Source organism: Daphnia pulex, chromosome 9 (assembly GCF_021134715.1).
Source record: "Daphnia pulex isolate KAP4 chromosome 9, ASM2113471v1".
In the NCBI taxonomy this organism is placed as follows: Eukaryota; Metazoa; Arthropoda; class Branchiopoda; order Diplostraca; family Daphniidae; genus Daphnia; species Daphnia pulex.
This window is the reverse complement of record NC_060025.1, coordinates 3,780,511-3,852,599: the sequence shown is the minus strand read 5'-3', so window position 1 is coordinate 3,852,599 and position 72,089 is coordinate 3,780,511. Positions and strand designations below refer to the sequence as shown.

General features: G+C 38.3%; 3 protein-coding genes and 3 long non-coding RNA genes across 8 annotated transcripts; 4 read left to right on the top strand and 2 right to left on the bottom strand.

The window, feature by feature from the left end:
• Positions 1–38,649: 38,649 nt before the first annotated feature.
• Positions 38,650–39,613, top strand: LOC124201823. The gene is made up of 4 exons (XR_006877707.1): positions 38,650–38,809; positions 39,052–39,149; positions 39,331–39,403; positions 39,567–39,613. It is a non-coding gene; the product is annotated as an uncharacterized LOC124201823 (long non-coding RNA).
• Positions 39,614–39,859: 246 nt separating this feature from the next.
• On the bottom strand, positions 39,860–41,772 carry LOC124201824. Its single transcript, XR_006877708.1, has 2 exons — positions 41,641–41,772; positions 39,860–41,487 (listed from the first exon to the last, which is right to left on the bottom strand). It is a non-coding gene; the product is annotated as an uncharacterized LOC124201824 (long non-coding RNA).
• Positions 41,597–45,773, top strand: LOC124201822 (protein ELYS-like). 3 transcript variants are annotated; one of them, XM_046598062.1, is made up of 6 exons: positions 41,597–41,739; positions 41,799–41,956; positions 42,080–42,539; positions 42,645–42,894; positions 42,927–45,378; positions 45,446–45,773. In XM_046598062.1, the coding sequence occupies exons 2-5, from the start codon at positions 41,948–41,950 to the stop codon at positions 43,207–43,209; spliced, it is 1,002 nt and encodes a 333-aa protein (XP_046454018.1). In that variant the 5' UTR covers positions 41,597–41,739; positions 41,799–41,947; the 3' UTR covers positions 43,210–45,378; positions 45,446–45,773. The 3 variants fall into 3 exon arrangements, with proteins under 3 accessions (XP_046454018.1, XP_046454017.1, XP_046454016.1); XM_046598061.1 differs by having other exon boundaries at positions 42,645–45,378; XM_046598060.1 differs by having other exon boundaries at positions 41,799–42,018; positions 42,645–45,378.
• LOC124202927 (intraflagellar transport protein 74 homolog) lies at positions 45,202–47,268 on the top strand. Its single transcript, XM_046599448.1, has 6 exons — positions 45,202–45,285; positions 46,371–46,465; positions 46,537–46,684; positions 46,859–46,951; positions 47,014–47,190; positions 47,257–47,268. The coding sequence occupies exons 1-6, from the start codon at positions 45,202–45,204 to the stop codon at positions 47,266–47,268; spliced, it is 609 nt and encodes a 202-aa protein (XP_046455404.1).
• A 3,768-nt stretch (positions 47,269–51,036) lies between these two features.
• On the top strand, positions 51,037–52,103 carry LOC124202926. Its single transcript, XM_046599447.1, has 3 exons — positions 51,037–51,050; positions 51,203–51,578; positions 51,648–52,103. The coding sequence occupies exons 1-3, from the start codon at positions 51,037–51,039 to the stop codon at positions 51,717–51,719; spliced, it is 462 nt and encodes a 153-aa protein (XP_046455403.1). The 3' UTR covers positions 51,720–52,103.
• Positions 52,104–67,692: 15,589 nt separating this feature from the next.
• On the bottom strand, positions 67,693–69,487 carry LOC124201642. The gene is made up of 5 exons (XR_006877630.1): positions 69,186–69,487; positions 69,036–69,123; positions 68,280–68,378; positions 68,103–68,210; positions 67,693–68,037 (listed from the first exon to the last, which is right to left on the bottom strand). It is a non-coding gene; the product is annotated as an uncharacterized LOC124201642 (long non-coding RNA).
• Positions 69,488–72,089: the final 2,602 nt, after the last annotated feature.

The following is a 72,089-nucleotide window of genomic DNA, read 5'->3' as shown; positions in this document are numbered from 1 at the left end:
GCACCCAGCGATGTCGCCTAGCATTGGCCATCGAGGTAGGACGCCGTCGTTTTCCCTTCAAGTTGAGCAGAATTTTAGAATCAGAAAAGTTAAAGAGGCTCGCTGCTCGCATTTCGTCGACACTCGTCCTGTCTCGTGCACGAGTGTTGGTAAAGTGAAGCAGCAGATTCATTTAGAGCTGCTTCGCGTTCATTAGTGCGGCACGTTTGCTCTCCTGCATCAGTCCTGCCACAAGGTTAATTTTAATCATTCGAGGGCAAACTGAGGAAAACAAGAAGCCAAGGTTTATCATTTTTTCTTTGCTTTTATTCAAATCTTTTCCTGGCCACTTTTGGTACATTTTCAGGCGGTTAAATGAGCGACATTTTCAATTGGTTGCAGTTTGTAAAGCCGTTCTTTGAATCCTTCTACGTTGACGTAAGAAGAGGGTTATGACGATCATTTCGAGCAAATGCGACGTTTACACCAATTCAGTGCACGTCAGTCGAAAAGTAGCGTGACAATCGGGTTCAGATGAAATTAATTCAAAGAGCCCCTCCGAGGCCCTACCCGTGCTTCTTTTTGGCCAAGTTAGACCCAGGCGGAAGTAAGTTCCTGTTTCGAAGTTCCATCTTCTCACCCATGACGTGCTGCTGAATGGTGTCGATCGGGCGCAGCTGAGTGATGGGTCGTTTCTTTTTTATGGGCGACAAGACAAGGCAATTGAACAGCAGATGGGCTTTTTTTCGTGAACGCCCGAGCTATTTGAAAAATGGTGGAACCTCGTTTCCAAGGAAAATACTGATATGTAAAATGTAAAGAATAGAGTTCTAGAACCCCTCATTCAAAATCTTGGTTTGATCTACATTTCGTTTTATTTTTTTTGTTTTTTGTTTAAAAGAGGAAATGGTCTAGTTTCTTTTTCCTTGTTTTATAATCTACAATTATTGTAGCCTACTACTTGGCAAGTCCATCGTTCGCCTAAAGGTTCATTTGGATTACGTTAGCGTTTCACCGATTGAAAAATAGCCTGTTGTCAAGTCTTACTCATTCATGTCAGCATAAATTGGTACGAGTATTCAACAAACGCTGGCCAACATTTCAAAAATTGACAGTTAAATAAGATCAGCATTTCCCGGAATGACAACTTGTTTAACTTTTTTTTGCATCAGACCAATTTTTAAATCTTCATTTCTTTAACCCCTTATTTCTCCTTTTCGATAGCGGATACCAATTCCGTTTTCAATTCTTTCGAAAAAGCTTAGGAACTTAGCCCCAGTTTTTGTTCAATTTTCATACGTATCTATTATCGTTGTTTAAAACAGTTGAACAACATAAAAACATATCGGTAATGAATTAGACAACAAGTATAGTGTTTTGATTTTATGAATTTTATTACTATGTATAGTCATGCATTATGACGCTTGAGAAAAAAAAACTAAAAAAAGAAAGAAAAAGAAAGAAAACAAGCAAAAGCAAAAGCAAAAAAAAAGGGAAATCTCTTAGCCAGGCGAGAAGATTCAGGTGTGCCGGGGGAGTTTACTTCCCGATGTTCTGAGCTCGACTTACAACTATCATCAAGTCAAACCGTCACTGTCCCCAGCCAAAGGAATCCAGCTGTAAGCTAAAGGAAATCCAATCCTCAATTGGCACGTTTTTAAGAGCGACGGAAAATGACTAGGTCATACCTGCTGGCCTGTTCTCTTGAGTTCGACAAGGATGTCTCGAATGAGACCGGCTTCCACTGCCACTTCTGGGGCTCCTAGCAGAGGCAACAGTTCGATGACGTTTTCCAATTAATTTCAAATCCATTGAATGTATTTTCGTAACGTCCATGCGCCATATCGAGTCGTAGCTCCTTAACTGATGTCAAAACAAGGCGATAGTTCCTATTGTTTCTTCCGATCCCTAGATAGTCAGGATCGTTTCTTACCTCGGCCGTCATGTCTTTTAGATTGTAATCAAGGGGTTGGCAAATGGCAACTAAAAATTCCTTTCCCCGCGCGAAAATTTGTTTTCTTATTTCCCCCACAAAATCTCATTAACTTGAGCGAGGTATTGAGTTTTTGTAAATTTGTACTTTTCCTTAGCGTTAGTTCTCTTTGTCTTTTTCCCCAATTCTTTTTACTTTTCCCATTTCGGCTGCGATATTTTGCTTTTTCTTCGTAATTTTTGTTACTTTTCCTTCATCAAGAACGCTAGCTGGTAGTGTCTTCAGAAAAGAATGTACTAGCATGGCCAGGATTCTTCTAGACTTTTAAAGAAATCTTACTAGAGGTTTACTCTTCAACGTTTTCCATTTCTTCATTGTCTTGACTTAGCTAGCCTCTTCAATTTATGGTTTGGCTATTGACAATAACAAGCCCAAAAACTTCAAAAAGTTTTAATAAAATTACTTTTTAAAACAGTTATCTGGGTAGGTTTGTTAACTATTTTAGTATTTTTACATCCGTCATGTTAGCAGTGGAGAAAAGGGACTTTTTTATTCATCTAAAATATAATTAAAAACTATCTCGCGAATCAGCGTGAAAAAACTAAGTCGGGATATTTTTAAATCCAAATCCCTTAATTATGCAATGACCCTATTGAATGATGTGAAACGTGAGCTCTTTTCTCTACCATTTCTTAAAATGAACTGGGATTTACTGGAAAAATATACAGCATAGCCAATTAGAATTTAAAATGTTGATGTATCGGGTGCGTCCAGTCGGTATTCAATTGAATTAGTTTTCGATTAGCTGATTTTCTAAGTTCTTGTACAGCTCGAATGAGTTTACAGTTTACAGTATTGCCACTTTCCGAATTTATCACTTTTGCATGAATTTTGAAAAAAAGACAATTCGTTTTTTTATTATGCTGGTTTTTGTTAATGTAGTTTTACTTACAGCTAAACGGAATGGATTATGACTTTTAACATTAAGATCAATTAAATTTTTGTTTAGTACATAGGTACTTTTTAATTTTGAAATATATGGTAAAGCTATTCGATTTTGAAATATATGGTAAGGCAATTGGAAAGTGAAAGATGAGTATACACACAATGCTGTGTGTCACTTAAGATTTTTTTGTTTACCATTTTAATACATTTTTGCAATCTAACACTTTAATTTCTGTTGGAATTTTCAATTTTCTAAATTAAATTCCACACGTGTTGGAAGCATTTCCGATCCTTTGACATTACTAGCGAAAATATTTAGTAAATTTTTATCATAAATTACTTGCTTCCATCAGAAGTTGAACTCTGATGCTCTCAACCAACGATCTAATGAATCTGCACTATGAATTGTGACGCCCCAACCAGCTCACTCAACTAGATGTTTTACTTGTGATAGTGGACACATATTATCATCATGTCCTCCCCAACAAAATTATTTGTTTAAAGAATTTTGACAATGCTGAAAGTGTTTTGATCTCGAAGTGGTTTCATTTACGAATAAAATTTCAGCAACGCCATTGGTTTTCAGACATCATGTGATCAAAACTAATTCAATCGGATACCGTCTTGACGCACCCTAGTCGAGTGGGGGATGCTTAGTTTCACGATCTCTAAATCTAAGCAAAGGCAAATGGTGTATTCGTTCCTATCTCGATTTCTCGTCAAAACATGTTCTTAATTCCTAAAATTATGAAAAAGATAATTTCATACGTATGTATAATTAAACTTAATGGTTTATTTTTTTCTTATTTCATACAATGAATTTCAGTCACAATAGCTGTTTCTTTCTTGTTTTAATGCGTGATTAGAGAATGTTGTTTACATTCGAAATCAACAGCTGGCTTCTGCCGTTGCAGAAGACAGATGTTTTCCTTTGTGATACATTTTTAATTTTTTTTAACTTTATTCTTATCAAGTTTAGTCAAGACAAAAAAAATTATCTAGAAAATTTTAAGGTAAATTCCAAAACTAGATTACATACGATAGAAATTATGATACCATAACTATTTTGGGAAGGATTCTTTAAATCAAATATTGTTAGTGAATTAACTGTAAGTCTGTAACACAGAAAAGTTAAGCGCCAAATAGGTCCATTGGAATTGGAATGGGTATAAACCAATCAGAGTTATTTATTCCCTCTTGGCTTCCAAGAGGGTCCTGGGGGGTGTTATTAGGACCAGTTTTCCGGACAATTTGCGGGTTTCGTGCAAATTGTCTCTTTTATCCTGTCTGTGGTGGGTAGGTGAAGTCAGGCTTGATGAGACGGACAAGTTGACACTAACATAATCCTGATCCGTTCAGCGGATCGTGAACGCTGTCGATTAAACCGCCTTTTTTGTTTTATCAGTTCGGATTGGGGAAAGGGGTCGATTTTTTGGCGGGGGGTGGGTGGGAACTGGGAAGGGGGTCGGATTTTTAGGGTGGTGGGTGAGAGAGGCTCTTTTTTGCGGGGGGTTGGTTGGGAAGGGGGTCGGATTTTTTGGGAGGAGGGGATAAAACGGGGAGGCGTTTTTTCTACTGGAGGGTGCCTACCCACCCCTTATAGTTAAAGTGTCGTACTGTCGTCTTCTTTCGATTTGTTTTGTTACAATCATCAAGCAGACGATAGTCACGACAAACACACAAAAGACAACACCAAGAGGGACCTGCTGCCACACCGGCACCTCCTGGTTTGTTGTAAATACAAGATAAAAGTAAACCTGAAAACAGTGACTATTAGTAACACTGTTTTATATTATATCTGTCTATATAATTTTTGTTTATTTCATTAATGGTAATGCAATTCAAAGAATATTCCTTGTCAACTTCAGCAGGGAACTTTTCTCTTGTCAGTTGATGTATTCATTTTTTCCTGTAAACAAGTCATTTAAAAAATATATATAATGAAATACTAGTTCCTACTAGTATTGATACTACTAGTATGGGCTAGAGAGATTTTAGTACAAAATAGGATATATCTTATGTTTCGAATAAATATTCTAATTAATAATGACATTAAGGGAGGAATAAAGGAGGCGCTGCTGTGGGAAAAAGTGTGCCGATGCTGACACATTCACATGGATAATGCCTATTGGAAACCCTTCACTACAATTGAAGTGGTGGGCGACATTCAGACCTGCTTCGACAAAGATTGTAACATTTTAATTTCTAATTAAATAAGAAGCTGACAAAATTTCTTTGACGGCTAAGCTTTTGTCTCAAAGGCAAGTTTTAAAAAACTGAAAAAGAACGTTGCCATAATGCAGAACCAAATGTCCACTCTTTGGAATGCTTACAACACAGCTATTGATTCCATAGGCTCTTAGCAATTGTTGGAAGAATTGGGCATACTCACAAAAAATATTCAAAAGCACAACTTAGGGAATTAAAGAAATTGCAGGCTCAAGACGTGGAATCAGAATAACAAGTCTATTTGTGTTGAAATTAAACAACTGTTTTTAATACACGAAAATAATGGCCATATCATAATGTTGTACAAAAAAATGTAAAGGAATAAATAGAGAAAACGCGTAATCCATCATCAGCAGGAACACTGAATAAAAATACACAAGAACTATAGTCATAGTCCTCCTAAGCATTCAACACAATATTTTTGAAAAAAATGAACCCATTCCAGCTGGATTTTTTTTATTTTGATAAAATAATGGATATCTAAAAAATTGCATCAATTTAGATCCAAAGGTGGTCAGTTCAAATTATTCTGTTTTCTTTTTATTCCTGCTACTTTATGAGGGAGTGTCACCTTCAAATTTCTTTTTTATTTTATTGTTTTGTTTTTTTTGTTTTCATTTTTCTTTATTGTTTTACTTATTTTAGTTGAAATTCATTACTTTAATATTATTTTTAGATTTAACTTACATGAATGAATGCAAAGAAACATTCTTTGACCATCAATTTAAGTTTCTTTAGCTTTCTCGAGACTGACAATCCTTTCACGAAAGCATTGTGTTCATCTTGACTCTTTATTTATCTTTCAGATTAGAATCCGCAATTTTCAAGAATTTTGTTCGTTATAAAACCAATCGTCGTTGTAAAACCATTCGTTCCATAAAACATGGTTGGTGCTCTTCTTCCCGACCATTATTAGTTGACACCAGAGTTATAGTATATAATAATATGGGAAGGTTAGGTTAGAATGGATAAATAATTTGATGAAAGAGTAGACACTTACCTCCTTGTATTTCTCCCAGTTGTGTAAAACGTGCGATTCCTGCATTAAAATTCTCGCAAAATCTCTCGATTGACACCATCACATTGTTGCACAAGCCCCATGGTATTACGAACTTGATGAAAATCCCAAACCCTTGAGCCTGGATTTTTTACCACAAACTCCATGATAACATCCCATTGTTTTTTAGTACACACCACGTTTGAACGGACTTGGAGGTTCGAGCAAAGAATTCTTATATTTATAGAATCAAGCTCATTAAAATCCAGAATGACATGTATGATAAAAATAGATTTTACACATACACAGTCACATTCGATTACAATTTCAAATGAACAAAGGAATAAGAAATATTTGATCACTCGTTTGATTCTCGAAATAAACAGAGTACTGCAAAGTTGATTTTTCCGGTATCTATTAGAGAGTCTCATATGAAGGAAAATATTCTCTTTATTATTTATTAAAGTATGTGACAAAATCCAACACAGGAATCGTTCACAGTGCCAGTCTCATTCTACATTTCCGTCGTATATTTACCGTTACGCTTCAGTTGCGGAAGATAGTGGATCTTCTGAACGGACCGCGATATTTCTTCTGAATCAAAAGACAAACAAAATCAGCTGCTCCGTAGAAACCCCGTTAACATGGCCGCTGTAGCTTTAATTAAGAACTCCTACAGAAGCAAAACCCTGTAAAAATTTTTAGACGTTTACATTAAAGAAGCAATAAAATACGTGCTTCACCATCCAGACTACGAGGATTCCGTCGAAGGAGAGGAAGAAAAATTTGAAATTTACCTGGCGATGAGTTTATTGATCAAGAAATTTGTAATCAATAAAATTGTGCCCCTTACCAAGAATAACTGTTAGATCCCTATTCCAAGCTTGAAATATTGCTTGGACAATGAAGACAGTTCGGAAAATGCGCCAACTTACACACTTGCTTCTCTTAGTACTGGATCAAGCGGAAATATTGCGGTTCCTCAGCACGTCAATTTCTCACACCATTTGTCGTCTTTTGTAAACTACAACCTGTACGAATTTGCCGCTTTGGTTGATATTGTCAATAAAAATACCTCGTCGTCAACAAAAAACAATAATTCACTATTTCAAGATGGCCTTCAAGACGATCAAACTCCTCCCACCAATCAATGCAACAGGGATCGTCAATCAAATGGTACCTTCAGCCTCACAAATAGTCACCTTCTCTTTCTTAGGGATGAGGCACGTCTCCGATCATAAATTAAAGTGCCTATCCCCTTTTATGTTCCAAGACCTCCTCCTGCTAAACAAGTAAAGCTATTGGAACCATGGAAATTTCAAGCTAGAAAGTTCGCCCAATATTTGTGGTCCTTTTAAGTTCTTCTTGTTCTCTTTGGTTGGACTTGGAACAAGTTTTGTACCTTTGTGAGTCAACTAAAGGATGAAGCAGATTTTCTTGGAGCAAATTTTATGGAGCGTGTTAGAATAAATTAATAAAATCAATTGCACATGGTTTAAACACATCAAGTAGTGAAAGAGTAGCCGTTCAACTATTCCGCAGTCGGGCAGCAACGATTTGGGGTATACCAGATGGATCATCTCCACTTTTTATGAGACACGCTACGACGAGAATAACAACACTTCTAAAGACACCATGATAAAAATTTAGCTACCTTAGCACAGCTAAACATAGATATAGATGGAGCGGGGCAGCAGTCATAATCCTACGCAAAAATCTAATTTCCAAGAACTAAATTCCTGAAAGCCACTGAAGAGGCACTGAAGAATGTTATGGGAGAAATTAAAAATGCTGCCTTCCCTTCGTCAAATATTTTTTTTTAGATACTATGATTCAAAATTTGATTCGACTTCATTCTGAAGTAAATTCTATCACATCACATCCTTGAGAAGTTGAGCCCAGACTATACTAAAAGGCTGACGTGCAACAATAAAATTGATTTGGCGAATCTTTTGAAGATTGAACAAGAGATCCTAAAAATAACGTGGACACCAATATCCCAGAGGCCGATCCTAATTTTACATTCCTGATTTTACGATCAACTACTTTCAATCGATTACTTGAACTTCATTCTAGATACAGGGAAAGATACACTAAATACTTTTATTCCGGGTACAGGGAAATCACATTTTGTAAAATGACTAAAGAAGCTGCAGAAAAATTTGGTTTTACGATCGCGTCAATAGCTCCTACGGTAATGCTGCAAGAAACTTCCTTCTGGAAGAACCATCCATAGCCTCTTAAGATTTTATATTGGGAAAAAGGCAAAAATAATGGGAAGATAACAATTCTTGGCTGATGTGACGACATACTAGCTCAATCTCCTCCACCAGCGATTAGACATTTCAACAGCAATTCAATTAAATTCAATAGCTGAACGTAGGATTGAGCAGTATACCTAGTCACACATCTCATTTTATTAAGCAATAAGTTTTGGAAGCAGTCCATTGGGAAGTATATGTGACCGTGGACTTTCTTCATTTCACCGTGACAACTTACATGCCTGGAAAATCTGAGGCCCAGTCAATCTGGAAATGGAAATTCACAGTCGTTCTCAAATAATGCCGAGGCAAACGAAATTTTGAGAGACTTCACTGCCAAAGTGAGGTGTATAGGAAATTCCGATCCGGAAATCAACGCTCGTGTAATTGTTGTGCCTCACTATGAAAATGAAATTTTAATAGGTTTTTGGTACGTTCATTGTTAACAATTTTAATTGCCAACTACTTCTTACTGAAATAATGTTTTCCATTTTAGGTATAATTTACTTTCGGAAACAGGTAGTTATATTAAAGCAGGATTCATATCACTTGCATGTATGTTGACTTTAAAGTGTCGTACGAATCAGAAAACGATGAGAAAAATAACACGTAAAATTTTTCACCCACGTGATGATCCGTTGTTGAAATATCGTACGGATGGGAACCAGAGCATCGAACCCGAGTATTTTGCCCCTATTATTCCTATGGTCTTGGTCAACGGAGCTAACGGAATCGGCACTGGTTTTAAGACAAAAATACCGAAACAGAATCCAAGGGAAATTATTGAAAATCTTAAGAGGATGCTTAACGGCGAAAAACCTAACCCTATGAATCCGTGGTTCAAAGGATACAGGGGGACTGTTGAAAGGATTGATCAATTCAACTTTGTTATCAGCGGTGAATTGGCATTACTGAGCCCCACGAAAATTGAAATTACGGAACTTCCAGTTGATGTCCCTACAGAAAACTACAAAAAATCCGTATTGGAGAAATTGTTATGCGGCTCAGAAGAATTTCCGCCCATAATTACTGACTACCAAGAACATCATACGGATAATACCGTCCGATTTGTCGTTACGATGACGGAAAAAATGATGCAACAGGTCGAATCTGAAGGATTCCATAGGGCTTTTAAACTACAGTCTGTTTACTCCTTGAGATCCATGTTGCTGTACGACTCTAATGGTTCCCTGAAGACGTACAACTCTGTTGATGACATTATGAACGAGTTCTACGAAGTCCGTCTCGAGCTGTATAGAAAGAGACGAGATTACTTCTCCGGTAAAGTTGAAGCTTTGAGAGCACGGCTAGTCAATCAAAACAATTTCCTAACCGAAATAAGTTCCAAAGTTCTGATTGTCGACTCAGAAAGAAGTTTGATGTTTTGTTGGAGGAACTACGTATTCGAAACTATGCTCCAGATCCACTTATCGCCTGGGAGAAGAAATCAAATTGTGATGTAGATGTAGCCAATGTTGGTTGTTACCGGTACCTGCATCAGTTGCCGATCCGCTTTCAAACCAACGAAGGAAAACAAGCTTATCTGATATATTTCCAAAAACATAAATGTCATTGGAAAATGGGCCAAAAAATCAGGAGAACTTATGCCTATAGGGAATTAAGGTGTGGTGTGACATATTAGAGAGACTGCATGAGGGTGAAAAATTTGTGTTCAACTGTGAGGATTAAGTTCTGCATTTTGTGAAATGTGGGTAATCTTGTTGAAGAAGGGTTCCTTTTCAACATAATTCAGTCACTTCCTCAACGATTGAATGGAATTGTGGAAACTGATGGAGAGTGGGTCATAGTTTGACACTGTACTTTCATTCTCGACAGCAATAAACTGAATATAGGTAAACATTAAAAAAAAAATCTTCTAAGTACTTTTATTACCCTGATTAAGTTATAACAATACAGTGTGTATTTTAATAGCGGGTGTGATTGCCTTTGGCTATAAGAACTGCTTGACATCTTATTTGAATCGAAAATATATTTCCTGGGCATATTTTAAGGAATTCTTTTTCATCGTTCCTCCAAATGCAATCTACACCTTGGGTGCATTTATATTTATGCACCCAAGATTGAGGAGTAACGAAAATATGTAAAATAAAGATGATCGGTGCAGTCTTGCCACAAAATCATTTCTCTTCCGATAATTTCTGCTAGGAGATCATCGGTAAAGAAATGATCGAAAATCAAATTTTTGAAGCAAAGATTTGATTTTCGATTAATTTTAGATCATTTTGTTTCCGATCATTTAGTGACATCTATCAATAGAAGGGAAAAGTTTGTTGGGGTTTTTAGAGATATAGAGGGGTGAAATGTACGAAATGACAAAGAGATAAGAAAGACGGGGAAAGGTACAAAAACTCCCACATTTGGAGGGAAAGGGGTCACAAAATGATCGAAAATAAAAATTTCTCAGAAATGATTTTTGGCTTTCTGAACGCGATGAAGATCATTTTAAAAAGATTTCATTTTCGATTAAATATTCGATCGAAATTTTAATCGCGATAATTTTTCAATCGCGATTGTGGCAACACTGGATCGGTGACATTGACATGAAATTAACATGCATTGGTCACGTTGCATAAATCAGACATAAAAAACTTTCCAGCCAACTCCATTATGGGACCCCACCAAATTTAACGGTAGGTGTTAAGAACTCTTTATGGAATTTTTCACCGGGTCGTCTACGAACGAACATACATTCTTCTTTTTGCCCCAAAGAGTTCAAACTTTGATTCGTCCGTAAACAATACTTTTCTCCACTTTTCCTTTGACCATTTGACACTTTCTTTGCAAAGGTAATTTTTTTAATGTTTATCTAATTTAATAACGGTTTACGGTCAAACACTCCTCCGAAAAGATGTCAGGAATGTAAAGCTCTATTTAAAACCGAAGACGCAGGCAATTTTCTTGCCATATTAAACTTATCTGTGAAAACTTTTAAAGGTTTTTTGCCGATCACGAAGAGCGCATAACTTCACATAGCGTTTACCTGACTGACTTAACAGTGGAGGGTGTCCGCTCCTACGCAAACTTTCAAAACTATTAGAATTATTGAATCGTTTGATGGTTTCTCGCGCTTTTGATGCTCAGAGAACTTTAACTTATGGTAAGATATCATTTAAGATCTTTCTACGACAGAAAGATCCTTTTGTTTTCCGTGAGTAATTTTTTGACAACCAGAAAGAGTACTGTAAACTGAGTAATAATCATTATATTTAATTTTTCGTTCAGGAAACGTAGACAAGTATTTAAATTTGCGGTCTAGGAAGCATTTCAAATTTTGTCTGATTTTTCTACCCCAGCCTCTTGACTCAAGTGCCTCTAGCAGATGTCGCTACCGTCGTAGCAGCTGGGCGCTAGTTATAAACAAGTTCATATGTCAGCCATGACCATACAACTCTCCCCTTAAAAAATGATCACACGAAAAAATGGTTTTTTATAAACTAATTTTGTAGTAAAAAATATAGCATCGATTTCCCCATTACTTTAGGTGAAATGATTTAAACATTTTTTTATGGTAATAATGGTAATTATGATAGAAAAAGTAACTAAAAAATGTGTATATTTCTTTTTCATGAAGACATAAGATTCTTATAATAAGTATGGATTACAGAAATTCAAGAAAATTAAGGAGAAATAGGAAAATCCAAAAGTGGACTAAGTTAGTTTAGTTACAAACAAATTAAAGAACAAAATGGCAGCTTAATTAGAAAAATGTTGTTGTCGGCTCCACGAAAGGAGTTCTACATCTTAGAAAAGCAGAGGGAGTTGGCAGGTCCTGATTTCAGATTGTAGTGAGGCATTCCAAACAGAAAGGGTGACCGCAATTCAGGAAGTGATTTCAGGAGTGACATATTACGCATATGTGAATGTTTTTAGCAGCTGGGGCAACTGGATCTAGTTGCGGCAACAATATATCTGGTTGAGTTGGTTGATTTGGAAGTTCTTTAATTGGATTTTGTTGTCCCGGAACAGCTGCAACGGGTAGAATTCCGATAACCAGCCTTTCACGAAAGTTGGGGAGTGTTCTTAAATAATAGCTTGACTATGGCGGAAGCCTTTCGGCTCGTTCAACGAGTATGGGTGGGCGATCTTCATCCCTTTATATAACTGGTGGTGCCAAAGCTCTTCTTCTACCTCACCCTCTGACACGTTGTGGTTAATTCAGACGAATATATGCTGGCGGATCAACAACGGGTAAAGGCTGAATTTCATCTTCTGGGTGGTGTAAAACCCGTAGAAAAATGGCATTGAGTTGTAGTTGCAGTTGATGTTCCTTAAAAAGAGAAGAAAAAAATTCCCGACATAAAAAAAATTATTTCCAATATATCAGCTTATGACTTTTTTCTTCTCCCTCCTTTTATACGGTTGTTATTATTATTATACTAGACGAATTTATTCGCTTGATAAGGAAGAAGGCTCGGTTGGATACTTGGATCATAAAACCAGCGAGAAAGGGGCGATAATTTTTTTGCTTTTTTAAGTTAATATACACCGTCAAAAGTAAAAACACTTGTGCGGTTATTTCCTACCGACACCCTCTTTATATCTGCTATCAGAAGCGCACGCATCTGCATTTTTCCACACCATGAAAGGTCGTGCAGATACCATATGCCCTTTCAGGGTTTAACCCAGCGATACCGCAAAAAGAAAATTCGTACATTCAGAATTCATTGGCCCGTTTGCTGTTCGCGTTGTATCTTAACAACTCGGGAAGGGGACTTTATGTACATTCCACTTTAAAAAACGAAACTTAAAAAAAAGGAACGTCATTAGTTTGCATCAATTTTTTCTAGCTGTCACCCCACTACATTGTCGCTTTTTCTTTTTTACCAAAACATTGCGTACCTAACCGAGTGTTCTCGATGGAATTCGCAAATTGGCTAAGCGGGGATAACGAAAGAAGGAAAAGACATCAAGCGTCGATAACATAAACATAAATATAACATAACAATATGATAATAACATAAAGGAGAACAGGATGTCCGGATTCCTAACTGTTTTCTTAACGTATCGATGAAATCATCTTTCAGATTGCGATATTCAAGTAGTTGAAGTAATTGCCACAACTAGGTTATTTGGTCTGGTGAATTTGGTATCATTTCCTTCTCAAGATTCGTAGTCCATTACATTTTGAATGTGCGGAAAGAATTTACTGCAGTCTCTGTTGTGTAGAAAAGTATTGGATTATTTATAGTCACAAAAAAAACTTTTAAAAGTGTTTTTGCAACTGCATTGTTCATAACGTTATCTACCTTATGTGGATGGGCGCGAAGGTTCAGTATTCAGCTAGATAACTTTTTCTAAATAGTCGTTCAATAGACTGGAAAAAAAAACAATCTGTGGCCCGTGCACTGCAATATGGTCAAAAAGATTGGATGAGCCAACATCAATTAAACATTTTTCGCACTTCACAAAATATCTTGACAGTTTTCTACCTAAGACTGCGTCTTGTCTAATGTGATCAACATAAGACATAGCTCTTGTATTCTTAAATTCTTTAAATTTTAATTTGATGAAAATTAATTCCAATCTAATCTAGATGAACTAACTTTTCATTTCCTACCAGTTGAAATAGGGGTTTCTTTTGGATTGCATTTCCATTTAAGGTTTGAATTGATTTAAAACTAAAAACCAACCATTAAACTGCGTCAAAGTGTAAAAGGGTGATTCTATCTTTCTCCGTGCTGCCTTGAGTTTTTACTCTCACGTATCAAGTCATCCGTTATCTCACCCAATCCTGCCTCATTTAAGTCAATCACTCTGAAGCTGTTGGCTTCAGCTTCACATCTCGAAATTTCTTATCAATAACTGTGAACACTTTAGTAAATAGTTCAGCCTATAATTCACCAACTGTTTAAAATGGAAGAAAATGAATTACAAAATATTTGATGAGTTCTTACTGAGATTATCTTACCTTTCGGCAACTGTAATTTGTCACCTGGGACTCTCTAAGCGGACGAACCAGTGTTCCTGAAACGTTGGAACGTCGAGCCGATAAAGTCCTTCGACGAAATCTGAGGCAACGTAGCGATGCTTGTTTTTGTTGGTTACGTCACCCTTGTTATTCAAAACCGACAGAGCTGAACTGACAGCTTCTTGTAAATCTTGTCGGCGGGACCTGATGTTAATAAACGACATCTGGGTCCCTACAGTTATGTTTTCAGCGAAGATTTCTTAATGTGGTTGCTTGAATCAGTGGTAATGTAATAAGAAGTGTGTCTCGTTAAAGCAAACGGTAAAAAGTGCCCTTCGGTAAACAACTTGTTTGATTAATTTAACATACACGTAATATGTGAAACATCTACGTAACCTAAAACATGGGAAATCGCTCTAGGAAGAAGTGTTTATGTCATATTGGGAAAAATTTATGATACATTATAGAAAACAATTTTCAATCGGTTCTTTTCTTCCCTTTTCTGCGTAGACAAAATCTGGTCACACCGTATCTTCAACGTTTTTTCGGCTCAACTTCTTCGTCACCAACTTCAATGTCGCCAATTTACTCTTGCAGCACCTACCACATAGTCTGTAACAGTGTGATGTTCGGTTTCGTTTTTATCTAAAAAGAGATGTTTTCATGTTATATACATATATATATTTGTTATTTATCCTGCTTTTGACAATCAACTACGGAATTGAAAATTACATTGATGGCCTGACTCGTTTCTGGTTGAATAATTGGACTTATGATGATTGAGGTTGACATTAAGTCGTGGTGTCGTGACATTTTGTCTATTTGGTCTCGTTCTTGTTCTTGCTCATAATCTGAAGAATCTTTTAATGAGATGAGGAATTTATCATTAGCAATTGCTATTGATAACAGTTACAACTTATGTGAAAGTCAATCACAAAATATAAAGATCACGTTTTTATGAATAAAACATTTACCCGGGTTTGAGCAGTGGATTTTCTTTCTTTTCATTGCAATAGATGGAGAAGAAGATGCCAATGACTCTAGTGAACTTTGGGAAGTCCGTGATGAATGTCTATTGTCTTCAGCTGAATGCGATGGAATTATGCGAGACTGTGAGAATCTGTTTATCTCAACTGCTGCTTGTTCGGCATCAAGCCAATCGATCCACATTGATCCATTCCAGATCACGTCATTTCCCGTTAACGAATGCACAGACGTTGTACAGGTCAATTGATTGGCTTCCAAGTCTTCTAATGAAAAAAAAAAACATAGAAATAAATTGTTACAATTCAATTCAAAACGTATATATATGTGTTTAAGATTACTGAAATTATATATATCAGCGGAATTTGAACTTTGTTTCTTGAGATGAATAGAGTTTTCTTTGTTATGACTTGATGCATAACCGGAAGTTGCTTCTGAAATATGGCAAACATTTTATAAGTTATGTTAGATACATGTAACACATGAATGTTCCAAAATACTTATTGCGTTTTCGAAGGGAACGTAAATGAACATCATTTGCGTGTGCAAATTGTTTACGTTTCTGTCTTTTGATGGGTTTTCTGTCATTGTCTTCCAATTGGTCATCCTTTGATGTAACTTTTTATTTCTGTCGCCTTTTTTCAAATTCTTCTTGCGCGATATTTTCTTTTATTGTTGATGGTGTATTGGCTTCTATATGTTTCATAAATGATCCATAATTTTTGCCTAAATCTATTTTTTTGAATTCCTTGATCGCCATCCTGTGAATGTTTTATCTTTTAGTTACCATTTAAAAAAATGCAATAACTGTAGAATTGCAATTACCAAAACACAGGGTATTCTAGGGAGAAAAAATAAACATTTTTCACACATGAAAGGTCTTCTAGATATTAATTTCCCAACCAGGACGCTTTTCAAATGTTTAATTTCATTTTTGAACTTGTTATCCCAAACAAGTTTTGTCATTTTGAAGTTTTGTTGGATTAACAGGGTTTCTTTCAATTTAGAATATTTATTCATGTCTTTATGGAATTCCTTTGAAACAGAGAAACACTTAACATATATACTATATATACTTTAAAAGTTTGGAAAATTACAACTTACAATTTTTAAATACTTGTTGTGTTGCTGGATTGAGGAATTTTGAAAGGATCCGGTTTGGTTTTAATGCCAACACCTTTACTTAGTTGAAGCTCATCAAAAGTTAAACAAACGAGGGGAACAGGCGTCGGAAAGTCGAAGGACGAGAGAAGAGAAAAAGGGGAGTCGGAGACTGTTTGTTACATTCAATAATCAGCCGACCACAACACACAAGGACACATGGGAGTATTCTGTTTACCGTTTTCCAGGGGTAGCAAATGGGGGGGGGTAGCCAGTGTCAGGGTAGCCAGTGTTGGCCGTATGGGTAGCCAGAGTGGGGTAGCCATTGTCGGGGTAGCCAGTGTCGAAGGTAGCAGGTGTTCCCATGCCCTGCAGAGTTGTGGGACATAATTGAGATGGTGTAAAAATTGTGGGTCACCGTGGCGAAAAATTGGAAGTCGAAGAAATGGACAAAGTAAAAGAATCAAGATCTAAACTAATTTTGAAAAGTCAATTATAATTTTCAATATAATTTCGCTTCAAGGTGAAGTTCATTTCTTAGATTAAATATTTGTTGATAAGTTATACAAATCTTAGACAAATTTTGAAATGAAAATTGTATTGCTGAGTGAAACAAGAATAAACATTCAACCAAAACTAATTGAAACGAACATTAAAACGAAATAAGAAGAAAAAGTGGTATAAAGTTTAAATATGGAATCCTCCGTATCAATTTTTGGCGTTGGAAAGAGGAGATTTTAGAAATCATAATTTTGTTGGCGAAAATTGAATAATCTCTACAAGAAAATGTTGAATTGAAGGGTGTCTTAGCAATTATTGTTAAAACCGAAGAGGGCATGGAGAAAGCGTAAAACTATGGGAGCAAAAAAAACTTTAATTCGGTTGAAAATTGCTTGCTGCTTTATGATATTGTTCGAAGAGATGTTCAAACTCATTAAGTTATTACTATAGAGGTTAGAGCTGATCTGAAAGCTATCATGAAAAGTGGCGAAACATCAATTCATCATCTCCTATTACGTCGAGCCGCTTTGGCTCGACAAAGTAAAACTCATCTTTTATATCTGACTCCTTGTCGCGCGTTTTTTACATGTACCAAAATGAATATGACATTTGCGAGAAGGAAAGAAATGGAGTTAGAGAGATTTAAGTTGAAGAGAGAGAAAATATGGAAGTATTAAAGTGAAACCCATGTCAAGAATTACTTAAAATTCTTTGCTAAAATTTATAACATATCGTCTCTCCATTGGCTTGTATTTGTTCCAGAGTAATTCAGAAGCAAAAAATTGTTTTATTATTTATTATTTTATTAGTCATTACATTGATCCTTCAAATATTTGTGCAATTTCATACTTCAAAATAAGAATTCTTTTTTTAAATGGCCCCAATCTAGAATTAAATTTTCCCGTTATCATTGTTTTCCCAATTTAAACTTTCTGTTTTAAAACATGTATTAAGCTGTCTGTACCAAATAATAATATTAGAAACTCTTCGGATAATTGTTGAAATTCGAACCAATCCTCCTGTATGCAAAAAAACCTATAGGCCTACAGAATCCCTACGGTAAAATTTACAACCGTACAAAAACCCTTCGGGTTACTTAGGCCATTTCGTAGAAAAGTCGTGGCAACAGACTCAGTCCTTTAGAAATGGACGATGAATTAATTCTTTTCCATTCAAAAATTCAGAAAAACCATAATAACACCAAAAACTGCAATCAACAAATTTTTCCCTACCACCACACCAACCGATTCGCCTGAGCCAAAGGAGATTTTTAAACTATCTCTAGTTATTCGTTTCATTCTTTGCTCCAACAACGATATTTCCTTAAATTTCAGAAAGTTTTTCCTCTGAAGAGGAAACCGTTAGATATGCTACTTATGGGAAAATTCATTTAATCTTAGTTTATTTTTGGAAGAAAGTGATGGAAATAGATAATGATGGAATGGAAATATTTTTATAATTCAATTCCATGTGACTGAATATATGATGATTGTAGTTTTTGTAGATAAGGGACTTATGCTTTAGGCGTCTTTTGTGAACTGTCCACATTAGTGTTGGCTGGCTCCCAGAGATCCAGATATCAGCTCAGAAGTTTTACACTAATTTAGTTGATTGCTGTTCCTTGAAAGAATTGTCTTCTCGCTCCAACCTCAAAGTAAGTTCAAACATGATGTGTACTAAAAAACAATGGGAGATTATATTGGGGTTTGTGGGAAAAAATCCAGACTCAAGGGTTTCGGAGCTGTATCAACTTATACATATTAACTTAAATTAAGCTTTATCTCAAACTTATATCAGGCTTATTATCAACCGGTTGCGATGACGACGTCCAGACGGTAAATGCTGTTGATGAGTTGGTATCTATCGGAGCTGAAGATTTGCTCGATCTCTTCCTGTCTCCGGCAGGAGGAAGAAGACGAAGATGGCGCTCAGCACCCTGTGTAGAATAAGATAGTCCCGTCTTTGCCCATCGCCTTCAACATGTTTGGGAAGAAGAAGACGGTCACAAAGGTGCAAAACAGGTGGAAAAATAAAGCCCAGTATTCTGTTGGGAACATTTCGCCCATGATGATGAAGGGAACGTTACTCATTCTGCTGGAAAAAGTGATTAAGAAGACGACAGGACAGACGATTGGCAGCCAGCCCAAGGATCTAGTTGCTTCTTTGTCGCCCCATTTGTGTTGGAAGTAGAAAAATGTCTCCATTGCCGCCGAGGCACTGACGAGGCCCTGGCTGAACTGATGAAAAGCATCCGCCTTCTGCATCGGTCCACCGGTCCAACTGCAATATTGCCGATTAAAATTCATTTATTTTTTGTTTGAATTTACCGTAAATTTTCGTACCAAGAATCCTAAGACTACGGAGAAAACCAGTTGGACAGCACCGACAATAATCGTGGCGTATCTACTATTCTTGTTCTTCTGTAGCTTCATGTTCTCGGCCGTTTGACAGGAGCCAGACAGGAGATTCGGGCAACATGCAGGTACCGCAGAGGAACAGTATCGGTAAATCACCAAGAATCCAAGCATCGTCGTCGCAACTCGCTCGTCTAAAGTCGCAGGCTAGTCGCGTCTATCGCAATTGATCTCAAAATAGGGAGCGTCAACAGAATTGAAAAATCATCTAATTCATCTGACATCACTAACATCATTGCTTTGCTGACGGATGAGGACAAGTGCATAAAAGCCATTACAGTCCTGATTTCGTTGGGCTTGTTGAAATATTCCTTTGGCCATACTTGGAGAGTTACTTGAAAATCCGAAACTTGCGCCCTGATGTGGAAAAGGGGGATGAAAAAGAAAAATTTCCCAAAACAACAATTGATGAACCAACCCAAACACATCAGGGAAATATCCAATCAAAAACATGTTTGAATAAGTGATGTTGCAGTTGTAGTGTTGTACCAGTCGACAAACGCTCCGATTATGTAAGTTTAGAAAATGCCCAGATCCAAGGAGGAGGCTGTCAGAGATTCCGGTCGTCCATGAATCCTTGACCATTCACATTCGCTCACCGTTCTTTATTTAAATCAATTAATTACTGGACAATTTTCTTAAGTTTAGGTAGTCGATACGAAAATTTGAAAGGCGGGAGTGGTGCATCCAGCAGCAAAACCCATCAGGAATCGCCATTCAACTGGACTTGTGCAACAATGTGTAGACCGGGGTAGGTAATGTGTGAGGAGTTGACTAATCAGGTTGACATTATAAGTTTACCTAGCATGACAAATACATACCTAATTAGCCTACATCTCTTCACCCATAGATCACACATGTTTTTATTACATTTAAGCTCAAATAAACAAGAAAAAACTAAACAAAATCCCAGGCCTATACTTGTATTAATTTTCATGAGTAAATTAGGATGAATTATATATTTAAAATATCACTAAAAACGCAGAATATTCTAAACTACGGAAATCCTGCACAGTTCAATGATTACATAAGTATAACTATGCTTCAATCAAAAACCCATTTTTTTACTATCCTCGCAACGTTAAAAGCATACATTGGCGCAAGATCCTTTATTCAGCGGATTGCAACGCATTATCCGCAACTTGTCTATAAAGCAATTTTAAAAAATAATAATAATTAAAACGCGAAAAATGTTTGACCAATGGCATTACTTGGCATGATGATGCCATGACTTGACATTGCATGGCCAAATGCAGTGCTCCATGAATTGTATTTCCGCCAATGATTGTATTTCCGACAATTGGTTCCATCAGACAAACACAAAGACACACACACGGATACTTCATTTAAGTCCCTTCAAGAAAAAAGATGGTCTGTGCTAACAAACAGTGCCAATTATTTCGTAGTTTGTGGCCAGTAACCCAGTCTCCAGAGCTTTACCAAATCCGAAATTCTATTGAACTCGTTCAACAGTGTGGTGTTGATAGAAAAATGTTAAAGAATTGGTGATTAAAGAGTCCCTTTCATACGCGTTTTGTTATGATGTGGTTTACAATCTAGAGAAGTATACGTGGAGGTATGTTTCTTCAGTAAAATTAATTACCTAGTAAAACCTAACCTTTCTTTTTAGGCTTTACATCTAGTGTCCAAGGATCACGGTTAGGCTGAACACTATGGCCCAACTGACTCTGTGTTGCTATATATATTTTGCTTAAGATTACTGGATTCTAATTTAAACCAGGAGTACAAAATCCAAATGGACACAGTGTTTTCTTACCGTACAAGATTGGTCCAGTTTGATTTGGATAAAGCAGTAAAAACTGAGAAAGTAATGAAAGTGAGCTTGGAAATCGACATTTCTTTTGAAAGAAGTTAAATTAACGTCAAATTGATAATTAATATCTGAAAATATTATTTTAAACAAAAATAAGCAAAAATATTTGGGTACGGATGATCGAAATGAACTGAGAAAAAAGTATTTGAATGTTATTTTGAAAGTTGATCTTGCTTTCGGGTAGGAAGTTTTACAGTTACCTTATACAGTGATCTTTATTATCTAGCTTTTGTCCATTCGAACATGGTGGTAACACAAAAACAATGGAAAGTTATCGTGGAGTATGTGGAAAAAAACCAAGCAAGAGTTTAGGAACTCTTTCCAATACACAATTCAATTGGACTAGTGCAACGATTTGATGTTAACAGAAATCTTCTCAGAAAGTTGGACATGAGAGAATCGCCCCAGTATGCTTTCTCCTGCGATGTGATTCATAATCTGGAGAAATACAAAGAGGTAAGTTTCTACGTGTTCGTCCATTCCATCCAATCCAACCTATTATCCTTATAATATTAGTTCCTAACTCTGGTGTCGACTGATCCTGGTTGGGAAGATGAACACGGTCCCACCAACCCTATCCTCTGGAAAATCTATCGTAAAAAATTGGCATACCCCAAGCTGAAAGAAGAATTTAGAGTGGAGATGGATGTTCCCTCTTGCTTTCAGGAAAGAAATGTCAGCCTGAACAACCCTGCTGAAGTAACCAACAGTGGAGTAGCCTTTGAAATGGACATTTCTTTCGAAGAATATTTCGTTATTATCCATTATGTAAGTTAAATCCATAGCCTACTTCAGTTTCGGCCACGGAGCATAGATTCCCTCTGTGTCCTGTCGAACTTGTCGATCCTACAACAGTGTCATGTCGATCGAGAGATTCTGAGAGAGTTGGGAATGCAAGAATCATCTCAGAATGCATTCTGTTGTGACGTAATTCATAATGTGGAGAAATACGAGGAGATAAGTTTCTACACTGTCGTCCAATTATTTATCTTTTACAACCTGAAACCTCCATATTATTGGGTCCTAACTCTGGTGTCCACTGATCCTTGTTGGGAAATTGGACAAAGTCAACCCAGTTGGAGAATTTACCGTGAAAGAATTGCAGATTCTTAGGTTAAGGAAGAATTTCAGGAAAGGATGAATAAAATTTCTTGCTCAAGGGAAAGGGTTGTGACTCGACCAAACTGAAGTTGAGCAACCAAAAGAAACCAAAGTGGAGTAACCTTTGAAATTGGCATTTCTGTCAAAGACTGTATCTATGCATTGAACTTTGTAAGTTAAATCTAAAACTTAAATTTAACTGATGAATTTAAACTAAAATAAGCAAAAAAAATTTGATTTGGGAGGATTTTTTGGAATCTTCTAAAGCCATCGTTATCATTATAGAAAAAAAATCAACGACATAGACATCATCTCCGCAAAGGTGTTGTAATAGCGTTTGATCAACCCGTTGCCCTGGGGATGATACGCAACTGTAGCTTTTTAGCGAAGGATGCCGCCAAGCACGTTCCCCGATTGGAGATGAAGTAAACGGGCCCTCCCTGTTAAAGGACCAAATTTTGCATAAAGAATTTTTGCAACGATTTCTTTGGAGGACATCGAAGGGCAATTGCAAATGGCCCATTTGTCAAATAGTCGATGACTACTATTGAATACCTATTTCCGGCACTGGTAAGGAGAAAAAAAACAATAAAATCGATCCCCACTTTCTCAAATGGAAGTCTAACCTGTATTGGACGCAAGAAGTCATCTTCTTGAGCTTTTTTTTGTTTGGCAATCCACGCAAGAAAGCACAAACCGAACAATCTAACGTCCATTCCCGGTCAGTAGTACCGCTGTTGAATGTTGTACGCTCTGCGCATTACTCCCAGGTGCTTGGTGGTATAAAGTCAGTATGGCACTCCAAAAAAAACTTGGTTTACGATTTTTTTGGGTAGGCAGAGTTGATTCCCGACGTCAAATTCAGCGACGGTAAAGAACACCTTTCTCTAAGCTTATACGGTTGAATCAATTTTCAAATTTGGGGGGAGGGCGCTTTGTCTTACATTCGATTAAAAATGTATCCTTACCACGCAGATTGCTGTTGAGCTAAACCAATGTTCCTTATCTTTGCACCTGAATCCACAGGAAAATTATTTAAGAGTTTGATCTTCTCCTCCTCCTCAGAACAACTCGTTTGAGCTCGTAACAGGCGATCCGCATCTGAATGAAGCAGCCCACTACAATGGACTATCTCGTCGTCAAGTCAAATCAAGTCAAGATCCTGGATCTGAAGGCTTCATCGCAAAATCCTCCCCGATAAATCCCTTTTCTTTAACAACCAGCATAGGGAATGATGATCCATCACCACCTTCACTTTGATCCCCCATATATTTGTTCTAAATTTCTGATAAACCAAACTAGAGTGAGACCTCTTTCTTGGTCACCGAATAATTAATTTTAGACTGACTTATTAGATGGCTAGGAAACACAAGAACATGCTCTTTTCATCGTTTTACTGATGAAAAGTACACTTTTCTCTTACGTTCACTTATGTACACTACATATTTCTCTATCATATAATTAGGTTCCAAGCAAGCGATTGGGTAACACCCCAACACTATATTTCAGGTATCAGGTGATTAGCATCTGGAGTACTGTAGCACCCTGAAATAAAAGTGGCAAGCAAAAGGGAACTTTTTTGACTGTCAATATTTTATCGTCCATATGTTGAATAAAAAACACATAAGTCAACATTTTTCTGACATTGCCGTCGTCTGCTTTAACTTGAAATTCTAATATTGGATTTTAAATTGTAAACATGGAGAGTAGAATTTCAGTGGTAGTCTTTAGAGGCTTTAGAATTGTAAAGAGGCCAAAATTCTGAGTTACTGATGGGGCTGGATGCCGCTCGATATTATCTTTCAAATTCGGTGAAAAACTCGACGAAACAGCAGGTATGAAACACTTTACGAATCATGAAGAAAATGACCGTGAAACATATATTCTTGAACATAGTACGACGGTGTCTGATGTTTGACGAGACTTTTGCCAAAGTAAAAATTTGCAAGAGTTTGGAGCCGACCATGTACAACTGGCCGTTTGTCTCTCCCTTGTGATGATGCGAGACAAATCATATTCGAAAGTCGTAATTTTGAGTGCCGCGGTCGCCAATGAGTACCGTAATCGTATTCTACCATCGCCTACGACTCAAAAAACGATATCCACTTTGATTCGTGGATTCTGAAATGAGCATCCTCAACCAAGTACTGCCAAGTTACCAATTACTGAAGAGATTCATGATAAGTTTTATACCTACCTTTACCAAACTAAGCACGGAAGAGATGGATTGCGTGCATCGGTTGTTTTTTGGCGAAGAGTTTGGAGAATTTCAATGGAATATCACACTCTTGGAAGATTTAGTGATATCGTCAAATTGCGTAGAAGCGCCGTAAAATACGTTACGGATCCGTCACTTCATCTGAGGATTCTATTAAAGGGTGGGGAAAATGACCAGTACAACGAAGGGGCTAAACGAGTAGTTGAATCAAATCCAATTACCAGGCGTTGTCCTGTCCAACTCACATTGAACTACTTTAAATGCTTAGGAACATCCTATATAGGCAATCTTGTCTCATTATTTTCTCCAAAAAATGAATCGGATCCAGACAGATCGGTACCGTACAGTGGAGCTCTGATATAAAGAAACTAATTGACTCACTGGGATATGATGGAAAACTTTATGATGAACATTCCTGAAAAAGAGATGGAGTGACAGCAGCAGCAGCTCATGGGAAAACCAAAAAACAACTCAAACCTCTTGGATTCTGGACATCCAATGTGATGCCCGCACAATATGTGGATCTTTCGATTTCAAGTCGTTTATCAATGTCAGAGTTGTTGCAGAAAAATTCAAATGATAAAAACATCGTCTAATGTGGATCTCCTTTTGTTTGTGCAATAAAATTAAACAAACATTGCCAAAAACTGTTTCCTCATTTTTTTTATATTTGATCATCGAACAGAATTTAACACTGTAGACGTGAGTCAAAATGTAGCTAAAGGAAATCAAATTTCGATCGCCCAGAGAATGGAGAGCGTGGATTATGAAAGGCCTACTGCTGGTTTATTCAAAATTAAACGGCCACGAAAGACGGCTTCTATCGTCAAAAATTTCTACGCAATAATCTGTCCTTTGGGTACGAATAATACCCCAGTCATTCTCTATATCTTCAATTTTCTAAAAATCCTGGCGATCTCTTGAGCGGGTAGGCAGATCCAAGCGACTTCTTCGTCCCAAGAATGCGTAAAAGCGTCGATACCTGATATATTAGGGCAATAGAAATTTGAGTAGAATTTTTTGCATTTTGAATTACGATTGGAAGCGAATTAATCGATTGTGAAGTTGTATTTGTCATTGTTCCTTTGGAAAGTTTCTTCGTCGACCTGCAAGTCGTCCGTGTCAACTTTTTTCGGGCCATAGTCTGCTATCTTGATTCGGGGTTCGTTTCGTAGCAAATGAATTGGAATTATTCTGATGTTGAGCCTCTTGCATCGAATCATGTTTTGGAAAACCTCCTTCTGAATATGACTTTATCCTGATCCTTTTGTTATAAAAGTCACCAAAGTTTTGGCTATCAGTGAGCCAATATATATCGGTAGCTCTGCTTGTAATCTGCCAATATTTCTCGGTGTCCGAATAGCATTCTCTCATCTTTGCTTTAACGTCCTACGAAAATAAAGATGATCTCCTTTGATGGAATAGGCACATGTCATATATCCTGACGCATCACTTGCCCAAGTCTTCTCGTCGTCCATGCACACGTGATTAGTGACAAAACTAGACTTTATGAATGAACTTGGAGGTCCCATTATGGATAGAACATTCATTTCTGTAGCAGCTTATCGAATGGGTGAATTGTCAAATTTTGGACAATTATCGACGAAAAACTTCAAACCATCATGAGCTTCCTGACTCATTACAAACGTCTTATTCCATCCTTTCTGTCGTGTTTTCCACAACTGCATAAGAGGCCCTTGCTACCATGATCACTATTGGCCCTAGCACTGGTTCTGTGGCTATTATTTTCCCGAGAATTCCGGCCAATTGTTTGCAGGAATGGGCTTTGATCCGTGTGATATCGTCTCCAAGACTTGTTGTATTATACGTCATTTATTTGGTTTCTTGGAGACGAACTGTCATGCTGTGTGTGTCAATAATGAAACAGAGGTATTCCTTGGAATGATTAGTATCTCTTTATCAGATTTCTCCACTTCCAGAATACATCCTGAATTCTTCAGAGTTTTGTAGACAAATGTACGCTGATCCTCTGCTCCAGATTTCGTTTCTGCAATAGTTCTACCGTCGTCTAGATAAATAGAATGTCTGATTCCTTTTCATGAATATAAACGGTTATAAATCTCGGTAGACAAAGGACCGCAGAAGACAATTCAAAAGGAAGATACAAGAAAACAAAATACTGTGTGCCACCGTCTGGTTTTGGTATAGCAGCGCCCAAATATTTGGTCTTTGACAGGTGGATTTGGACATGATGGTAAGCCGCCTTGAGTTCGTAGGTCACTTGAAAATCGTATTTTCTTGTTATCTCCAATGCTCACTGAAAATCATCAATAAGAATCCCCTTCCATTCTTCATCATTATTGGGATTTTCCTGTTACTAGTCGTCATCAGAACGTTCCACGTCAAGCAATCACACACATTAAATTAGCAACAGGTACGTGTCAACCCAATGTCTCATTTGCCTTCAAAATCCTAACAATAAATGGTCTAATGCTAATTGTCTTTATTTTACGAAGGGTATATACAATCTCCAACAGATCTGATGAACTTGACAGCCGTTGCGAAAACAGCTCTCGAAAAAAATCTGAATGCCTGTCGATATGAGAAGAAAGACATGGCCACTTTGTTGGACGCCAAGAAAGAAATCCAACGGAAAGTCAAGTAAAAGTATATGGAGAATAATAAAATAATTTAAACCTGATTTATTTGGAACATTTCACTATCCAACATTCAACAAATTTCTAGTTGAAATAGTTCTATCGGTGGGAGATTTGCACTCTTCACTAGAACACGGACGTCACATTCCGTGTAATATACATTTACTTTGTGCCATTTGGAATTAAAAACAACTAACCTAAATTGTCGATGACAGGATTCTCACGGGCCTATGGGATTGAACGAATCTTGTTCACAGAAGATAGCAGTACCTTTATTCCGTGGGTGCATCAACAACATCCATCCAACAACTAAAATCAACTTTGGTACTTGGTAAACAATCAAACAAATGAACAGGTGACATAATATTTTCTTTAAATGAAATTTATTGAAATCAACTGAAAGAACAGTGACGAATACTATCAAAAGTAAAACAAAAAACCAAACACTAACACAAAAACTTCCATGTGAATGTGATTAATGTCGCTGAATGAATGTTCATATAGTGGGTGGAACCTTTTCTGCATCGTCGAATGGAATTACACTTTGGCGTAAGACTTTAGTAGCCAAACAGCGTAGAGGTAGTGGCAGAGCGCTGTTGATGAGGGATTGGAGGTAAGGATCGGGATCGCCCTGACTGGCGTGTTCTCTTTGCCATTCCTGAAAGAGCATCAACGGGGTTGACCTAGAAGAGCACAACTTTCTGGAGTTTGATGAATAGATTTACGCTTCTGGTTCCATCACAAAGTCTATTCTTGATTTTACCGTCTATGTCGAATTTTTTGGACATCGCCAATGGAGCCGATTTGTTGCTGCCCCCTTCGTTAACTGGAGGATTTTCGAAAAATGGAATGACGTATGTATGTAATACGCCCATGACCCATTAGCCAGCATTTTATTCCGTTCGCCAAAATTCTCTGACGGCTTCCGAATGAATCGAGACAGGATAACATTCTGTCATAATAGCGTTTTCCTGTTGAACACCACTTTTTCCGTCCTCAGTCTATCTAACTCAGCAACTTCTAGTGCAGTACCAATATTATCAAGGTTTACCTGATCCCTATAGTGGTTGATTGAAATAAAATTTATAAAATTCCTTATGAGTCTCATATTAAACACATTTTATTCTTTGTATGGTTCAATAATATTGGCATCGTAATGGTTAATTTTTTGTTGGACATTGTTTGAAAAAATGAGCCGGTTCTCCATAGAGATGATATTTTGGTTCTGGTTCGGGTCGTCATCCACCTCTGAAACTTCCGCCTCGGCTGCTGTGTCGGAAACCACCGCATCCGCCAGCCTGATAGAATCCGTGATCTGATGTATCCGGTCTGAAATCACCGCGATATGACGAGTGTTTTGATCGATTGCCGAATTTCTCCCTGTCTCTTTCTCTTTCACGCTTCTCATGATTCATTTTCTTTTCCCGTTCTTCCAAAATTTTTTACAGTTCGGTATCAAAATATTCGCCAACCTTTCTTAAGAAAATTTGCGCCACACTTGCAATACGAAAGGCGATCGCGCATGGACTACTCAGATTTCCGTAACTCGGCTAAAATACCTCCGGCTTCTCTTGTTATGGCATCAGGAGGGAATTCGGAAATAAGAGCCGCAGATGCCAGAATTTCTTTTTGGAGGGGCAATAGAACCTTTTGTGTAGCTTCCAATTGTTAGAAAGAAACAAACGATACAATTTACTGTAATCTTTCGTTTAAACGATTAAACAACTAGATTATACACGGTGTGTAAGGGCCCCGACAATGGCGGCCCGAAAACTGTTACCAATGGCAACCAGCAATGGCCAGTGACACCTAAAGTAAATAAAAAAACTAGATTATACTGAAAACTATGCTCATGAATGGAAACATGCAGCAAAAAATAAGGAATGATGTAATGGTCATAGTCATAGCCCATGACTGTTTATACATGCGGTCGAACCCTGACTCATGTTGGTTTTCCATGAGACGCTGTAGGCGACACAGACCAACTTGGACACAAATTTGATTTTCACATTTGCGGAGAATGCACAACGTAGGATGTCGGATGTCCAACTGCTCCATTAGTTTTTCTTTGACTGTAGGCCTACCTAATTTTGTAATATTCTGAGCTATCGCTTCGATTTTTCTTTCTTTACGAGCCTCATAACTCAAATCCAAAATCAGTGGATAAACAGGCTTACTTTCATATTCACTTTCGCTCGGTTAAAAATAGCTAGAAATTCTTCTACATTGCAAATCAGTGATTTTTTAGTAGCTTCATTAGCTACATCCAAAATTTTTGGATCGGAATTTCACAACTTCACGCGCTGACCACATGTAAACAGAGTTAACAGACAGCTAGCCTAGCAGCATTGCAGTATCCTTAGCCTGTAAATGAATCTTTAATTCGATTATTCAATATTTATTTGATTACTATATCATTATAAACTCCGTCAACTTGTTTAAGAGAAAAATTACAGATTGAAATTCATAATAATTTGCCAAAAATATTTCAGCAACGTTGTACTGGCGGTCTTTTTTTCGATTCGAATCTCTTCCTCCATTCTCGTTAACCCCCTAATCTATAGCTATCAGCTCAAAAATTTTTCCAGTCACAGTTTTTTTGATTCTTTAAATCCATTCTATTGATTCTAACATGGTGGTAACGGCAAAGCAATGGGAAGAAATCATTGCTTATGTTTCTGAAAATCCAGGCAAAAAGGCTTGGGAGATCTTGCCACTACGTAATGTAAGTGCATTATTGCAACAATGTGACGTTGATCGGGAGCTTCTAAGAGAGTGTGGCATGAGGGAATCGCCCCAATATGCCTTTAACTGCGACGTGATACATAACTTGGAGAAATACAAAGAGGTAAGTTGTTATTCTTTCGTCCATTCCTTCCATTCCAACCTAACCTCCCCATAACATTAGGTCTTTACTCTGGTGTTGATGGATCCTGGTTGGGAAGAAGATCACGGTCCCAGCCACCCTAAACTCTGGAAAATTTATCGTCAAAGGTTGGCTGACCCCAAGCTGAAAGCAGAATTCAGAGACAAAATGGATGTCACTTCTTGCTTTCGTGGCAGAACTGCAATTTTAAACAACCCCGAAGAAACTAACAATGGAGTGGCCTTTGGAATGGACATTTCTTTTGATGAATGTTGAATGAATGTATGACTTGATTCAAAATGTTGTACCTGTCGTCAATGACAGTTCCCCTTTCCATCAGTGGCTGTAGACTCTGTTCATCTCACACGGTCAAGTGGTTCTCTTGGCCCTCTTTTATTTGCGGCGTTTCATTTGTCTCTGCTCCCGGTTCTTGTTCACTGATATTGGTGTTGTTGGTATCATTGCGTTTGTTTTTGTATCATTCATTCATTTATCACTTGAGTTGCTTTCGGTCTCGGAGGAAAATCGTCAAATTAGCAAGACGGTTCTTCTGCTAAATTAAAAACAAAATAATGAGAGACATCTAGTGGTAAATGATGTAGGCCCATCGATGTTATTATTGGATGGTGAGCGGGAAAATATTGGATGCTGAGCGGGAAAACTTCATTCTTGCACGTAGCCTTATCTCTTTAGTGAAACTCTCTCTCTATCTCTCTTAACTCTCTCTCTGAATTGAAAAATGGTCGTAACGGTCAAGCAATGGGAAGAAATAGTTGCTTATGTGAGAAAAAATCCAGGCACAAGGGCTTGGGACCTCTTGACACTTCGCAATGTAAGTGCTTTAGTGCAACAATGCGACGTGGATCGGGAGCTTCTGAGGGAGATTGGCATGAGGGAATCGCCCCAATATGCCTATAACTGTGACGTGATTCACAATTTGGAAAAGTACAAAGAGGTAAGTTGTTATTCTTTTGTCCATTTCATCCATTCCATTCTAACCACCCCATAACATTAGGTCCTCACTCTGGTGTTGACGGAGCCTGGTTGGGAAGAAGATCACGGTCCCAGCCAGGCTACACTATGGAAAATCTATCGTGAAAGGTTGGCTGACCCCAAGCTAAAAGCCGAGTACAGAGACAAAATGGATGCCATTTCTTGCTTCCGTGGCAGAAATGCAATTCTTAACAACCCTGAGGCAATTGAAAATGGAGTGGCCTTTAGCATGGAAATTTCCTTTGATGAACGTTTCATCGAGTTCCACCACGTAAGTTATACAACACGCCTACTTCAGTTACTGCCACGCCCTCTGTGTTCTAAAGTGAGTAGAGCCACCAACCCACCCTCAGCTGTCAACGGCAATGGCCACTAGGTGACCCTTCACCTTGTTGGTCCTCCCTCCCCCCCCCCACCCTCCGTGGCCGTAACTGAATTATAAAATCTAAAAAAAAAAATATATTTCAAAGCTACAATAATTTAAAAAAATTTATTTAGAATGATCTTTCCACACTCGAAAACAAAAATTATTGGAAGGTGGCACTCCCTGAAAACAAAAGAAAACACTAAGTTGCTAACAGCCCTTTCGTTTTTTTCCCTTTTGTTTTTTGTATTCGAATCTCTTCCTCCTTTCTCGTCAACCCCCTTATCTATAGCTATATCACCAAGATAGATTTCCGTCGTTTTTACGTGGCAACGAAGCCTGTTTAAGAGAGCCAATCCGAGAGAAGTAAACGAACGACGCCGAGAAAATTCATGAAAAGGGGCACGCGAATGACGCGAGTTCAGCACAAGCTTCCTCAACCTCATTTTCTGTCGAAGGTCGAAGGTCTTAAAGTAGCTCTCGTCTTAAAGTCGCTCTCTCTCGTCGGGCAAAAGTTTTTTTCGAAATGGTAACCCTAAAATTAGTTTTAACTAATTCATTTTAACTTTTAACCCTAAATTCAACTTTTAACTTTTTTTTTCTCCTCTAGGATGAAATTCGGAACAACTTGGCTGTCACGATTGGCGCAGCAGCCACCATGGCCAAAGCATTTTGAGCTTTGATCAAGGTTATCTACGATTTCGTCGCCTCGGATCTCTCACCTGCTGCGCGCCAACTGAACATCATTTACGCCAGCTTGCTGGCGATTGAAATCTTTTTGTGTCTCGTCATCAGCATCATTGACATCGATGAGGCGCCAAACCCATGGCGCTTTCGTTACATGTCCTTCTTTCTTGGATTTGTCGAGTTGTGCGTCCTGACTGTCAGAGGTGTCATGGACATCATGGACGCCAATGGGGTCTTCTACGGAATCCGTGACGAAAGTCACAACGCGACCTCCTCCATTGTCGGATAGTCTCCGTTTCTTGTTCCTCCCTCTTCAATATGTCAAATGTGTGATAATCTTTAATATGTCCACAACGACTCATACGATTCAGAAAATTCGCAATGTGTAACATTGATTTATGTTTTATGTGCTATGTTTGTTCTTGTTCACGAGAATATAATGAGTTTTCAGTGTGGAAAAAGTGCATCTTGAACCAGTGTCAAATTATTTATCCATTACAACCTGAGGCCCCCATATTATTAGGTCCTAACTCTGGTGTCCACTGATCCTTGTTGGAAAGTTGGACATGGTCAAACCTGTTTTGTGGAAAAATTTACCGTGAAAGAATTGCAGATTCTAAGCTCAAGAAAGAATTTCCAGAAAAGATGAATGAAATTTCTTGCTCAAGGGAAAGGATTGTGACTCGACAAAACTGAAGTTGAGCAACCAAAAGAAACCAAAAGTGGAGCAACCTTCGAAATTGACATTTCTGTCAAAGACTGTTTCTATGCATTAAACTTGGTAAGTTAAATCTAAAATTAATATTTACTGATGAATTAAAACTAAAATAAGCAAAAAAAATTTGATTTAGGAAAATTTTTTAGGATTCGCCAAAAAAGATATTTAATCTGATCTTATCTGATAAGTTAGTGTTATCAAATCTTCCGATTATCTCCGAATGCAGGATGTTGGCATCTAGGAATGAAGTGATAGTCCACACCTGGGTTGGTGGCCACTCCCCTGTGCCTCCTCGTCCTCCAAACCCTCTAGCGGTTGGTAAACCAGTGAAAGACTTAAACACAACACAACGACATCTGGAGTCCAGAATGAATACACAATGGGAAAGATTGATGATTCCGAATCATTGATTCGTAACACTATAAATGTTGTTCACTCCTTTATCGGTTGAGTAAGGTTTGGACAGAAGCGGCTGTTGCGCTTTTGTACAACATCGCTAGGGTGCCAACCGTCCTTGACTCGTTGTTTACCCAATCTAAAAATCGGCTCTTCCATTTAAGTGTTGACGAACCAACCCGACCAACCCTCGTGACCCACCCAACTTTGAAATTGAGTGGGTGACTTTGGATCCGACTTTGGATTGGGTATACCAAGAATCAATTGATCACATCGTATTATCACACTGTACAAGAAGATACGTCTGCTTTATGGCACAGGACAATGAATACGCTAGGAATCAAGCATAGCAAAAAATTTTGTTCGGCAATAGGCAACAGGGGTGCGCATTATATTGTCATCCATACTTAATATAGCAGGAACCAAAAGTATCCGGAATTGTTTACTCTCCCCCATGATTTTCTGAAACAAAGGGGTTAGTAGGGATGTGGGGGGAGAGTAAACAATGCCGTAGACCCGGTAGCAGAGCACAGCTCTCATAAGTGGAATTTCTGAATTTTCAATTGTTTAAACCAGGCGAGACAGGAAAGCATTAGTTGCGAATGTTTAATGCCGGAAACCCTTGTTAAGGGAATTCTGCTTCTAACGAAATATCACTTATTAAAGCAAATTCATTTTGCTACGAAAGTAATTTTGAAATCTATTGTGTTATTATGTTCGTTGTAAACTCAAGTTCTTTTGTTGGGTTTTTAATTGTTATTTTAAAGTAAAGTTCCATGTTTTTTAATTTAACTGCTGGGATAGGGATGTTACGATCGGTTTGGATAAATTGTCGCTTTCAACATTTCGTCAATTCTGTTCTTAAAGCCCATTCATAGCCATACAGTAAATTGAAGAGGCAAGTTGGATCATGTTAAGGATGAAATGGAAGATATTAAAGAATAAACCTACAGTTTTTAGACTTCTCGTGAAGTGAATTGATAACAAGTAAGAACAATTTATCGTTACTGCTGGTGTTTGGGGCTGTTCTGGTGTTAAGGGCTTCTGGTTTTTTTCCTTGTAATAATGTCCATGGGATACTACAAGAAGGAAATTATTAGGGTATATAAGTACTAGTACTAGTACTACTAGTACTATATGGTACTAATGTCGTTCGCTCATATAGGGTTCATTTTTATCAAACGAGTTGGTTTGTGTCTATCAACAGCAAATGGTTCTCAAGTCCGAAGAAAAAGTTGGAGCAAGCTGTTCAAAAAGAAGTCGATTTTGAAGCTTTGTCGAACCTGAAATAAAAATATTAATTCAAAACGGTAATTCCACTAACAGTAAATCTATTGGCTATCCTAATTATTTATCTATTTAAAAAATAATGTTGAATACCTTTACAAGGTAAAAAGTGAATTTTCATTTCAAATTTAATTATCTCAAATTTATTCACATCATTCTTAATTTCCATTCGAGTTACTAGAGTCAGTTGGTGTAGAATTTACTCTCGTGTGTCAATGAATTTATGCAAGTTCCAAAAATGAATGCTATTGCTGCCGCAAGGGTAGTGAGGAGAGACTGCTCCTTGACTATTCAACTGCTGCCTGGGCTTTCGGAGTTTTACACTATGCACAAGAATGAAATGGTGAGTCGGAAAAGTTTAGTGAATGAGTAGAATACATTTAACAACATCCCAGCAGTGATCAAAGATCTCACAAAGTCCAGCATTATTTGTATTATTTAGTTACATCCATCCAAGAAGACACCTCCAGCCAAAAATTCAACTGCGTATTAAATGGCAACTGTTGAAGTAAAAGCAGATTACAAGTAGATCGAATCGTGAAGAAGTAGAGGACATTCAGCACCATCCCAGGAGTTGTCAGAGATCTTGTCAAGTCCAGGATTATTTTTATCATGATCTCATATCCTTTCTATGAGGACACTTCCTGCCAAAAATTTCACCTACGTATTGATCAGAAATTGCTGAAGGAAAAGTAGAATATAATTATAAAGTGGTTTGAGGTTGCCATCTTGGTTAGTTTTTACCCCCGGTTTGGTGCAACCTCAACCCAAAAAGCATTGACGTCGTCCATAAGAAAAGTGTACGAATGGAAAGACAAAGTGTTTGTCCCTTTTTTCCTCCCCATTTCCACCCCGCGCGCCTTTTTCTCTGTTAAACAGAGAAATCGCGCGCTTATGAGGGGGCGACAACCCGGCGTGGGTGAAATGGGTGGAGAAGAAAGGGACTAGAACGGGCAATAAAATAAAAACCGTTTCCAATTCAGGATTGACCAGATTAAATATTACGCGAAAAATCTGAAAATAAAGAGTGTTGTTCAACTTGCAAAGCTCTTCATTTCAGAGTTTTCCGCGTCTTCCTAGCTCTACCCGTTCATAGTTATTCTCCTTCAAAGTACCCTAATTTGTATGGAGCACTATAGCGTGTTTCCAAACTTAGGGATCCATTTTAAACCTACCCTCCCCTTGGTAGGAAAAATCTGAAAAAAATTCAGCTTATTGCTACTCCTAATGGCTACGGCCAAAAAACATTTCATCGCGATCCGACGAAAATTGGATTTTTCGAATCGCCGAGAAAAAAAGCTAAACGCCATTAGGTTCTCTCTCGCGCGCGCGCGCGTTTCCAAACTTTAGGTAGGTACTGTACTTTAACTGACTAGACTTGTCGAAAGTCCAAATTTTAATATTTTCTTGTGTATATTCTCTCGTGGGCTCTCAATGCCTACACAGTGCACGGTAATTGTTATGAATGACTGCACTGCTATGAATGACTACAGTGAATATACTATTGACTACAAGGGGCAGCGCGTTATATAGCAGCGCGTGGTATATCATATTACATTGCTACGGGATACACGATATATATATATCTATTGGGTGTATATGCTAGAGCTACGCTACATTCACTTTCCTTTTTTTTAAATTAAACATATTAACTATAAAATCGTCTAAACGTTTGGGAGGTTGTCGCTGTCTCTCTTCGGTCTCGTTAATTCTTTCGGAAATGTTGGTTCGGATTTAACTCTCGTCGGTCGAACCAATTCAGTTGGAGGCGGGTTACGTACAAGTGCTTCCAATAGTCTAGCTGTGTTTGCTCTGGGGGAAAAATGCTTCTCGTTCAATCGACGGTATCTTTACTCGATCGACGGCTTTTTTTATCGTCTTCATGAATCTTTCTACTCCGCCATTGGTTTGCGGCCATAACCGAGTGACTCTTCTGAGTTTCAAATTTAAATCTCTAGCAAATTCATAAATCTTAACTCTGAAATGGCGGACCGTTGTCACTTTTAAGGGTCAATCCACGCCGATCCGTCAGATGTTGGGCGCGGGTAAGTCACTGATTTTTTTTTTAATTTTGACAGTGGATTTATATCGTTATGAAACACTGATTTACAATTTTTTTTTGTTTTTGACAAGTAGTTTTCGAGATACAGCAAAATGAAAATAAATTTTTTTCATTTTGCCATAGAGGATTTTCTGGTGACGTGTTGTTTTTTTTATCTTTGTCCCTATCAATTTTTCCGAGCTTTCGTTTGGTGTATTTGTTTTTTTTTTATTATTATTTCTAAGTACATTAAAATAGCTTTAAAGTGTTTAATTTGTGTAATTTGCGTATTTTTTGCTTAATTTGCGTGATGTTTGCTTTTTTTGCTTAAATTTTTTATTTTTACTTAAAATTTGCGTGTTTTGCTAAAACTTGCTTATTTTGCTTAAAATTTGCTAAAAATTAACCTCTTTCGGACCAGGGCTGGATCACCGCGGTGATCTTGCTACCGTGGTACTACCGTGCGGTAGCGGTAAAACCGCGCGGTAGTACCGCATGACTTTACTCTACCGCACTACCACGTTAGTTTTCAAATTACCGTGCGGTAGCGGTAGTTTTCCACGCCATCTAGCGCTGATAATGTAAAACACAATAGAAAAACAATAGATGGCGCTCTAATTTTTCTGGAGCAATTCATCAGGCCTCTGTTGGATCACCAATCTTTCACGTTTTTAGTCCAAACAACTATAGTTATCCATTCTTAAACTTTCTTATTGACATTTGCGAATGAAATTTCATGATATTGTAGGTCAACTTGAATTAAATATGAGCGGCGTATAAGCGCCTAGCGCCTTGAGTGAGAAGAACGCTTGTTTTCCAGAAGCACGCGCACGCGTTCACGGCTTCTGAAATAAAACGTCGCACTTCCGTACTCCGCTCTCTGCATGGTTGGAACGTTTGTTCTGCCTTGCTGGAAAGATCCATTGTACCAGTGAGCAGTTTCCTGAATGATTTTTTATTTTAAACCGTTTCGTTATAAATTAAATCAAAAATTAACTCTAATTTATTTAATTAAAAGAATTAAATCATGCGAGGATGTTTAATTAAATTCGTGATTTAAACAGTTTAAAACACAGTGAATCACGGATAAATAATAAAATTTTAACAAGACGAGAAAATCACACAAATGACAATCTTTTTGCCAAGATAAATTTAAAAAAATTAATTTTCATAATCAAAAAATGTTTGATTGAATTTTTTGATTGATACAATACTTCAAAAAAATTATTTCTGATTTTGATCAAAATAAATCTTGATTGCCACTGAGGAATGGGTTTTGAGATCCAAATTAAAAAGAACATTTTTAATGAAAGTATATCAACTCTTCTATATTCCGCTTGAAATGGATTTGAAACATTTCAACATTTTCATTTGCAAAAGAATTAAATACTACCGCAGTACTCGCTACCGCTGCCGCGGTAGTACCGTACCGCGATAAATTTTTCTTTTTTCAGTTACTGCTACCGCGGTAGCGGTAGTTTTTTTAGACTACCGGGCCCTGCCCTGTTTCGGGCAAGGTGTACGAAAATTTTTTTAGTGGTAATCCTTAATATTCTTTTCATATTTTTGTTTTCATCTCTCTACTTCTCCAGCCTAGATTTTGCTTTGATCAAACAATAGAAATGTGGAAGAATGTACTTGGGCTAATCACAGAAAACGTTAGCATTTCTTTGCTTATGACGTGACTGATTGTGTCGCCTTTAGCGTAGTATAAGACTAACAAAGAGCCTGAGCCACTGAAGTTTAGTCCGGTTTAGTCCAATTACGAGATGATTGCGATTGCCCTGCAGCCTATGGTTTCGATTTCTGGCTCATAGGTGGCAGTACTTGTATGAGTAGGCCGACTTATTATACTCGCTCCGTGAATTTTTAGTCGCATAAGGCTTATTTAGAGTTCTTATATAATTTATTTCCCCTCGATTCCCCCTCACCAGTGTTGCCATATCCCATAATCTATACCTTTTCTCTTTCTCCCTCTTCCGTTCAAGGGAAGAAAGAGATTTTGAGATATGACATGACATGACTAGAAATGTAGGCTAAGTTTGATGATGTTGCAATTGTTTTTTTTTTATTCAAAAGCATAAATACAATTAACAAATATATATAACGATATAACTATGAACTAGTAATTAAATTCTAAATTTTTTAGTTGTCTTTTAACTGTCATTAACTCACAAATATTATTTGTTCGTAAAAGAAATAATAACTGAAACAAGAAAAATTAAATGACAACTCTTCTTTACCCGGTCTCCCTCTTTTCCACTCCCCATGTGTTCTACCTTTCTTCAATGGGCGACATTGCTCTTCAGGTTCAGGATCACTTGACGCAGCTCAGCCGAGATGACAAGGTGTCAACATCCTGTTGGCTGTTGCAAGTAGCCCTCAAATGTCTAGTGTGGGGTGCAGAAAATATGTAAGTTGGAAGATTCTCAAGTTTTTCTTAATTTTTAAAGTAAACCATGCATTTGTAGGTTGATGCATGGTTTTTTTTTAGTAAATTTAAAGTTTAAATTTATTATGATGACAACAGGAGTTACCATTTGATTCTCTTGAAACATGCTCCTTGGCTGCATTTCTTGTCTGAATTACGTTAGTTGATGTATTAAAAATGTTTTTGGAAGCTTCAATTTACTCATGTGTATGTTGACATTCTAGGAGGAAGTTTTGTCCTATATACTTGTAAAGGGTGCTTTTCACAAGAATGGTCTTCAACTTTGTCGTAAGGATTTACAAAGCTGAAATTCAAAACTCGGGTAAGCTTGGTTTTGTTGTAATGAACTTATGCATAATAAATATGATGAGAAATGTTGCTTATGAGTCAGCATTGTCTTGGATTATATACCAGCAATGGATTCCTGGTACTGAAAATTTTAATTTTTGTAAAATATTTTGAAAAAAATTGCTTGTATTTAAAAGTGTAATGTTTCTTAGCAGGAGCGGCCAGGTGGCGGCAATGATTCCAGTTTTTGGCTGGATTTGCTTCAGTGGTTGGGTTTCTGGTTGACAGGTAAATCTATAGCAAATTGTTACTTTGTTACATTTTATGATAAAACTTGTGCTGCATTTACCATGAGCAGTCTACCTCTAAGAAGACCTGATTCATTGAATTTGTTATTTTAAAATGTGTTGACTAGCTTGAATTAAGCTAGATTTGTTTTCTACCTTGGCAGGTCTAACCAAGTGGGAATGATGGAATCTTTGCTGCTGGAGTTATTGGTGAGTAGTTTCCCTTTATACATGTAGGCGTATTTATCATGATGAGAAATTTTGCTTATGAGGTTAAATGTCTTTGATTAAATTTTGAGCAATGGATTCCTGGTACTGAAAATCTGTTCATAAAAGTTGTTTTCACAAACTGGAGACTTCCTCTAATTAGCAACTGTGTTTTGCAGGAAAAACATTTGACATCTACACTTTCTTGGGGATCTATACTTCTGCAAGTAAACCAAGGTAATTAGCAGGCTTATTTTCATCCTTCTTTTTATTGTATGATGACAAAACTTGTGCTGCATTAACCATGAGCAGTCTACCTCTAAGAAGATCTGATTAAAACAAAGTAGATTCTTACATTTTTACAAAGTATCTTTACTAAAAGGCTTATTTTCTGTAGGATTCGTTTCAGCTGAGGTGCATTATGAATATGAAGTCGGCCCGTAGAATGTGCTTCCTTGGGTCCGTGTAGAGGTAATTTCCGCATAATTCACATGATAGGATGTTGACGTGATGAAAACGAGTTACCGTTTGATTTCTTATGAAACTCATACTTTGGCTGTAAATAACTGATAAAGCCAATACTGTCAGTCGTAACGTTTATTCATTATTAGTAGATTGACAACCTGTTTTATTGCAGACCCAGTTCGCTACGATGTTCGTGTCCGCTGCAGCGATGGAAAATTGTGCAAGACTTAGACTACATAGATTCAAGTTGCGTTTACATTTTACAGTAGATTGTCTATTATTATGGTTAAAATAAACATTATTGGTACAAAAATTTTCGGGATCTTTTTCCGTTTCTTATTATTTGCATTATCTATAATTGTTATTGAAAATTATCCTTATTTTACCTTGTTTGTTATGATGCCGAGTTAAACTTTTTTTCAATATTTAAAAATATTAAAAAACAAGTGCTAATCAGCAAAAAAGTAATTATCAGCATTAGGGCAGCCACATTTTCCCCCCTAAGAAGCCTTTTTGCCATAGGCAATTTTGAAAATTGTATTTTGTTTGTGGATATCAGTTTACAAAACGTGGGTAAACGTAAGATGTGTAAAGGAAATACTTGAAGTTCTCTCTTGTTTTCAAAACTATAATCATAACTAGTTTGAATTAAATCGAAAGGCTTTAAAACTAATTCGAGAATATAGAGTGGATTGAGCCCGTCGATGTGAAGTCTGCTGTGAAATTCTCGTCTTCACTGGTGAACTCGGCAGATAAAGAATGTCGAAATATTATTCATGGATCTTTAACTGGTAAGGATAATGTCTTCTTATAGATGTTACCCAAAACTATTATTCTGATTTTTGTTTTCAGAGTCCAACTTGGTGTTTGGTTTATGTTGTGTCAACAACATACAGCAGAGTGCAGATTAGACATTTCCAATGTCCACAAGGACAAGAATTTGAAATCACTTGTGTAGCATGAATTCCAAATTAAAATCTTGCCCTTGTCGGTTAGAGTTCCAATACTGGCACTGCTGTAGCTCTTTACAATTATGTCACGTCAATGATTTTAAATTCTTGGAGTGTTTCTCATAAGGTATAGTTTAGTTGAGATTCATTCAAATACTTTTATAAATCCTCTTACTTTTTTATACAGGTCACTTGCATTTGTAGCATGGAAATTCAAAATGCGAGTTACAAGCAATTTTTGAAATCTGACTGCTTTCTATTTGCACTAGGCACAGAAGAACGAGGGTCATGTTATGTTACTGGCCATTGACCAAAATTTCAAGTTTTGTGCTGGCACCAATCAACTAGATTTGAATATTGTTCACTATGTCACACCAGATGACATTTTACAAAAACAAGTATTTTTCAAACCTCCAGTGGTTTTGGTCATTCCTCTCAATGACTCCATGTACAGGTAAATTCACTAAAAAAAATATTTATTTATTATAATATGTATTCATATTTATTTTTGGTCATTTAACGGTTGGTAAATTTGTTCTAGAGTCTATGCTTGAATCTAATGCAGTGCTGAGTTTACAACAAGAAGAAATTAGTGCAACAGAGGTTAAATACATACCACAGAATCAAACCCTATGTGTTGGTTATAATACTCAAGGAGCTTTTCAAATGTTTAGCCTAAAGTCATTGGAACTAGATTTTAGTGGCTTTGCTCAAGGTAGATATAATATGAAATTCTTTTCAAAAATACAAATTATCTGATGGTTCCATTTCTAGGTTGTAATAGCGAGCAACTAGGAAGAATTCTGGATTTCGTGTTTTTGGAGCCCGACGATGACCCACGACATTTTCGCTACCTGACTGTCGTAGCGCGGAAATCGTGCGAGGCTTATGCTGCCCCCTAGCTTTACTCGCTGTCCTACGTAATGAAAGAGGTAGTCTCTGAGAGACTTATTTTATATGAAGATCTGCAGTACATAACTTTGGATCCTTGATCGCAAGTCAACTTATCTTGTCAATCGTTGAATCCAAAATCATTTAATCTTTGACTGTTGCAGCTTCCCAAGGATTCCGATGAAGAGAATTTCGAATTATTGACATGCAAAAGTCTTGCCTCGTCAAGTAGCCATGGCAATCCGAGAGCGACCACTGGTCATGGCCTTTGTTATTTCGCCATGACCTGGAAAAGCGGAGTTTACTTGGCCATCTTTGACCTGAACCAATGGTACCAGGCCCAGATGTCCCCTCGATGGATCTTTGACGATTCGTCTCGAATGTGTCCTTTTATGAGATTCTACCAGGCCCAAACATCCGGGAGCGCTCGTTCGGTCCGACAAAAAGTGTGGATTCAACCGTCCACGCTGTCCATCTTTCATCGATCATCCACTACACCCACCGAAGGATTCTTTTATCCATCGGCACTGAGTTTCCGTGCCGTTGTCATCTGTCCCCAAGAGTCGGAAATTGTTTTGTTCTTGGGTATCCAGTCGTTCCTTCTCCAGAAGTTATCACAAGCAGGTGCTCAAGTTCTAAATCACCCTCACCGCTTCTACGTTCAGTTATAACTTTGAATTTTAAATTTCTGTTTAAGTTTCTAACATGATTTTTTTTTTTTACTTTCAGGCGATGAAGGCTGGTCTGACACCTACCGAGACCGTCGCGCCCCACACAACACAAATGACGGAAGCTTTATTGAACATTGGTCTAGAGAACAACTCGAGATCTTTCTTGGTTTCCTGCATCAAGGAGCCAATTTGAATATTGGGGAGAAATGGGCATGGCAGAAAGTAGTCAATCCACAAGAGATTCAAACTTATCCTCCTCCATCGCTGTACGCGTTGCTTTCGGCTTATTTGCGTCCGGATGTGGATGACGGAACCAAGCATCGACTTGTGCAGTACGTTTCGGAACCAAGCATCGACTTGTGCAGTACGTTTCTATGGATCTGACGTGGATTTTCGGTTCCCGCACCAATTTCGGTAACATTTTGCAGCACCTGGTGACCTTCCCGTCGACCTACTCGCTTAAGCCCAGCATGATGAGCCATGGTGACGCAAGCTTTTTGGCATTTGAATCACCAGAACTTCGACGACGCTCTCAGCATGTTTCTGGATCCTTTGGTACACACGATGGATATCACCAATGCGCAGCAGAGGGCCATCCTTCGTTCGTTTCTCTACCAGGATAAGCGTCGTCACGCTCTCAAATACGCCACTCTGCGCCAGCCAGTTTGTCCCGAATTAGAAGAAATTCAGCTCCACCTGACGATCCTGATCGCAAACGGATTGATCAGCTACGCCCTGAGTTACATCAGACGCAACAAGAACCAGCGGAACAGCGTCGAACTGATGCAGCACCTCCTCAACGGATGCCAGGAGATGCGAAAGATCAGCGTTCTCCTGACTTTGCCTTTGTCGGATGAAGAAAAGGATCACGTTACGAATTTCTTGAAACAGAGCAGAAATATCGACCTCCAGGAAGCTCTGCTCCTCTTTTACATCCAACGGTGCAAATACCCCGACGCCATCGCCTACAGCCAACGTTTGAACCAAATGTGGCCGGCCCGCGACGCCATTTCCAGGGAGCGCTGCAATCGCCGTGAAATGTTGATGCAAACGTTGATCGGCGCCTTACCTCCCGTCACCTGCAAATTAGCCGCTATCGCAAATTCACGACCCACGTCCTCGTCGACTTCTTCCGGTTCGAAATTCTCGCCACCGCTTTCCGTCGCCGTTTTACCGGCCACTTCTAAAGTTCAGTCGACTGGTTCAAATTTCTTTCGCACGGTGATTGAGCAGTCCCGAGCCACTTGGCTCATTGAACAGAAACTTCATCAAGAGGTTCAGACTCCGTTGAGACCCAGGAAACGCAAATTTGACATGCCAAAGAGCGGATCGTATCCGGATGAGAACCAACTGGAAACGACTCCCTTCTTGTGCAACATTGTCCAGCCCGCACAGCGCAACATCACCCTGGGCATGTCGCTATGTTTTCCGTCTCCTAAAGGCAACGCAGACTCTTCCTCGATGGATATTACTTCCGTCGCTCAACCGGATTCGGATATCAGTCATCCGAAACAAGGAAAACGACCATGATTATCTCTGTTTCTCAAAGCCATTGAAGCTGTCAAAACAGATGCTGAAGTTGTGTCTGTTCTGCAGACTCCGCCCATTCGCCGATCTAGTGCGTTCCATCTTCAATGTCCGAAGTAGATGGCAACAACAGCAGTTGACCTTCGTGCATTTTGAAAGATAAGATGCGTCGCTTCATGAACTTTTCAGCGTTCGACGCCGACGGCCGCCCCATCAGCGACGCCGATCCATCAGAATCAGAGACGGAAATGGAGATTTCGACAGCGTCGGCCAAACATCTTCGTTTCTCTCTACCGCAATCACAAGTTATCGCCTCTCCCCCGTTGGCATTGGACATGTCTGAAATCCCCTCGGCGCCGGAAGCAGTGGAGGATAATATGGAGGTGGTGATGGAAGAAGATGTCCAAGAAGAAGTGACAAATTCCAATCTACAGACGGAAGAGTCTCAATTCCTAAGTTTCGAAGAAGACAGCGAACCTCTTCCTCCTCAACCTTCTCTTCCGGAAGTTGCTCAAGCAAAAGTGCCTGAGGAAATCGTCCATCCACAAGAAGAGATCCTTGCTCCAGTAGCCGTGGAAGAGGAAGATGTTGTCGATGATGTAAATGATGTCGATGATGGTGAACATTCTGATGTTGGTATGGAACTGACGAACTTGGAGGCTACATCCATCCAGCCTTCTCAATTCTTTACTAATCTCGAGTCTCGTGACCGTCGTGATGGAAGATGGCTTCGAAAGGGTAAAGGCAATGACGTTGACGACTCTGGACCCCATCGCCGTCGTCGAGAAAGAACCTGCGTCATCTCTTCCGATTCCCACACTGCAAACGAAACCTCAGCAACAAGAAGCGAGTGGATCGTCTTATAGTGATGAAAGCAAAATTGTCTGCCTGGATTCCAGCAGTGACGAAGAAGCAGCCTGTGCTGAAGCGACTGGCCAAGTAGAAGTAGTAGTAGTGGCGTCCGGTCGTTACAACCTTCGGCGAAGGTGCTAGTGGACGACCTTCCAAGTTGGACATCATTTCCGAAGAAGCCGCTGCTGCAGCAGCTGCGTAATCGGCGACTTCCAACAACAAGCGAAGTCGAGAAGATGGTTCAGAAGAAAGCTCAGACCAAGAAGAACAAGCTGGTCCGTCTCAGTAAGAACCAGTTGAGGAAGGAGATGGAGATGATGGTGAAGAGTCGAGCCAGAAAGCGGCCCAACCCAAGAGGGTGGTTTGCAATAAGAAAAGAAAGACCACCAATAAACAGGAAGAAGAAGTTCCGGGTGAGTTTTGCTTTTTTTTAAATGGATTATTCTTTTAATTTAACTTAATTTCTTCATATTTGTGTAGAAGAGCTACGTTTCTCTCCCACATCCCGACCAGCGCCTTAAAATCTCTCGAAACGAGATACGGTTATCATTGCTCGAACTTCGTCGGTGCGACGTTCGATACGACTGGATAAATAAGAATTGGTACATCAAAAAAAAAGGAACATAAATCGATTACTCACAAAACAAGAAAATAGGAGAACCAGAAAAGAGATAACTTAATTTTTTTCATTATTATTTTAAGTCGAATTTTCCCCTCCTCCGCCTACCTGTTTAGTTATCGTAAATCATAATATTATGTAATTGACTGTATCATTCATGAAAGTGAATAAAATGATGAGGTAATGAAATTCATATTTAAAAGGCTTCCATGGTAAAACTATAGGTGGTGGTTTCGTGTGTTTTGGGCATGTTTCAAGTGTACTGTCTCCATGACAACGGGGGGTTTCAAGCATACCAAACAGCTGAGTGTATTTGTTAGTGGTCTGGTGGCCTGCGAACAATGAATTGAAATCACGGACACACGAAAGGCTTTTTTATTTATGGCATGGAAAGACCTTAAACTCGACGTGGAAGTTCCGATACAGTTCCTTTTGGGAGCAGCAAAAACCAGTGAGCAACAACAGCACTCAAGGTGGTGGAGACGGCGGAATTACAAACTCATCATCTAGAGTCTAGACTCTTAACGAGAATGGTAATTTATTCGAAGATTTGAAATTGTTTGACGAAATTTAAAAAAAATATATATAAATTTTTTTTTTTTAAATAGGTACTTATGCGAATGAATACGGAGTACAGAAACCAACCGCAGGAATTATGTCAGCTGGATTTGCACAGCCGATTTAAACTAGCTAACGCAATGCGGGTTTACAGCTTACAATTACGTACGATAACCCTTTATTTTACATGATCACATTATATGATGATTATTTCAAATATCTGAATAGAATGCGGCTGCTGTTGAACGACCAACAAGTCAGCAAGGACTAGGAGGATTGAAAACAGCTTCAAGAGGTCTCCCACAGAGGCAAATACAAGACAAGTCTTATTCTATGATTTAACAATATTTAAATATTAAAAGAAAACTGTTCTAACCAAACTTTCTCTTGTCAGATCTGGGTGTTTAGAGAGCCCAAAATGGACGGAAGTGAATGCCGATATGGCCAAACTCACTAAAGGGATTGAGAAAAATAACCAGGAATTGCAGAGTCTACCGTCATTGGAAAAAAGGGTCAAAGAAATGGCGGCGGAAATCATACAGGTATTATTTCCCTATTTTCATGGTTCTGTTTAACATCCAATGAAAAATGTTCTTTTGTGACGAGGAAGATTTGCAGAGTCAGGCTGTCGATTTAAATTTACTCCAAGAAAAGATCGCCATCAGTAGCGACGCCGCGCTCAAATGGAGATTGAACTTCAATGGTTACTTGTCCAGAACGAACGAGTAGCTCACGAAGCCGAAGATCTTTTCGACGTTGTCACAACAGTCAAAGAAAAGATTGCAGCCTTAGAAAGGGAAATACAAATCGTGAGTTCCTGTGTATACTAAATAGCATTTGTCATGTTAACTGAAATTTGTCTTATATTTAGGAAAACGACAAAGCTGAGAAATTCATCACGACCTTAACAACAGGAAAGCAGGAAAAGTACTCTCAACTGAGGACTGAACAGAACATACTGGCCAAAGAAGTTGAGAATACAACCACACAATTGAGTGCACTGGAAACTAGGGCTCGGAAACTGGAAGAAGAACTACGTCCATTTCCTGTTAGTTGATTTTGACTTTCAATTTCTTAACTTGTAAATGACTTATCCCTTAATTGCCAACTGCAGGCGAAAGAATAAATGTTTCGATTGCGCAAGACTGTAGTCGAAATGGAATTCATTCAATACAAACACGAGCAAATGAAAGAACAAGACGTCTTGACCCGGAAGGCGAACGAGCTCAGCTGGTGGCCAGTGTCAAGAGCGATCAAGAGTGACAATGCCGAACTGGCAGCCATGGAGGAACAAATCAAGGAGCTCTTGAGCAAAACGGAAAGATTGTAAAATGAACTACAAGAAATTGATAATGTATGTTAGATTTTTCTAAATTTTTCTTTAACTTTTCTTTCGACTTACTTTTAATTTTCCATTCAAGACATTCGAAGAGAGTCAGAGCAAACGAGGTCCGTAAGTACCGAGACATGAGGAAACGGGAGCAAGTCATGGACGAATTTTTGAACTGATGGGAAGACAATTACGCTGGTGAAATGGACCGTCTGAGAGAGTTCGAGACTCACATCATGCAAACGTTGAATAAGGTTGGCAAACAGCAGTCGCTAATGCAGTTGGTCCCAAGGTAAAGTTTCATTGTAATTGCCATTTATTATTTACGACTAATTTGGCTTATCTGTAGCATATCGGAATACTTGACGGCCAAAGGAAGACTACCTGGTGAAAGAAGGAGAATTGGAGAAATCGCGTGCGACCGTTGAAGGTATCGCCATCGAATACCAACGATTGCAAAACAATTTCCAAACAGGAGCATCGTCGAGCACCCTGCGGCCACATCAGCTCACGGTCCAGTCCGTCAGTTTAAAAATAACCGTCGGTAAAATAAAATAAAATGGAAAAAAAGGAACTTGTACGCAACAGAAAGAACAGAGAGACACGACGCGGTATATACTATATAGTCGAGCATAATGTCTTGTATAATGTGGGAAAAGCGGTAATAGAGCGCCGCCACTGTTTCGAAATATAGTATATATTTCCCTTTTTTTCTTCTGCTGTGTGCAACAGCTGAATAAACATTTTTTCTTCTCTCTCCCCCTTTTAACTGGCAACCTTTTCAAAAGACAATAAACAAGTGGAGAGAAGAGTGTAGTAAATAGCTTGTTATAGTGCCTTTAGTTCTATTATATGGTCACTATATATAACACAGCCAACCAGACCATCAGCAGGCCGTATGGCACAACAACTTGCTCGTTTTGTTATACGAATGCATTACTGGGCTTTTAAATTTGCCGTCCGATATGTGGGAAAGAGATTTGGGGGCTCACCATTAAAGACGACAACATTATCAATTTGGATACCATTTATACAAAGCGAATGAAGAGGCCGATGTCGTAGGTTGTAATGTAGACATTAAATAGAGGAAATAAACTGGGGGTCTATTAAAAGTTCCAACATATTTTGCGTGGGAAATTCAAATCGTAAATGCAATCCATGACTTGAGCGGATATTTTTTTTATTCGATCCGGATATATAAAAATGGAGCTAACATGACAGAAACACGCCTGAAAAAATCCCACGTAAGAAATTTTGTGAAAAAATTTAGTAATTCAAGTTATTGGGCTATTAATCTAATTAACAAAATTTATAAAAATAAAAAGTCTCGGGAGGGGTCGACCGTCAGTTTCCTAACAGTGTCGCCTCCAAGTTTCAAATTTCTATTGTTTGGTAGTGAGCTACGAGACTTAAAGTTTATATGAAAAACTTTTATATGCTTGTTGAAAAATTAATTTTGAAATACTATTTACGTTTGAAAAGGGAATCGTAAAATTCATTTTGAGATACAATAAAAGGGGACAGACGACAGACAGAGTCAATTATAAAATGGAGGATACATAAAAATGGAGCCAACATGACAAAAATACGCCTGAAAAATCCCACGTCAGAAATTTTGTGAAAAAATTTAGCATTTCAAGTTACTGGGAAATTAATCTAATTAACAAAATTTATAAATATAAAAAGTCTCGGGAGGGGTCGACCGTCAGTTTCCCAACGGATTCGCCTCCAAGTTTCAATTGTTTGGTTGTGAGCTACGAGACTATACATATGTACGACTTGAAAGACTTTATGTCTTTGTTAAAAGTAATGTTGAAATACTATTTACGTTTGAAAAGGGAATCGTAAAATTCATTTTGAGAAACAATAGAAGGGGACAGTAAATCAGTCCATTAAATCATATCGATGAGATATGAAACAAATCGAAAAAAGTACTACACGACGTTTAGTCGACGTATAGCCATAGACTAGCCGTAAAAGTTTTCAGGCAAATCAATTTCCACTTGTTCATTTGTTAGAGTACATTACTGGGGGCTTTTAGGTATGCGGGAAAAGAGATTGGGTTGAAAAAGAGCCGCCCGGCTCACGATTAGAAACTAAAATAATTTTTTTTTTTACTTTTTAAAGGGGAGGAAACTAAAAAAAAAAAACAATTGAGAGGAGCAAAAAAAATTGACAGATGGATAGGCAGTACATATCAAACATATAAAAGGCCCGGTAAAAAAAGAGAGAGAATGGAAAAAATGGCCAATATGTGAAATGAGATGGTGATGTTGAAGAGGGTCGTCATGTAGCTATAGAAACTCCCGCTCTTGGCGGAATGAAGATGCTACATCAACCAAGCAAAGCAGCCTACTATACATCAGACACACACTGCACTGCCACTTGGCAGAATAGGCGATAATTGGACGACCATCCACTTGGCCATATCTCTTTTTTTTCAAACTAAAAATTTAAAAAAGGAAGGCTTTGATTCGGTTTCCACAAAGTTATTCCAGGGCGTTAAAGAAACAAGTGCGAAAGATTCTCGGGGAAAAAACAAAAAGAAAAGTTGATTGGTTGCCGAACCCTTTTTTGCGGTAGTAGTAGACATTCAATTCATATATTCCGTCTGCAGTGTCTGCAAGAAAAAGAGAGGCCCACACTCTAGGTAATCAAAGAAGAAGAAGAAGAGTTGCCATGGGGGCGAGAAAAAGAAAAAAAAGAAAAAGAAGAAGAGCTTTATCTTCAAATGCGCTGGCAAGTTGCGTGTGCAAGTTTTTTTCTTTTCTGGCGGGAAAGGGAGAGCAATAGGGAGAGTTGGCACGTTCGTTCGTTGGTTCCAATCAGCCGAAGTAGATCATAATGGCACCCTTATGGCTGCCTATCTCCTTCTTTCTCTTATATCTCTTTCCCTCTTCTTCTTCTTCTCCTACTCGGTCCGTCTCGGGATTGACCTTTCCTCGTGATGTTTCCCAGGAAGTTGTTATTGCTCCCCCTCCTCATATCCCCGGGAGTTTGACTGCTCCTATCCCGACGACATCTACATCAGTAAATGGAACCCAGTCTGAGTTAGATTCCTTAAACAAGTAGTTTACATGTATTCTAGAGTTCTACCTGAACGATGGCCATATTTCTTGAATAATGCTCATGGATGGACTGAGACACAAAGAGCAGGGCCTCGTAGGTCAGGAAATATCTTTGTAGCAATATAAGTAGCAAGCCAGCCTCCCATTCAAATTCACTAAACGCAGCACCATGAGTGAAAAGGAGGGATTCAATTTCACGATGAGCAGGAACCAAATTTTGCTGGCCAGAATGTTGGGGTTGTTGTTCGTGATCAAAATCATGCCTATCTTCAGCTGATGATTGTTCAAGACCAGCCCGGCCTGCACAGCAGCGGTAACATACTTAATTTCCAGTATGTTAGTAGGTTAAAAGTACTGAATTTGTCAAGTAGGGCTTTTTTCATACTTAATTTGGAAAATTTCCTACTTGAAATATTTTTTAACGTACTTACAACTCATTTTCATACTTGCAAGCACTATCTTTTTTAAATATCAAGTAGTTTAGGGAGTTGTAAGTATGTTCAACTATTTGTAAGTATTGTAAATTTGTAAGTATATTGGACGAACATACTTATACCTATTTTTCATACTTATTTTCGTCGTATACATACTTAAACAGCTAATAACATACTTGTACTTTGTACTTGTACTTTTGCTCACTTTTGAAATTTGATTGAGCTTAGCCTATATATATCGACTACTGGATTCAACTTGTTAGTCGACGAGGAAAATCCCACGTCCATTGAAGATGTGGTTGTTGCTAGTAGTAACACAACTGATGGCGTCAGGGCTGGTCTTGAACAATCATCAGCTGAAGATAGGCATGATTTTGATCACGAACAACAACCCAAACATTTTGGCCAGCAAAATTTGGTTCCTGCTGCTCATCGTGAAATTGAATCCCTCCTTTTCACTCATGGTGCTGCGTTTAGTGAATTTGAATGGGAGGCTGGCTTGCTACTTATGTTGCGACAAAGATATTTCCTGACCTACGAGGCCCTGCTCTTTGTTTCTCAGTCCATCCATGAGCATTATTCAAGAAATATGGCCATCGTTCAGGTAGAACTCTAGAATACATGTAAACTATTTGTTTAAGGAATATAACTCCTTTTTTTTCATTAATTGTGGGAAAAATTTGCTGCCCTATTTATATCTACTGAAGGAACTGGTAGTACCGAGTTTAAAGCAGCTTTCCTGTAAATCATTTTTGTGAAAAAAATGAATAAGGGCACATGCTCGCCGCTTTAGGAGAGAAAATTGAATATAATGTTTGGACATAAAAATCTCTAAGTCCTAAACCCCCCCGTTGATTAATAACGGTTATTTAATTAGTTAAATCATATCAAGAATGGCACAGCGGATCAGCATCTGACTGTGATGCGAGAGACCCGTGTTCGATTCCTACAGAAGGCTTTTCTTTTATTCAAGTAAGTATGTTGGAGGCACATACTTACATGCTTACTCGTTACTTACAAAATGTAAGTATGAAAAAACTATTTAAGTATGTTAAGCTCGTAAGTAGTTTCGTCTTGTAAGTAATCCTGGCCCACTAAAGTATGTTAAGGTAAGTATTCTACCGCTGCTGTGTGACATCATCAGTTGTGTTACTACTAGCAACAACCACATCTTCAATGGACGTGGGATCACTAGCCTCGTCGACTAACAAGTTGAATCCAGTAGTCGATATATATAGGCTAATCGATAATATGGGGCTCAATCAAATTTCAAAAGTGAGCAAAAGTACAAGTACAAAGTACAAGTATGTTATTAGCTGTTTAAGTATGTATACGACGAAAATAAGTATGAAAAATAGGTATAAGTATGTTCGTCCAAAATACTTACAAATTTACAATACTTACAAATAGTTTAACATACTTACAACTCCCTAAACTACTTGATATTTAAAAAAGATAGTGCTTGCAAGTATGAAAATGAGTTGTAAGTACGTTAAAAAATATTTCAAGTAGGAAATTTTCCAAATTAAGTATGAAAAAAGCCCTACTTGACAAATTCAGTACTTTTAACCTACTAACATACTGTACTTGAAATTAAGTATGTTACCGCTGCTGCGTTCCGTTCGAAAAAGACTCCCAACGTCCTGTTAAATTTGTCAATTAAACAAAAACTAGTTAGCGCATTTAGCCAACAGTCCCCCCCCCCCCGAATTTATTTGCTTGAAAAAAAATGGCGCGAATTTCAATTACGGCCGCCATACGATGATGTCATCTTCGGCTAATATCCAGACATTTTCATCGACAGCGGACAAATGAAATGGTGGCCTATAGGCCTACTTCGAGAGACACACAGCACACACACGACTGGTGATAAATTTCTTCCATATGCCTACGTCCACAAAAGGGAATCATTATTTTCATTTCATTTTTCTGCCCTTTCGCCCAGAGGCTACCAATATACTTCTTCTTCTTCTTGTCCGTTGATAATAGGAAGAAGAAGGAGCGATAGGAATTCAATTGGATGCCTTCGAAAAAGATAGAAAAAAATGAGTGGGCCGCTGCTGTGTGTGGGGGCCGGCCCGGGCGAGAGACTGGGCGAGGGAGCTCGCACATTCAATCGACTCGACGAGGCACTTGAGTATTGAATAGATATGATATGATGCAACTAGCCTACTCTCTTTTTCTATCATCTTTCAACACACACACACTCTCCGTCTTTTTTTTCTCCTCCCTTCTTTGCCAGCAAACTGCAGGCCAGCAGCTCCCAGCTTGCCATGTGTCCTAGTATATATACTGTGGTGGTAGTAGTAGCACTTTATCCGACAAATAACACGACCAACAAGGAAAAGATAGAGAGACACTCTGCCGAGAAAAGAGATGGAATTGGATTGAATTTTCATGTCGCCCGGCGTCCTGTAGGCCTACATCACTGCGTTTCTTTCAAATAATAATATCACACACACACAGCAAAAAGAGGAGAAGAAAGAAGAAAATATAGGCAAAGAAAAGAAATCGATTGGCTGTTGAGAAATAGAATATATGTGATAAAAGAAATTTATATATAAGAGCTGTAGGAGCCACTATATATTATTATTATTAATACGGAAGAAAAGTAGATATGTTTTTATCCAGAGAGGGTGCGAATATCTGTTGCCGGACAGCGTTGGAAATAATTGATTGATTGATTGATACAGGTAACCGCATAACAATTAAGTTAAGTCTATTGGGCGCAGCGAGTATATGTAGGCTGAATTGCATGGTTGTTTTCAGGTGGAACTAGATAAGAATGAGACACATGTAACCCTTCATGTTTTCGATTAAAAACTTCCGGTGTATTCCCAATCACTGTATACTCGTAGCTGGCCGTCCATTGGCTGGAATTCTTCGTTCGGACCGTAGTCTTTGGAATTGGATTATCTTCCAACTATGACGGATTTCACGCTCGATGTCTCTCACGGTCTCTCAGTCGTCGATCAGCTTAATCATAGGCATTACGGGCTTTATTGGCCGCTTGAAAAATAGAAAGGTAATGTTTAGACTAACACTTTGATGTAATATTGTAACATGCTAGTTACCTTCGATAAGCTCTTGGGTCTCGGCATCATATTCCACTGAATTAGGAGTAACAAAGAAAGTTTTCACGGTTCTGCTTCTTCTTCGTGTTCCTCGTCTTCTCCTTCTTCTCCCTCAGTCCGTGCAATATTTTTACTGTTAGTTTAATACTGAGTAGAACTCGGTATAGAACTTTAGTCTGTTGATATTAACTTCTGGCATAGATTCGTCTTGTTGATGGTCATCACCAGGCAGGGATTATTTCTCCAGTTTGCTGATTAGGTTGTGATGGGTTTTCCATCAAGCCTTGGGCTGAGGTTTAATCAAAGGCCAGCCGGTAGCGATGAAATAGCTCTTTTTCATTTCTAGTTCGTTGTGCAAAAAGAATTTGGCTTCTTCAACAGTGACTGTGCCGTCTTGATTCTGATCAAACGCTACGTGGGTTTGAACTTTGAAGTTCCTCGACTTGAAGCTGGATGGTGCATCTGTGGAGGAGACTTGTGCAATCCGAGAAGCTGTTGCTCATGCCTCCACCTTGGAAGAGGTAGAACGTCTATAAACCAAATGTGTTGAGGGCAGGAGTCGTACCAAGCCATTCAAGGTTCCAGCAAAAACGGATATTCAAATGATAAAATCGAGATAAAATCACATCCTTTCTTCAACTTCCTTGTTCCGGTTGTTAAAATTTTTGAATTGTCGTTGGTGATGACATGGAGTAGGAAGAGGATGAACCCATGGAGAAATGACAATGCCATTTACGGGTAAAAATTAATTTGTATCAAGCTCTTAATGTGAATGTAGGACTATATAATACAATTTGATAATTAAAAAAACGCTACCCTATAGAGTCAATTTGGTAAGAAAGAAATTTTTGAAATTACAAATTGCTCGTCTAATTTGTGTCACATGTAAAAGATGGAGAAGCGATGAAGTTTGAGCGAGTTTGGGTCATTTGAACAAAACTCTGTTATGAAAAATGCTTAGCGAAACCAATTTTCAGTCATAGAATTAGATATATCGAGATATATATGCTATAAGCGTGTATATCCTATAATAATAATAATAATAATATATTGCATTTCTATGAGGCGCACTTTTACATAAGCACAGATGATCAAATGCGCCTTTTGGCTCACGACTGAAGCAGGGAAATCATTATTTATACGCAATACGGAAAAAGTGAGTTTTAAGTGCAGTACGGAAGCGAGGAAGAGAAGAGACCGTGTATATACGTGTATTCGAAAGAATCTAGTCTGTCATTTGCGGAATGAGTCATGCAGAGAAGGCGGATGTAGGGGTGTGGTTATTTTCACCGACTCAACCCACCCTCATTCATTTTAAAAGCGCTTTTGGTTTCAAACAAAGCAAATTGTCAGAAACTAAAAGCTTTTTATAGCTAATTTTTTCCTCTTTTTTTAAGCCTAGTGGGGATAAAAAATATTGAGAAATAAAGAAGTGGGGGCTCAAACACAAAAAAAGCGACAACTAGTACAACTCTCCCCTACATGACGGGTTAGGACTTAGGACCTTCTAATTCCCTTTGTACTCTAGCGGCTCTCTTTTCTCGAACGTTTGCTGCTGCTGCTGCTTTTGTTCTTGCGAGGCTGGCATCTATTGATGTATAACCTTGCTATTCATTTTGCTTGATCACCCCATCAGGATTCAGTTGACGCGACAGGACTCATCGTTATTCTTCCCTTTTTTTTTCTTCTTTTATTTTTTACTTTCCCTTTTCTTGATTTCTTGCGATTTCTAAGCTACGGAGGATCCTAAAGCAGATAGACTCTTGAAGTCTTGACATTTGTCGGTGTTATTATGCCTGGACGGTATAAAGGGGTGCCCACTTGATTAGCCGCCACAAGTTTCGGATTCCTACTTCATCCCGTTTCAAAAAACGTGCCAAAAACAAAAAATAAAACGTTCGAAACAAATGGGGAAAGGATATGGTTTGTTTTATTTGTGCCGTGAATAAAACGCTAAGGTACGACTGCGAGCCAACTATAGATTCAGTGATCAAGTGTAGTCGACGGATTGATGTTGTGGTGATCCATCAGTCTATCCCACGTGGTTCCGGCCATTTAACTTCCGTAAGACAGAAAATATCCTTGCTCTTCTAAAATATTAGAGATGTTTACATTATTCCGGTTAGTTTAAGGGGTTTTTGTCTTTGAATCTTTCCTATGCTGACTGGTACCGTTCCCTGTGGCTGTTCCGGCTGTAGTGTGTTATTATGACTAACGTAGTGGGCCCGCTCTGCATCACTAAAGGTTGGGGATCATCTCCATGACGTAACTTTGCACTAACTGCTAAGTAGCCTATGTGGTAAGAAACTAAGAATTGTACGAATATTATTTAGACCTCACCTTCTTTAATTTGTTTTAAAACATATTCGCAAAAGGATTCCTTATCGTCTAAGACCGATGTAGCATCAATTATCAGAATGTTGTAGATGGCCGTTGTAATGGGCTTGATCCATACCACAATTACCACAAGTATTCTTATTATAGTCGTCCTAGATTATGTCCCAGAGGAAGGCTCCACCTAATCCTTACGACAAAATAGATTGAGATTTGACCGTTGCCAGGGCAGTATCGTAACATCTTTGGATTAGTTCGAGGTACGGTGTAGATACCGATCCTTTGAATACTATCCAATCCTTGTTGCGAACAGTGCTGGGAACAGGTTAATCAGCTGTAGTATAATTTTTTGTGCTCTCGGTCGGTCGGTATCCTGGACTAATGCAAATGCAAATTTAACATTTGAATGGCAGTCTCGAACAAGAAATAATTTCTAGAATACAGAAATATTGTAGTTTTTACAGGGTTAATGTACTCATGTAATTATTACTTTCTTTCATCTAACTGAATTTTTTAAAATTAAATAATAGGTTTAGAGTTCCATAATTAAATATTTATGGTCGTACTTTGATCGGATTGAATTTATTTATTTAATAATAAGTTTCGATATAGACATTTTGGTGGTTTGAATTAACTTCAAATTAGTACTGGGGCTGGACTGCGGGGGCTTTGTAGACCAGAGTGGCGGTGTAAGCTGGAGCCGGGGCAGAGTATGTGGGAGCGGTGACGGTGTAGGTGGGACCCTTTTTGGCCGGGGCAGTGTATCCTATATGTGGGAGCGGTGTATGTGGGAGCGGTGTATGTTGGAGCGGTATAAGTGGGAGCAGTGGGCTTCTAAGCAGGAGCGGAGTAGGTGGTAGCTTTGTAGTTGGATGCGGCGTATTCGGGGTAGGCCTATTTGGCTTCACCTGTGTACTTGACGTCGTCGACATATCCGTAGCTGTCGGCTCTGTAGGTGACAATTTTTCGATACGTCGTCTGCGTTTGCGCCCTGGTGGCTGCATGCAATCTGGGCTCCCGTTTTCTTGTGTAATTATCGTGTCTGTGTGATTCTTGTCGTTGCTACTTTTGGCGATTTCAATCAATCAACTCGAGTGCTACAGTTTAACGTCCTTACTGTGTATTTTTTTCCTCCGATTATGTGTTCAATCAAGTCAGTTAGGGCTTGTGTGTACAGTCGTGACAAGCTCATCTCCCTCTTGGCGACGCCACTTGTGGCGGCAAGACTTCACTATCGTGATCTTATCACCGTAAGCGGCCTCGGCCTCGCTGGCCATCGTAGGTGGCGGGGCTGTAGAGGAGGGGCTGATGCAAAGAGATCACGGCTGTTCAAATGCTGGCCACAGTTTGGGCTTGTGAATGCTCGCTCAGTCGTTAACAAGTGTGCGATGGTCCATGATCTTATTGTCTCTTCACAACTTGACTTGCTCGCAATTACGGAAACCTGGCTCTCTTCGCTGAACGGAGTCACCTGTCTCGAAGCTTGTTCCCCTGAGGGTTACTCCTCGACTCATGTTCCAAGGATGGGTAGGCGAGGTGGGGGTGTGGCGCTTATTTACAAGGACACCATACAGATTCACCCGCATCCGGCTGGTTCTTTCTCAACATTCGAACTACTGGACATCACCGTCACGGTTAAATCGGTTGCCACCCGCCTTGTGATCATCTACAGGCCTCCGGCTCGGAATAAGATCCAGTTTCTGCATGAATTCTCAGCGCTTCTTGAATCAATCGGCTCTTCGTCTTCGGGCAATCTCCTGATTGCTGGCGACTTCAATCTCCATGTCGACAGGCCAGATTCTGTGGAGCTAGAGTTCTTGTGTCTAATGGACTCCTTTCATTTGGTTCAGCACGTCTCTGCCCCAACGCATGTGAGTGGTCATCTTCTTGACCTGGTGTTTTCAAGAGCGACGAAACAAATTGTCACTTCGACGTGGGTCTCCGACATTTTCAGTGACCATTTCGTGGTTCACTGCTCACTACGACTTGCCAGACCTCAGCAGCCGACTAAGAAGGTGACCTTTCGGCCTTTCAAGTCCATCGTGATCGATGATTTCGCGAAGGATCTGGCGTCTCTGCCACTTCTTACGTGTCCAGCATCTACATCGGAGGGCTTATTGAAACAGTATAATGATGGGGTTCGGTCTACTCTGAACAAACACGCACCTCTTCAAACGAAGGTTTTCGTCATACGTCCGTCATCTCCTTGGCTGAACGAAGACATCAAGGTCGCCAGGCGCACTCGTCGTATGGCGGAGCGACGATGGAGGAAGAATCCGATTGTTGTGCATCGCCAACTACTGAGCTCTGCGAGGAATCGGCTCGGTGACCTGATGGAGAGCGCCAAAAGTTCTCACCTGAAGGGACTAATCGCTGAATGCGGTTCTGATCAGAGGGCGCTTTTTCGGCTGGTGAATGGCTTCCTGTCAAGATCGAAGGCACTTAGGCTACCTCAGCACAGTTCAAAACGGGATCTGCTGAATCAGTTCTCATCGTTCTTTCTCAACAAGACCATGGAAATCAGAAGTCAACTTGATCTTGCTCCGGTTGAAGCCGAATCTAGTCCGGAAACAACGTCTCCTGTTCCGCTGTTCGACTCGTATGTTCCTGTTGGTGTCTCTGACATTACAGAGAGAATTCTTTCTTCTTCCAACAAATCATGCTCCCTCGACCCAATTCCAACTCATGTTTTGAAAAGTGTTGTATCTGTACTCGCCCCAGCAATTACTTGTATTGTGAATGAGTCATTGATGAGTGGTATATTTCCTGATACCTTTAAGATGGCTAATGTCACTCCACTCTTGAAAAAGCCCTCTTTGTGCCCAGAACAACTTTCCAACTACAGACCTGTCTCTAATCTGTCTTACTTATCTAAGCTTACGGAGCGTGTGGTAGCTGATCAGTTTGTATCTCACCTAAACAGAAATGATTTGTATGTCCCTGTTCAATCTGCCTATAGGGCGTTTCATTCTTGTGAAACTTCTCTTATACGTGTTTTAAACGACTTACTTATCTCTGTTGACGAGGGTAAGGGGTCTGTTCTTCTTCTGCTGGACTTGAGTGCTGCCTTCGACACTGTAGACCATGCAACTCTCATTCAGAGGCTCTGTGATCGTTATGGTGTCTCGGGTAGGGCTCTGAATTGGTTCGAGTCGTATTTGAGTGGTCGGAGTCAATCGGTGACTGTTGGTGATGTTGCGTCTGACTCTAGTGCCGTCGTAATGGGTGTGCCACAAGGCTCAGTTCTGGGCCCGACTCTGTTTTCTACCTATTCTGGCCCAATATATCACATCTCAGTGCGTCACGGGATCAACTCGCAGCTCTACGCGGATGACACGGACTTCTATGCAAAGTTCGAGTTTGACCCTGAGCATTTGAACCAGAAAGAAACATACGGGCGACTGGCGGGCTGTGTGGACGAGACGAGGGCTTGGATGAAGAGGAACAAGCTTAAGTTTAACGACGACAAGTCTGAGCTCCTGCTGGTCTACTCATCAAGAAAGCGCTGTCAACCTTCTCCGTTGCCTCTTCAAGTTGGCGAGAGCAGCTTGACCCCTCGTGCCTCAGTCAAGAACCTGGGCGTCATCATTGATAAGCATCTCTCAATGGAGGAGCAAGTTCAGAGCCTGTGCAAGAAAGCTAATTTCCACATCTGGAGCATCGGCCGAATTCGCAGATTCCTGGACGACGCTACCACTGAGAAGCTTATGCATGCTTTTGTTTTCTCCACCATCGACAGCTGCAACTCTCTTTTGTATGGACTCCCCGACAAGCTCCTGGACAGACTTCAACTTGTCCAAAACAAGGCGGCGAGGATGGTGAGAAGAGTGAAGAAGCATGATCACATTACTCCGCATCTGATGGCCCTGCACTGGCTCCCGATTAAGAGCCGTATAGTGTTTAAGATCCTCGTTTTAACGTTTCACTGCCTTCATGGATCCGCTCCAGCTTACTTATCTGAACTCATCAAGCCCTATCGCCCAGCATTGCAGTCCCGATCGGCAACGTCTCCTAACCTTCTATGTATCCCTAGGATTCGTCTTGAGACGTACGGTGCTCGCTCTTTCAGTCATGCCGCTCCGACGCTCTGGAACAAACTACCGGAGGATATTAGGGCGATCAATTCTATGTCGTTGTTTAGATCTCGTCTCAAGACGCATCTCTTTAAGATAGCATACATGTAGTTACGCAAGTTTGTCTCTGCCCAATGTAAGCGCTTTGACCATTTCATGAAAAAGCGCTATATAAATCCTGTAATAATAATAATAATAATAATAATTTGGGTGCGGCCGTCGGGAAGGACGACGAGGTTTGATCCGGTTACGACATTGCCGTCGCTCTTCTCAGAGTGTTCGTAGTCGTTGTAGTAATCATTGACGGCCCAGCTGAAGTCGTAAGGTTGGGGAGTCTTCAAAAATATTCATTCACGAAAGTTAATTACCATGTTTCTTTAATTCATTATTGTAATGAGACTCACCTCGTATTTGGCTTCATATGTAGATTTGTATGCCGGAGCTTCGTAGGGGAGAGGGGGGCTAGTTAGCAGGTGGGGTAAGTTGGCATTTTGCTAGTTAGACCCCTTACAGACAACAAAAATCAAGCCTTTTACACCAAATATGAAAGACAACACCCAGATTGCTCATACAAAATTTTAAAAGTATACGACTTCCCCAACAGGAGTTATAGCAAAAAGAAAAAAAAACGGCAAAAAGTTTTTTTGGGGCCTCTCAGCACTTTTCATTTTTCTCATAGTAGTTTGGTCATTTTAGCTTTTTTACCTCAAACAATTAGTAATTAGTAATTTTTTTAATGAGCACTATTTCTACTTACTTTTTAAGGAAGTGTATAAAATAATTAAAAAATCGTACTGTGGAATCCCATATAAATTTTCAATTAAAAATTAGAAAATAAGAAATAGGGGACTAATTTTCAATTTGTTATTATTTTTAGTACATGTTATCAAACTTTATACGTCAATAAACGAGTGTTGCAAATTTAAATGTTTTTGGTGTAGATTTACTATTTTTTATTTAATTTAAAAGTTACTGAAATTGGTTTCCGCGTCGAAATTGTTTCACCGTATTTAACACGGCGCTTATGGCGCTACGCGTCTTCTTAAAATTAATGCTACATAACAACTAAATAACCTAAAAATCACCAAATAGTCTAGTTTTGTAGCCGATATAACCTAGTTTACTTTTTATTAATTAGATGTTATGAAAATAGCACAGCAGAAAAGTTATTCACATTAAAAAAAAACTACCCTTTTTCCCATTTCCCGCAAAATTCAAGTAGGTTTAACAACACACCCGCCAGGGTGACATTTTTGGGGGGGCCGCTGCAACTTCTACTTTTTATTTGACAGCACTTGTTTTGTAGCACAATCAATGTCTTTGTTGGACACATATTTTTTTCGACACTTTAACATTTTGAATATTTTGATAACAATAACAAGACGTTTTACCTATAGTCGAGCAAAATTTACAGTGGCTCCCCAAAAAATGTCACCCTGGCGGGTGTGTTGTAAAAACGATTGGAATTTTGCGGAATTTGGAAAAAGCCCAAAAGAGATAGTTTTTTTAATAATGTGAATAACTTTTCTGCTGTGCTATTTTCATAACATCTAATTAATAAAAAGTAAACTAGGTTTTATGGGCTACAAAACTAGACTATTTGGTTATTTTTAGGTTATTTAGTTGTTATGTAGCATTAATTTTAAGAAGCCGCGTAGCGCCGTAAGCGTATGTACTTCCTTAAAAAGTAAGTAGAAATAGTGCTCATTAAAAAATTCATAATTACTAATTGTTTGAGGTACACCCCCCTTTTTCGGCTAAAATGACCAAACTATAGTATAAAACTCTAGAGTGTCAGAAAACCCAAGCAAAAAAGAATTAATATTTGTCTTATTTGTAAAAGAAACCCGACACTTCTACATTAAAAAGTTATTAAGTTATCAATTTATTTGTTCGAAAAGCACCCTGTGGGGTTAGTTGGCAGAAATTTTGAGGGGCATGTTGGCATACAGATTTCTCACGAGATGCTGAGTTGCAAGTTTTCAAAATTCGACCTAGAAATTTTGGAGCAATGGAGAATCGTCAGCTGCCAACTTACCCCGTAGGTGGGGCAAGTTTGCAGACTTTTTTTTGCAGTTTTTTTCAATTTCACAATTTCGTGTAAATAAATATTGTAAACAAATACGATCAATTCATAGAAAATTGAAATCTGAATCTGATTCATTCATTCAATTTGCAAAACGTGTGGTCAAAAAATTCAAATAAATTCACAAAAAGTGACCCTGCCAACTAGCCCCCCTCTCCCCTACTTGGGAGCGTATTCGGCTGACCTGTAAGAATTGGCGGCAGCGACAGCGAAAACGGCGGCGAGGATGAAGAACTAATAAAATTTTGAAAATTTGACGCCATGTACAAGGTAATGCGTTTTACGAAACAACGTTTTTAAAATATTTCATACTTTCATTTTGGAGTAGTATAGTATACTTGCTGAAAACAGTTGGGAAACTGATAATTTCAGTCTAGTCTGCTCTCGTTTTTATTAAAAATGAGAGAGTATATCCCGCCTGATACGTTTAAATATGTATGGCAATTTGCCAAGTGCAAAAAGTCAAGTATTCAGCGAAAGTAATTGGTAGAGGTTATGCAAATAATAAGTAGTCAAGGTAAAAGAAAATTTAAATGCACACCCCACCCAAATGAAGGGAAAAGTTTGATGAACATTGAACAACCGGTTACAATTTAGTACCCAGTTTTGATCATATAACTTGATTTTGAAAAGAAACCGTTGCTCGACTTGTAGAGAAATATGTATTTGGTTTATGACCTACAAAACTGTCACAACTTTATTGAAGTTCTCTTTTATCCTGGTTTAGGAATCTTTGCGGGAATTCCCCCCATCTTTTTTCCATAGGCTACCTTTTGATTGTTCAGACCAATTGACCAATTCGTCGTCTTATAATCGAAAACGTTGGTTCGCCGAAGTGGTTTAATTGATTGATGTAGATTTCGCAGCGAATAATTGTTAGTTGTGTGAATTGATCACAGCCAGCACAGCGCAAGAATTATTGAATTTGTTAAACAGGATAATTTATTGTAGTAAGCAAGAAGGAAGGTATTGTGGAGTTGCCGTATCCGACCTGGGTAAACTCTTCCGCTCGTGCCTCATTTACTACACACTGGGCCTCAACTTGATCTCTATTAATTATCCCTGAGGTATATTTATATACGAAGGTCCTTAACAATAGGGTGTGGGGTATAGGGGGTAGGGTAGTAGTAGCTAGTAGTGAAATTCAGAGGGTTTAATGTCATCCATTATGTATTTGCTTAAACGATTCTTCCAACCAATCGTCACCAAATTTTGTACATAATTCTGTCAAAATTTGATACATTGCGTAGTGTAAGGATTCCGCCAGGCTCATAGCATGTAAAAAGGGACACTTGACTTTCTAAAGTCACCCTCGCTATTGAAAAGAGTCAAGGCCAAGAGTAACCGACACAAACTAGACCCATAACTTCCAGAACAATTTAAACCTTATGCCTTTCTAAAAATGCCCCTTTGTTCATGAAAAAGCCAAGGCCAAAAGCTGACGCTACTAAAAAATGCGCCCCATTCTTCAACATTTCAAAATGTAATAAATAGAACTAGCAAGTAAAAAGTTCAAGGCAGTGACGTTCGGAGTCAGTTGAGTTCAGTCCGGCAGTTCAGTTACGCCAGTTCCGCCAGTCCCGTCTAAATTGTTCTTCCTCTGCACTACTCGATTCTACCCTATCCGAAATTCTCTCACTGACTAGACTCTTCCTTTCACCTTAATTCCACTTCCCTCAACTGTATTGACCAGACGTATCATCGATTGTCCAGCATTCTCTTATCAGTGTAATAATGCGGTAAATACAAGTCTTAGTAGTATCTTACTCTTATATTTTAATTCTTATGTTAGTAATTTACGCCATCACGCAGCGCAAGTTATTACAGTAGCGGGGTTTTCATTTGTTTTCATTACTGTTTTAAAAATTTAATTTGCGTATAGATTTCCTAGCTGGTTGCCGAATCCTAGGCAGTGAATTCGCTTTTTTGCGAAACCTTCCAACTGTCAGTGCAGTGAGTGCTCAGCAGTATAAACAAAAAGAAAAAAATTTTTGATCTTCCCTAAAAAGACAAGTTTTCTGCTATGGGAGTGGAGAGTATGTCCAATTTGATTTGATTTTTATGTTCTTGTTCGATTTCGTCTTTATTCTTCTTTTTACTTTGTATTTTCCCACTATTACTTTTTTAACTCTTTTGTTTTATTATTTCCTCTTTTTGTTTACTGTTTTTTTATCTTGATTTTAATAAATTTGTTTGTCCAAATATTTCTATGTCTCCTTTTTTTTAACAGTTATTCATCAACCAAGAAGTGGAGGAACATTTTTAAAATGTTAGATTATACTCATTTTGAAGCTCTGGGTAATCTCTCCCTTCTTCTCCTGTCCTCTCCTTGGTCATCAAGATCTTCTTGCGGTCGTGAAGAGATACCACCGATCTTTTATATAGATTTATATAGATACCTCTTCCATTTACATCAAAAAGCTTTTTAAGAGTCATTTTTCAAAAATTACAAACTTAGTTTTTTCTTTCCGACTTCATCGAGATTTGAACCACGAACCATACGAATGGCTGATGGTTGGTTGATGACCATTAGACCTTCATTATTATAATATTGGAAGGGAAAAAAGGCTATGATGGTAGCTCGCTATCTATTAGACAAGACTCATGTAATGCAACATGTGACCGCATGATATAATTGTATTGTTACTATATTAATAAGTGTTACTTTAACTTAATCTAAACATGAAGTAAGACGTGGGGTGGCGAGGCGTAGCCTCCGTCACACCTAAGTCGCTCATAATATTGACAGATTATTAGTCAATTAGTTAATAAGAATCAATAAATTTAAGAGAATAAAGGGAAACAGAATTTTCCAAACATAATAGTATGTATTAATCTACTATTTAACCTTGATTTTCTGTCTCTTTAACGTTAAAAAAAAATTCCCGAAGGACATTACAGAAGGAATCTTGTTTAAAGAAAAATGTGTGGAAATAGTATGAAAAAAGTAGAATCAAGGTAGTAAAAATACTCCTACCAATGCTCTACTTTTGGGTAATTTTTAAATGGTAGACAAATAGTAGATACTCTACTTTTTACTACCTTTTCGCGACTTTATTGCAATGGTAGACGTTACGTCCACAAGGTAGAAAGCCCTACCAAAAAGTACTATGGCCATTTTGCTACCGAAAAAGTAGCCGAAAGTAGACGAAAGTGATAACAAAAATCTTAGAGTGTATCCATCTTCATCGACGACATTGGGGTTGGCTCCATTTGATAACAGAAAGCGAGCGGCAGTTACGTTGGATTTAACAATGGCCATATATAGAGGGCAGTCGCCCCTATTATATATGTTGTTCTTTTCGTCGATATCATTTGTTTTCCTTTCCTAAATAACACGAGTCTGAGAACAACAGTGTCTGTCGCAAATGGTGCTGCCAAATGAAATCAAGTGTCGCCATCGTTATCGCGTATATGGTGGGATCCGTTTTTCATCAAGCATCAAGCAATCTCCACGGGTTTGAAATTTGATGCGCTGTGAGGAGCAGTCATGCCAGCATCTTCGTCATGGTGATTGATATCGACTCGTTTATTTTCCAGGCGTATATAGACTGGTTGTTTTATTTTTTTTTTGCATTTAAGCCATATAGTGAAGTGGGATGGAGTCTTTCTTGTCGGCAATATTGGGATCGGCTCCCTTTTCAATCAGGTGACGAACATTTATTTCACTGTTGGTTCCCCGCATTGCGTAATGGAGAGGTTTCCTCCCGTCGTTGTCACCTCCGTTGATGTCGAATTTTTCCGTTTGAAATATGAGGATTCGGGTTCGACTCCCGAAAAAGCAAATATAATTTGACAGCCTTTGAAAGAGTCTAAAGAAAGCTATGAGTTACAAAATGTGAAGGAGGCTTTTATCAAATAATGAGATTAAATGGAAGTAAAAGTAAAAAGAGATAAAATAAAGGTAAGCAAAAAAATTTTCCTTTCATTCTTGAAAGTGGAGAATGGGTGAGAAAAACAGTGGTCGCGCGAATTTGATAAAACAAAGACGTTATGACCTCGTGCCAGGGTATACAAAGGGTGTACACAAGAAATATGTACACCTTTTGCATAGCCCTAAATTAAATTTGCTTTTTTGTGAGTCGAACCCGAATCTTCTGCTTTAAAAGCCAGCAATTATCTACTGTGCCAACTGCTAATATACTGTGACTAGGAAGCTTATAGTGCTGATTCATTCTTAGGGCAGAGAAAGAAACTTAATTATGGCGGTTTAGGGAAGGGAGAGAAACGAAGAAACGAAGAGAGAAAAAAAGATTTTTGGGTCTCTTCCTTTCGCTAAAAGAGTGAAAAACTCGAAAAAACATAATTTGCATACTTGTTAAGGAGGCGTACAAATCGTTTTTTCCTAAACAGGGTATACATACGGGTACAAAAGGTGTTCAAAGACGAATTTGTACACCAGCTACAAATATGTAGCCCGAAAAAGGACGAGAGTGAATGATTAGAGGGTAATCAAGTACTCGATTAGGTTATGGCTAAGTTTATGACAGGTATAACTAGGCTAAGTTTATGACAGGTATAACTAGGCTAAGTTTATGACAATTATTTTATTTTTGCTTTTGCTGTATGCTTTTGATGTAATTGTCGTTTCATGTTGTTTGGTGGTTTGGTTGTTGGTTGGTTGTTGTTTCGTTCATGAAGTTCATGCTGCTTTGGTGGGTTTCAAATTCCATTATTTTCGATTGTTTTTTCATGTATTTTAAAACATCCAGCTGCATTTGAGTTGTTTCAGCTTCATCAGCTTCTTTGATGTATTCTCAAAGTTTCTTGATTCAGTAAAAATTGAAAGAGCGAAGGTTTCCATATTTCGTGCTCCCGCAACGGGTCTTGCCGCCGAAATATTGCGAAATATTGCCCTATAACTGGAATGCTTCCAATGCTAATAAGGCAGAGCAATTAAGGGGGAGCCCGTACGAAAAGTCCAGCTAAAAAATGACTAACTTTTGCTATCCCTTTAGGATGGTTTTACCTGTTTAAAATCTAACATAGAAACTTAAAATACGGAGCTCCGTTTTAATGATCTATCTGTAGCTAAGAAAAAGAAGCTTAAAACGGCTACTGTAGAGGATAGGCTTCTAGTAGCTATTATTTATAATCCTATTTATGGGCATTGCAATTTCCTAGCTATTCTTAGGTACTACCAGTAACTACTATAACTTAGCATCTGTTTTATTTTATACAAGATAACTTGTACACAAGTGACAAGATATAAAAAACAAGATAAAAAAATCAATCCGACACTAAGAATATATAAACATTTAAGGGGTTGCGCTGAATATGGCTTAACGTTTCTTTGTTTAAGCACTGATTGCTTTGGAACCGATTCAAAGCAATCATTCATTAATGATTGCTTGAATTAATGATTGCTTTGTTTAAGCAACCGATTCATCATCATCCCGACGGACGCCATTTTCAGCTGAAAATCTTTTCCTTAGACTTGTCAGTGCTGGGGCTTTTCTTTCCTGAAAGAGAATGAGTGGCCATCAAATCACGATTCTGAAAAAATTGAAGTAAAAATGAGTTGAATAATATCAACTATAAAATTGTAACTTAAGTTTTACCATGATTTGTTGCATCGATGTAAGGCAAATGTTCTTGGACACTGGTTTTTAAGGCAACATTAAAATCTTTGCACGATAAAGCTTTTGGTGCCTCAGCTTGGAACTTGCCTTATTAGGAAATATGTCAGAAAGTCAGAAACAAACACCAAAGTATTCATGTTAAAGCCTAAATATTACCTGCATTAGACCTATAAGAATTTGTCACAGCTGACTTGGCTCGTGGCTTTTTCTTGTTGATTACTTGAGTTTGTATTTCCTCGATGACTTCCTTGGCATCTGCAACAAGTCAAATTGAGTTAGACCTTTTCATTAAAGTAGTTATATAAAGTTCAGGTACAGTATCCTGCAAAAAAATCCGAACAGCGATTTTTTTCCAAACAGCCACCTATCAATATTTTGGTGAACTGTGTTTGGCCTTTAGCCCAAATTTGGGTGGAAAGAAAGAAAACGAAAGGTAGGAAGAAACAAAAAGGAATAATTAGCCACTGGCCATGTCTTCCTCTTCCCCCCTCCAAAAAATATACAAATGAAAACAGACAGGCTTTCTGAAATTTTCATGGCGCGAAAAATTGATTTAACCAACTTAAGCTCATTGCCGATTATTGGACAAGTGACTTAAGGCGATTCCTTTCAATTTTTCCCGCTTTGTTGCAAGATATGGTAGCTTTTGGGTTTTCTTGTCACTTGTCCAAAAATTGACAGTGAGCCTAAGGCTATTCAAGACAGCCTGTCTGGTTTCATTCACATTTTTTTATTTCGGAGGGAGGGGGTCTCTTTCTTCCCACCTTTCGCTTTCTTCCTTGCCCCCCAAATTTGGGTTAAAAGCCAAAAACAGTTCCCCGCAATATTGATAGGTGGCTGTTAGGAAAAAAATCGCTGTTCGGATTTTTTTGCAGGATACTGTACATTAACACTGAAGTTGAGAATGATTACTTTCAGAGTTGTCGTGCTATAATTCTCTTTAGATGTACTGATGCCTCTCTTTGGTCGACTTGACAATTCACAACCTTCACTAGGCCAACTAAAGAAAAACATTTTCAAGTATACCATTCAATTTTTTACAAGGATAAATATAAATCATACCTCACACCAATTTCTTGCTTTTTCGACGAACTTGAGTTTGTCTTTCTGCAATTTAGCTTGGAAATTTCTGTGAATAGTTATTGATTCACTTGTTCCAATTCCCAACATTTTTGTTTCACAAATTTCAAAAAGAAAAAAAAAACAGGGAATCCTTTTCCATTTTAAGACTAAGAATAAAAGTGCAATAAACTAAATATGAAATGATTTTACGAAAGAAATAAGCGAGACTTTGTCACACCGTCTTCAAGCAGAAAGCACTGCCATCAGTTAAACTGCATGACGCCATGACGGATATGGTAGCAGACAACTACTTCCCGCCTAAAAAAGCCTCTTCTGAATTTCAGCTTACGTGCTTATGGTGGAGGGCTATTATTAAATATAAGGAATGAGACTATGAGAGAAATTTTCTATTTTCTGAGAATCATAATCTATGTATTAATTCATTATTCATTAGTCAGATGTAACAGAATTTGGACAAGCTGAATTTTTCGATTAACAAAAAACAGTGTTGCCATTTGCCAATCACCTAATCAAAATAATGATGGTCATCGCTAATAATAATATTTCCTAAACATTTTTATTTTAAACGATTTTATTATTTCATCAATTTAATTCAAAATATATATTTTGAAAATGTTTATTATTTCGTAATAATTATTCACGGCCACCACCAACAGATACAAAAAGAAATAATGAAAATATAACAAAATCACGACCTTCGTATTGCATGAACGGATATAATTTAATATTAATGAAACTTTGGGGCACAGATACTCAATTAAACTGATAATAAAAAGGACGAAATAAATTAAAGAGAAAAACGAACTATCGCGGATAATTCCATCAGCAGCACCTCCATGGCTGATGAGATTTATTATTTTATTTATGAGCCGATGTAAAAAAAATGCTAAACCCACCCAAATACCAGCTAATAGACATTTTATAAAAATAAGCCAAACACTTAGCAAAAAAGTAATAGCTAATATATAGGTTTCCACTGGCGTTAAAAAACAGTGCAAAAATAAAAAAATGCTAAAACTTGGCTAAACCTTACCAATCATAGCAAACAAAATTACCTACAATAATTTAGCTTTAAAAATTAAAGCTAAAATAAAGCCTTTGATAGCGTTAAAAGGTATAGCCCAATGAAACAATGCTAAACCTAGCTGCCTACCAACTAAAGATGAAGGAGCTCTTATATTAAGCGCTAAAATAAAGCTAGCGGGAAGCTATCTTTTCTTTAGCTTGCAGAAATATGAGCTAAAGCTAGCAATTTCGAAATTAAAGCTAGACCTCTTAGCTGAATATTTCGTGCGGGAGGTCAGTCAGCTCCATAAGAAAATTTTCCCTTGGGCCGCGATACGGTTTTCCGAGCTCCCCTCTATTCCCATCCTCCAGTTCCTCCTACTGCTACGAGAAATTCCTGCCATCTAGCGCTAAAGATGTGAAGAGATGGAAAGAGTCGATTGAAACGTCTGTAAAACAGTATACCCTTACGAAAAATTAAGCAGCTGGCGTAGGGATCTAGATAGCACTTACTAGTAATGTCCCAGCAAGTAAAAAACGACTATGCAATATATCCGTAGATAGTTAGTTTTTCACTGACTTGGGGGTTCATATTCGTAACGCGCTAGTAACTGACTAGCGCGTTACGAATATGAACGAGACGGGGTTTAATACTAGCTAGAGCTAGCTTTTTACTTGTTCGCACGGACCTGTATATAAAATACAAGCATGCGGCTTGTTATTACCTGTAAGGTCAATACGTTTCTTTATACAAAAGGGGTCCGATAAGCAAAAACGGACATGCTACTGACTTGTTTTAACAAGTTTTTATTCAGCTAGTGCGTTATACGGCATTAAACCTATTTTCTCTCTCCCTCTCTCCTCATATGATACTTTCTTTTTCAATTAAAATAGCATATGCTGAAAATATAAATCCATATAAATAAGAAGATAAATCCCTATGTATCATATAAAGGCTACTATTATTTTGTGATTAAATAAAGTTAGTATTAAATTTTAATGCATTAGCTCATTCATAGGCGTATTTTAAAAAAGTACACTCTGTACAAAGATTTCTTCAGCTATTAATTAAGCAAACTAATTGGTTAAATTCCAATAGCGGCAAAAAAAATTTGTTTTATTTAGATATATACAAGTATAATGCATCTTTTATTAAAGGTGCTTTATTTCATTTAATTGTTCCATCTTGTGGTGATGAAATTTCTTACTATAACTCAAAATATGACAGACAAACTAAAATTATTTTAGGTCTTGAAATATTTAAGTAATAAAAAATTTAGAGTGCCACATCAGCAGCAGCAGCATCCCACTATATCAGCAGAAGCAGCCATCGGAACAGCCAACAGTACTTGGATGGGTGACCCAATAATATAAAAATTCAGAGCATAAAAATAACTAATAAGTGTGACACTAGCTAACATAAACAAGTGAAGCATGCTAATTACTAGCTAGGAGGGGTAAAGCAAGTGAAGCTTGCTAGCTCGAGCTAGGAAGGGTACGCGCGGTAATCTGTTTTATATATTCCTCTGACGGAAGTGAGTTCATGCTAGTTTAAAACTAATAACCCCATAGCAGTAAGGGACTAGTATGTTTGAGAGAAAACCCTTATAAGGAAAAAACTTTCATGCAACTAGCAAGCATGACAGTAGACAGCAAGAAAGTTACTGCTTGGTAACTTGCTATCATTTTCGTACGGGTAGATACAGATACGATGGTAATAATTTACTTTTTAATTTAGTTTTTATTTTATTTTAAATTTATACATTTGTTAATTTAAGTCTCTACACGGTTGAAAAGTATGGGCAATGCGTAGGGAAATTTGGGTTTAAAGTTTAGAAATTTGCTTTGAGAAGGTGCCCCGATCACGCCCCACCACCC

Coding starts and splice junctions, on each gene's coding strand:
- LOC124202927 (XM_046599448.1), top strand. CDS start 45,202: ATGGTTCAGAAGAAAGCTCAGACCAAGAAGAACAAGCTGGTCCGTCTC. Junction 45,286..46,370: donor GGAAGGAGATGGAGATGATG/GTGAAGAGTCGA, acceptor ATATCTGAATAG/AATGCGGCTGCTGTTGAACG. Junction 46,685..46,858: donor TGGCGGCGGAAATCATACAG/GTATTATTTCCC, acceptor TTACTTGTCCAG/AACGAACGAGTAGCTCACGA.
- LOC124201822 (XM_046598061.1), top strand. CDS start 43,067: ATGGTGACGCAAGCTTTTTGGCATTTGAATCACCAGAACTTCGACGAC.
- LOC124202926 (XM_046599447.1), top strand. Junction 51,579..51,647: donor GAAATATGGCCATCGTTCAG/GTAGAACTCTAG, acceptor CATTAATTGTGG/GAAAAATTTGCTGCCCTATT.